The sequence below is a fragment of the Scomber japonicus genome, chromosome 18, assembly GCF_027409825.1.
Source record: "Scomber japonicus isolate fScoJap1 chromosome 18, fScoJap1.pri, whole genome shotgun sequence".
NCBI classification, from domain to species: domain Eukaryota; kingdom Metazoa; phylum Chordata; class Actinopteri; order Scombriformes; family Scombridae; genus Scomber; species Scomber japonicus.
The window spans coordinates 5,948,354-6,020,442 of NC_070595.1; the positions used below are offsets into that span (position 1 = coordinate 5,948,354).

At 41.1% G+C, this 72,089-nt stretch overlaps 2 protein-coding genes and 2 long non-coding RNA genes across 4 annotated transcripts in view; 1 reads left to right on the plus strand and 3 right to left on the minus strand.

The window, feature by feature from the left end:
• LOC128379506 (uncharacterized) overlaps positions 1 to 5,397 on the minus strand; it is a 388,452-nt gene extending 383,055 nt beyond the window's left edge. The window contains exon 1 of the mRNA XM_053339143.1: positions 5,383 to 5,397. The gene's annotated coding sequence lies outside the window, so the exon portion shown is untranslated. The remainder of the gene's footprint in view (positions 1 to 5,382) is intronic.
• Positions 5,398 to 55,169: 49,772 nt separating this feature from the next.
• LOC128379106 (uncharacterized) lies at positions 55,170 to 55,576 on the minus strand. The gene is made up of 3 exons (XR_008323382.1): positions 55,518 to 55,576; positions 55,342 to 55,407; positions 55,170 to 55,240 (listed from the first exon to the last, which is right to left on the minus strand). It is a non-coding gene; the product is annotated as an uncharacterized LOC128379106 (long non-coding RNA).
• A 4,426-nt stretch (positions 55,577 to 60,002) lies between these two features.
• Positions 60,003 to 60,409, plus strand: LOC128379107 (uncharacterized). Its single transcript, XR_008323383.1, has 3 exons — positions 60,003 to 60,061; positions 60,172 to 60,237; positions 60,339 to 60,409. It is a non-coding gene; the product is annotated as an uncharacterized LOC128379107 (long non-coding RNA).
• A 2,371-nt stretch (positions 60,410 to 62,780) lies between these two features.
• Positions 62,781 to 72,089, minus strand: part of LOC128379423 (DELTA-thalatoxin-Avl1a-like) — a 122,022-nt gene continuing 112,713 nt past the window's right edge. Inside the window, exons 2-3 of the mRNA XM_053339044.1 lie at positions 63,966 to 64,105; positions 62,781 to 63,879 (exon numbers count right to left, since the gene is read on the minus strand). Coding sequence (XP_053195019.1) covers positions 63,465 to 63,879; positions 63,966 to 64,066 — 516 coding nt within the window. The 5' untranslated portion in view covers positions 64,067 to 64,105 and the 3' untranslated portion in view covers positions 62,781 to 63,464. The remainder of the gene's footprint in view (positions 63,880 to 63,965; positions 64,106 to 72,089) is intronic.

Genomic DNA, 72,089 nt, shown 5'->3' on the forward strand with positions numbered 1-72,089 from the left:
GAGAATAGAGCATTCGAGACGCATGCTATTCTTGATGATGGCTCAGAGCGCACCATCCTGCTCTCCAGCGCCGCACAGCATCTGGGACTGCGAGGAACGACTGAGGCTCTGAAACTGCGGACAGTGCGCCAAGACATCAAGACAGTGCATGGGGCCTCTGTCTCTTTCTCTATCTCTCCAGCTGACAAGCCACACAAGAAATTTCATATCCAAGATGCCTTCACCGTATACATACTCACTGTCAGCTTTGCAGCAGAAATACAGACACCTAGAAGGTCTGTCAATACCTTCCCTCCACAAAGTCCAACCCACACTGCTCATCGGCCCAGACCACCCAGAGCTAATTGTTCCCATCGAGCCAATTCGGCTCGGCCCACCAGGAGGTCCAGCTGCAGTTAAAACTTGCCTAGGTTGGACCTTGCAAGGGCCTTCAAAACACCTGCAGGATCAACTGTCAGCCTCTCAGTGCCTGTTCACCTCCGCTTCCCCGAAGACAGATCTGTACTATCAAGTAGAGAGGTTATGGCAGTTGGACACCCTACCCTTTCGTAGTGAGAAGGTGGTAACGAGGTCAAAACAGGATCAGGAAGCAGTCGACATGCTAGACAGAAGCACGGTTAGGGTGGAGATAAATGGCGTACATCGCTACGCGACACCACTCCTTAGAGCTAAGGATATGCCCAGGCTACAGGCACCCAAGGAAGCCGTGATGTCATACCTCCGGAGCACAGAACGTCGGCTTGCCAAGGACCCTCCGCTGGCCATCACTTACAAGCAGGAGATTGATAAACTGGAAAGAGCTGGTTATGCCAAGAAGCTCACTCCTCAAGAAGTCGAGCATTCGAGCGAATCGTGGTATGTGCCCCACCATATTGTATCTCACCATGGCAAGCACAGGATTGTATTCAACTGCTCTTTCAGCTATAAGGGCCATAACCTCAACAATTACCTGCTGCCTGGACCCACTCTGGGATCCTCACTCTTAGGGGTCCTTGTTCGTTTTAGGGAACACCCTGTGGCCATCAGTGGGGACATAAAACAGATGTTCCACCAGGTACGCCTCCTCCCCAGTGACCAACCCCTATTGCGGTTCTTGTGCAAGATCTCCAGTCTGAGAAGCCACCTGATGTTTATGAATGGTGTGTCCTCCCATTCGGAACCACATGCAGCCCCTGCTGCGCTACCTTTGCCCTGCAGAGGCACGTGCTCTACCACAGTGAACCAGAGGACCGTGTTCGTCAAGCCGTGCAGAAACACTTCTATGTTGACAACTGCCTGCTGAGCACATCCTCCCCAGAGGAAGCTAGAGACTTGGTGGATCAAATGAGAGTACTACTGGCATCAGGCGGGTTCGAAATAAGGCAGTGGGCGAGCAATGTTGCTTCAGTAGTTAGCCACCTTCCTGCCGAGGCAAAATCAGAGAGCGCAGAGTTGTGGATTTCAGAGTCCCAAGCAGATCCCCAAGAACATGCTCTTGGATTAAGCTGGCATTGTTCACCAGACACTCTTCAGTATCAGCACCGATCGTCTCCCCTCCAAGATGTGACGATGCGCAACATCTATCGGACTCTCGCAAGTCAGTATGATCCCATTGGATACATACTCCCCTTTACCACAAGGGCCAAAGTCTTAGTCTAATGCCTCTGGGCAAAGGAACGAGAATGGGACGATCCCCTGCTGCCCTCTGACCTATTGCAAGCCTGGAATACCTGGGAAGGGGAGCTACAGCACCTAACACAGATCAAGCTACCACGGTGCTACACCACTCCTGACCTGGATGGAAGTGAGGTGACAAGAGAGCTTCACATATTCTGTGACGCGTCAGAGGTTGTGTATGGGTCAGTGGCCTACCTCCGTACTGAGGACCATCAGGGGAATGTTCAGGTGTCCTTCGTGCTGGCCAGATCTTGAGTCGCTCCCAAACGTGCCCTCTCAATGCCAAGGCTCGAGCTTTGTGCCGCCCTCACTGGAGCACAGTTGTCTAGATTACTCTACAATGAGCTCAACCTGGAAATCAAGAATACTGTCCTGTGGTCTGACTCATCATCTGTGCTCATGTGGCTCCAGTCTGAATCGTGCAGATTCAAAGTGTTCTTGGGGAACAGGATTACAGAGGTTCATGAGCTGACTGAGGGTCATTGTTGGAGGTATGTGGACTCTGGGAGTAACCCTGCTGATGACATTACGCAGGGGAAGACCCTCCTTGAGCTGGCGAGGCCGAATAGATGGAGTCAGGGTCCACCCTTCCTTTACCAGGTCCCGGAGTCTTGGCCTACGCTTCCAGCCCCAACAATTGAGGGAGACACAGAAGAGTTCCGCAAACCTAAGTTTTGTGGCCTCACCACCAGTGGCCCTCCTGCAGTCGACGCAACCCAGTACACCTCCTTTAAAGACCTGGGGGAAGCCAAATGCAGATCCCTAGACGGGATGGCTCAGCTGCCTGACTGTCCCTCTGCTGCCGATTACCAACTCGCTGAAACCACCATATTGCGACAGGCTCAAATAGACTGCTTCCCTGAGGAGTACAAGGCTCTTAAGACGGGCAAGCCCATCTCATCAGGTAGTTGTCTCATTACCTTGTCCCCAGAGTTTGACTCTAGTATGAGAGTGATCCGCGTAGGAGGTCGACTTCACCAAGTGGAAGGTCTTAGTTCCGACACAGTGCACCCGATAGTGTTGCACCCAAAGCACCCAGTAACAAAACTTCTTGTGCAGCAGTATGACAATAAGCTGTGTCATTCTGGACCAGAAAGGGTCTTCGCTGAGATCCGACGGTGGTTCTGGATCCTCAGAGGCAGGGAAGCAGTACGCCATCATCAACACCAGTGTCCCCAGTGTCAAAAATGGAGAGCTAGGCCAAAGGTACCAAAAATGGCAGATCTGCCCCCATCACAGCTCCGCCTCTTGAGACCAGCCTTTTATTCTACTGGTGTAGATTGTTTTGGGCCATTCCTGGTAAAGCGTGGACGAAGCATTGAGAAGAGATGGGGTGTGATACTCAAGTGCTTGACGACCCGCTGTGTACATTTGGACCTTCTCTACTCCATGGATAGTGATTCATTCCTGATGGCTCTCAGACGCTTCGTAGCCAGGCGTGGCACTCCTTTTGAAATTTTGTCAGATCAAGGGACAAATTTCCGTGGCGGAGACAGAGAGCTACAGGAGAGCTTCGCTGCCATAAGCCTAACTCTGCAGATGGAGTTAGCCAAGCAGAAGATCCAGTTCCGCTACAACCCCCCCAACTCACCACATTTCGGTGGAGCCTGGGAACGTGAGGTGCATTCAGTTAAAACTGCTCTCAAAGTCACAGTTGGTTCCCAAACACTCACCGAAGAAGTACTGAGGACCGTGCTGATCGAAGTAGAGGGCATCTTGAATGCTAAACCACTGGGCTATGTTTCCTCAGATGTTGCCGACGCGGACCCTGTCACCCCGAACTACCTTTTGATGGGGCGGCTGGACGCCTCATTACCTCAAGTCATCTACCCAGCGTCTGAAGTACTAAGCAGATGGAGATGGAGGCATAGCCAGGTACTTGCAGATCAGTTTTGGAGTCACTTTATCAAGAGGTATCTCCCTACGTTGCAGCCCCGCCAGAAGTGGCAGGGTGACATTGAGAACATCACACCTGGCACTGTGGTCATGATCGTTGATCATCCCCTACCAAGAGCCCTTTGGCCAGTCGGCAAGGTGAAGGATGTCCCCATCAGTGCGGATGGCCGTATTCGATCAGCTACCATTCAGGTGAAGGATAAAGTGTACCAGAGATCAGTCGCTCATCTCATTAAATTACCAGCCATCCCAGAAGATCACTAAGCAGTATCCCACCCAGATGTAGTGTCTCTTTAAGTAGTACATTCTCACAGTGAATGTAGGGGCGGCTGTTCAAGAGACTCTGAGGTGCAGACTTGAGATCATGCAGTGATCATGAGCATATCCCCCCCCTCCCCTCCCTCTCCTCTCAGCTGCTCGTTGAGTGGCAGCAGCCAATCAGAGCTGACTAGTTCTGCAGCAGACAAAAACAGTGTAAAGGCCCGGGAGGAGAAGAAAAGAGTTTTGGAGCAAATGAGAGTTTAGAAGTTAATAGTACCAGTTATGAATCAGTTTATTTTCCTTGGATTTTCTGTGTGCGTGAATGTAAAAAAACCACACACATTCGCTTAATAAATGGTAAAGGAAGTTCTGCCTCCTCTGTGTCTGATCAACACCCCCTGGCGACGGCTACCACACCTGAACCACTTAGTCTCAGCTACAGTGTGGACAAGTGGTCTGGGTCGCCGGCTTCCAATGGGGGCCAGTCGCCGCATCTGCCTTTGCCTAGGCCTCCGGAGAGATCCTGTCGCTTACTCTACCTTTGTCATCGACTCCTAAGGGTTCTACCTTCTCAGTTTCCGTCCTCTTTCCCAGCATTCCCTGTTCTGTCCTTGTGCATTTTGTTAGTTTTACTTCCTGTGTTTCCCCTGCCTTGGTTGATTGCTCATGTGTTTCATCTGTCTTGTTTCTCTCACCTGTGTCCTGTTAGTTATTACCCTATGTCTATATACAGTAGGTTTTGGTTTTCAGTTCAGTCTTTGTCCGAGTCTCTGTGTTTTGTACTATGTTTTGTACTGTGTTTTGTACTTTGTAGTTTTGCAGTATGTTATTTTGCCAGTGTTCATTTGGCCTGTGTTTTTCTGTTGAGTTGTTTTTTCCTGGATTGGCCATTAAAGTGCCCTTTTTGTCCAGAGATTGCCTGCCTTTTTGGGTCCATCTGCGCTGCTCACCGTGACAGAAGACTTGGGCCAAGTTATGGACCCACCAGACATAAACCTTTGAGGAACCCGTCTGGCTCTGGGAGGACTTCGGACCTTCATGAGGGGGACCAGAGCCAGGTCCCAGAAATCTCGCTGCCAGGCAGGGACGTGCACATGATTATAGAGAGGCAGGGGCTCAAAGTCAGAAAAGGGCAGAATGTGCCTGCCGAATTTTTTTTTTCGGTCCTTTACATAATATGGAAATGAATGTAAAATTAAATAAATAAAATCCGCCGTAAACATGGTGTATTCTCTTTTGAAAATTAACCCGGTGTTTTATTTTGTATTTTGTACACGATTTCCTGTCCCACACGATCTGCTCTGTGCTGTTTTGATGCGCCGTGCTCCGACGTCCAGCAAAAACAGAAGTTGACACGTTGACTAAAATAGAGCGTTTTTCTGAAATATTACCCATATTTAAGCACGATGAATAAGTGGACGGCGACTAGTTAGACCATAACTCACAGGTTCAAGTTGCTCCACTGTCACGTCTCCTCAGTTGCCCCCGTCTCTCTCTCTCTCTCTCTCTCTCTCGCTCTCGCTCCCTCTGCCGCTGTCTCTCTTTCTCGCGCTCTCTCTCTGGCGGCTCTGTGACTGAGCGGAGCCGCAACAGACAGAGGAGCAGCAGGTTCAACACACACAACAACCCGGTATTACAAGAAATGGGTACAGTCTTTGTACCGCCGTTTTTCTTTTACATCCCTAACCGGAATTTATTAATGTTATTTAAAACAAACAAATAACACACACACACACACACACACACACACACACACACACACACACACACACACACACACACACACACACACACACAGAGGGCACTTTTTAATACGAGGCAAAAAGGGCAGGGGCTCAAGCACCCCTAGGGCCCTATGTGTGCACATGCCTGCTGCCAGGTCAAGCCCCAGCCAGAGCCTCAGCCCCAGACACCTCACTACTGGATCAAGCCCCAGCTAGAGCCCCAGCCACCTCTTTTTACAACAGATGTGCAACCATCTCCTGTTCCGGCTGTGGTGCAGCTACTCCCTGCTCTGACTTACGTGCAGCTACCCCGGTCCCAGTTGGCATGTATCTACACCCTGCTCCTGCTGACGTGCAGCTACCACCTGTTCTGGCTGGCATGCAGCTACCCCCGGCTCCTGCTGACGTGCAGCTACCCCCTCTTCTGGCTGGCATGCAGCTACCCCCTGTTCCTGCTGGTGTGCAGCAACCCCTTGCTTCTGTTCCTGCTGGCGTGCAGCAACCCCAGGCTCCAGCCCTTGCCTCTGTTGCCGAGCAGCAACCTCGGGCTCCGGCACTTGCCTCTACTGACGAGCAGGAACCTCGGGCTCCAGTCCCTGCCTCTGCTGACGAGCAGTTATCTCTGGCCTCACCCCCTGCCCCTGCTGACGAGTGGCTACCATCACCCTCTGCCCCTGCTTATAAGCGGCCACCCTCTGCCCCTGCTGACGAGTGGCTACCATCACCCTCTGCCCCTGATTATGAGCGGCCACCCTCTGCCCATGCTGACGAACGGCTACTATCACCCCCTGCTGTCAAGCAGCGACTCTCGGCCTCTGCCTCTACCGCTGCTGACGAGCAGCCATCCTTGGCTTCAAGTGGGGGCCCGTCTCCGCTTCTGATTCCGTTCCCATCTCCTTCGCCGGCCTTCAGGTTCTGCCTCCGTCGCCGGCCACCAGAGGGATCCAGCCTCAAATTCTTTCTGTCTCCGCCTCTGCCTTCGCCGTGGCCCTCCGGACGGTCTCCATGTCTGTATAGGTTTTGGTTTTCAGTTCAGTCTTTGTCTGAGTTGCTGTGTTTTGTCTTGTGTAGTTTTGCAGTGTGTTATTTTGCCAGTGTTCATTCCTGGTTCATTTTCCTGGTTTGGCCATTAAAGTGCCCTTTTTGTCTGCCTTTTTGGGTCCATCTGCACTACTCACCATGACAGTATACACAAAGTCAATTCAAAGTTCTTTACAAGATGCTTTAAAAGCACTAAATTATAAGCAAATCACACAATATTTTAAAGAACAAACGAATAGCAGTCACTCTATGACATTATGACATTCTTTGTAAGGTGACCTTGGGTGACTTGAAAGGCACCATCAAATAAAATGTATTATTATTATTATTATTATTATCATTATTATTATTATTATTATTAAAAAAGAGAAAATTAATACAAGATACAAGGTAAATATAAAGGAGTGGAGAACCTGGATTTTAAATTAGTTCATGTTTGTTTTCAAGTATATAATTCAGAGGGTTTGTTACAGCTCAGTGGTTGATATCAGATTGAAGGTTTATTCTGAACTTTGGAAACTATTAGCAGACTTCTGCTAACCTGAGAGGCCAACAGTGTTCATATGATAAAAGATGAGAGATGCATGTTGGTGCTAAAATGTATGAATAAGAAGACATTTTGAATTTAAAGATTGTTTATTTCACAACAGCTGAGTAGCACACAAATACAAAGTATAACAGAATAACCAAATCAGAGAATTGTACAATCATCATCGTCGTCCTACTGCTGTCTTTGCCTTCTGTCTTTCTCTTTCCTCTTCCAGTTCTCTTTCACGTTCTTCCTATAAATGTCTCTGCATATTTGCAATTTCTCTCTCTCTCTCGCTTCATTTCTGCTTCTCTTTCCTGCCTCTCTCTTTCTCTCTCCCTCTCCTCCCTTTCCCTCCTTCTTTCCTCCTCTCTCTCTCTCTCTCAGCCTGGAGTTGGGCATGCATTCTCTCCATCTGTTTTTCTCTTTTTTTCTGTAATTTCCTCTCTGATTCTTTTGTTCTCTACGTCTTTGTTTTTCTTTTTCTTTGAGGATTTGTTGTTTCTCCTTCTTGATTTTCCTCTCGGCCTCTTTGAACATCTCATTGGTGTAGTGGCTTCCTCTGTTCTTCTGGACTATATTTCTGATCTTCTGGAGCAGCTCAGTGAGCTTCAGCTGATTATTGAAGACATGGTTATAAGTTATAAGTTCCTGCAGGTCTGAACTTTCATCCAAGAACTCCTCAATAATGGTATCTTCAAGAAGATCACCACCAGTAAAGAGCACCATGCTGTATCTGTCTGCAGCCTGACCAAAGATTTCTTGAATCCTCTGCAACGTCTTCATTTCTTCTTCAGTGTATCTTCCCAGTCTGATGACCACCAGGAAGACATGGGGTCCAGGAGCAGCATAACTGATGCACTGGGTCACATCTTTAGTTGTTCTATCCATGCCAAACCTGGTGTCAAACAGGCCTGGGGTGTCAACAACAGCAACCTGTTGTTGGCAACACCTCACCTCTGTCCTTAGAACAGTCTACAGTCATAGACTTAGCACTGAACTTTGATTCAAAGCATTGTCTTCCCAGGATGGTGTTTCCAGTGGCACTCTTTCCAATTCCAGTCTTCCCCACAATCACTATCCTCAGCACCTCATCATTTTGTCCTGAATGGAAGAATAAATAACATGAGATTCTTGGTATTCAAAAACTTTCATTTTTATACATTTCTGTGCATAACAAAGTGATCTCTTGCACATCGAGCCCAACATATTCCTTCATCTGTTTTTAATTTCAAAAGTAAGGGGCAGTTTTTGAAGAATCAGTAACTGACTGAATGTAGTTGTGCACAATAGGTTACACCCTCACAAATTGATAATGATCTAATATGGATGCAGTGGGTGAAGTTAGTTCATATAAATTCTTTGTAATTCTATTTGTACACACCATACCTCTTTTGTTATTTTACACTTGACAAGTTCTTTTTGTCTTTTGTTGAAGTCGTGGCTGTCAAGTTTGTTTAATTTTGAAGAGATATAATGCAGGCCCATCTATATAATAGACATATACTGTGTACTTTAGTAGTAGGTCATTGCACTACGTCTTAGGTTTGAGGGTGTAAAATATCATGTGTGAGAATGTGTGTATTTTTGGATTAACTCAGCATAGGTTTTGTGTTATGAAAACTCTCTGTAGAGGAGCCTTGCAGAATACAGCTACAGTGCTGGTTCTGCATTTAGCATCTGGTATGTAAGGAGGAGCCATGGCTCTAGACAACAGGAGTGAGTTTAAAAATAACACAAAGGAAAGTTTTTCCACTTCTCTGTAACACTGATGGATAGGAAACATAATTTCCTTTTTGAAGTATGTCTCCAGTCCTCCAAGAATCATCACCTTATCATGGGGGAGGGGTTTCTGTGTCCCTTTGACCCTGGGAGCTATTTTGTCGGGGGCAATAGCTCCTGGTAGGGTCTCCCAAGGCAATTTGGTCCCAGATGAGGACCCAGACTAAGAACGATTCACACGATTGGGGGAAGGAGACTGGGTTACCCTCCTTGAGCCAGTCCTTCGGGGGTGGGAGGGGCTCACCAGTAAGCATCTGGTGGCTGGGCCTTGATCCATGGGCCCGAATGGGCACAGCCCAAAAATACAATATGTAATCGCGATGTGTCTGGGGCTGAGGCACTAGCTGGGGCTGTCTGGCCCACCACCTGCAGGGATGAAATCTGGGGTCAAGTGTGATCGGGTACTGGGTAGAGTTACAGGCATTGTAAATTAGCTCTAGGGGACATGGAACATCATTTCACTGGTGGGGAAGGAGCCAGAGTTGGTATATATATATATATATAGTTACCAACTAGACATATCAACTACATATAGTTGGGCTGACCTCTACGCACAGCACTGGCTCTGGAACCAAACTCCTGGAGAGGGGCTGCATTCTCTTCTTTTCTGGAGTTGCCCAGGGAGAAAGGTGCTGGGCACCTATGGGGATGCTCACGAGTCGCCTCCTTGTGACTTTGTTTTGCTGGGAGGAAAACTGTTTATGCATATGCACCAAACAGCAGTTTTGAATACCACACTATCTTTAAACAAACACCATGTCTGAGTATATGGAAGTTCATAAGTGTACTTGGTACCAGAACATCCTAGGCCAAAGATGTTTTACTTTGTATATGTGTCATCAGACCTGCAGACATATGTCTTTGACACGAGAGTAAAGAGAAGAGCAGTGCTGTCAACGGATCAACTAATGAGTTAGATCAGGTGGTGGGGCAAGCTGCCAGACAGACCTGGGAAACAAGTAGTGCAGGTGAACTGATGATGTATGAGGCCCCCGTTCATGATATCTCCAACTCCCACCTCCAGAGGAACTTCTCCTGCATTCCTGTGCAGGTTGAGGACATGGAATCCGAGTGAACCATGTTCAAGACCTCAGTTGTAGAGGCAGCTGCTCAGAACTGCGGCTGGAAAGTCATCGGGTCCTGTCGAGATGGCAACCTGAGAACCCACTGGTGGACACCACAGTCATCATGTTTACATTTCTCTTTCTACATTAAACTTCACTTTGCTTCCATTTGTATATATTTATATTATTTGTAATCATGCAACTAAAGACTAAAAGATTGTGCCAGCACCTTACTAAGATTTTGATTCCAATTCGTTGATAACAATGTAATCTTTACATTGTAAGCAAAACACCATTAATAAAAATGTATGAGATGACCCTAAAGATACAATTAATCACATGCAACCATTTGATGAACATATGAACATTTTTCTCATAATCAGCTTCATTTAATACTTCTTCAAATCAGTTCCTAATCATCATGGAGGGTAGGCTACCACTGTCTTGATAACCTTATAGTTGGTATCAAATGATATAGTCCTTTCTAGAACATCTACTGAAAATTGATAGAAAATTATTCAAAAAAGTGTTACCCAAACATTTCTTAATTAATTAATTAAATAATTCATTCAATTATTTATATATATGATTAAGTCAGGTTTGGCCACTCAGGCAAAAGTATTGGTCCATAACACTGTATTAGCTATAGGAGATTGATACTGTTCAAATGGAAGGAGGCTTCCCCTCCTACTTATGCATGTTGGATTAATGAGGTTAAAACTAGAAAAGATTAGATACACCATGAGAGGGTCTATATCCAAATTCCATTTCGACATGGAAGACTTTTCTAGTCTTTGTGGAGGAATTGGATGCTCGATTATTTGCTGAAATTGATCAGCTTACAATTTAGATTGTAGCTCTCCCTCTTTTGTTTATGCTTTATTCTTATTTTTTATTTTTATTTTTCTTCTTTTTCCTTTTTGTCCCCTATTTAATCCACTTTACGAATTCTGTTATTGGTTAATTTGATGTCTTGAACGGGGGTGGGAATACGGGGGGGGGGGACATCACAGTCAGGTTGATTTATTTGTGTAGATTCTCCATGCTGAAGATCAGCCTTGATTTTATATATCCTCCCTGTCTGCATATCTAGGATGCTCCACATTTACATTTACTCCTTACTGCAACCACTGCTCACCCCTCCCTCCACCATTTACAAGAAAAGGCAGCATTTCTTTCCAACTGCAATATGAACTGCACATGTGTTCCCCCTATGGACGGAAAATAGAACTGCATTTGTTCTGTTACTATAAACAGAACTGTGTCCAGACTGAGAGTTTATGAGTGTGACCAGTCTGATGTTGTGTGATGATGAGGTTTCATAAATGAGCTCTTAACCAGCCGTTTAACTGCTGGCTTTGATGTAAAACAGCAAAACAGGTCTCTACACTGTCTACCTTTGTGAGGCTAAAGGTTACTGCAGCTGCAGAGCTGACGATTTCTATAAATGAGGGCAGGTCACATCTGTATGCACACTGCACAGTGATTAGCAGGATGGAACACAGGATGGGCAAGACTGAGGTCTAGTTCCACAGGTATTTTCCTCATTCTCTCGTCCTCCTGATTTTAGTGGGAGCCTCCTTATTTTAAATCCTATCTTTCACTCTGTTTCCAGTTGGTAATTTCTTCCATTAATCTCCTGATTTCATTGTAATACAAATCAAATGGGTGTTTGTCAGTGTCTGTTTCAGGTATGTGTTGTTGTAGCTACCTCAGGCCTAAGCAGTGTGCTGTGGTTGTTTAAACATAGCATTGGTGGATGGGACACTGTGGTAATGAAGAGTTTTAAACAAAACACATTGGAAACTGATTTGCTATTTACTATTCTATAAAAATCTGTTTTCTCAGCCCCACAATTTTTAACTTCTGCTGGTCATTAGTGACGCACATGACCAAGTTTTACGATCAGTGATTAACTTTTTCTTGCTGAACTGTTGTAGTTACATTCCAGGGCCTTTGACTTTTTAAAGAGCTTTTTCAATCAAAGGAGAGAGTTTCATGCTAGATGGTGTTCAAACTGTGAGTCATGTAATGCCGTCTAGAGAAAACGAATGGGATTTTTACCATGAAAATCACATTCAGTTTCTCCCATTTCACCACCCTGTTTCATCTGTATCAGCTTCCACGCCAAGTGTAAGGCTTCAGTTTGCCACACACTGGTAGCATTAATAAATCAAGTCTGATAAACAGCAGTGAGCTGAAGTTGTACTTGAATGGGAGATTAAGTTTAATTTCTCTAATATATATTAGAAACACCACCACTAAAAAAACAGACTTTTGGATTAAAGTTTATAGGATGACCTAACCCTAACCAGAATCACAAAACAATAGAGTATGAGTTTCAATAATTCTTGGTTATCTTTACAATTTGTTCATTTAGTTACTTTACTCTATACTGTTTTTTCTTTTTTTTTTTAGTTTTTCTTTCAAATTGAACTTTTAATCATTATCTAAGAACATCATTGAAGAATATTTTTTAAATTGTGTAGTTACTTCAATGATGTCTGACCATATTGATCAAAAAGTACAATTTAATTGACATTTTGACTCATTGTTAATTAATGTGGTTGGAACTCTGATTAATGACTCTAAACGAGTAATTAGTCATTATCCCAACAATTTTTGTTATTGTTATGGGAGGGGGCTGGGATCAGCCCAAGTAAAGGATGGTATAAGAACTATGTGACAATGCTCCTCACAGAGCCTTTATCTTTTGTGACTCTGTCTGTTACATTGGTGAAACTGGTGAAATTGGTTTCTAGTTGTAGAAGAACAGAAGATGGAAATGAAGGAGAACCATGGTTTAACATCAGAAATGATGGGATAAAAATGATCCTGCAAGTATCCATCATTCTAACTTTTCCCCAAAAAGCACAAACACACAGTGTGTGGAATGATCTGTACAATAATTATTCATACCTTCTTCACATGCCACTTTTTAAGTTACAACAGTGTAATCAAAATGCACATGTACACACCCACACACACAAACACACACTCACACTCACACACGCACACACACACACACACACACACACACGCAAGATAGATGTGAAGGGGAATGGATGTTAAAGGGTAAAAGGTGTGTCGCTTGTCAGGTCAGAAGCACACACACACACACTCACACATTAAACACCAGTAGGACAGATTTAAATAAAGCACCATCTAGTCAAAGCCTGGTGATTTACTGCAAAGTGCTCCAAACTCAAGTGCAAAAATAAAGAATCTATGCGACAAGCCCCAAAAGTTTCTTCCTTTAAATCCCCCAAAGCATCGGATATCAACCTCTTTATTTCTCTCTCTCTCTCTCTCTCTCTCTCTCTCCCACACACACACACACACACACACACACACACACACACACACACACGCACACAAACATACAGGTCAACTGCTATAAAAATGTAAGAAGTATATCATCTTTATTCATTTTATAAATATTCTCCATGGAACTACTGTTAATCAATGAAACTGAATCAAAAGCAGTGCCAAACACAGGTGGGGCCACCATGGAAGCTGCAGACAAACCCACTTGGGGCCCATATTTGCAGCCAAAATGTAACCCTTATGGGGCCCACATGGACATGCTGGCTGGGATCTGATACAAGTCACAGCAAAACTACAAAAATAAGACCTGATTAATAAACTGGAAGTATCCTTTGACTCAATCCGTCCTTCAAAGTGTTAAATCAGCCACACACACTCTTTCCACTACAGCCAGAACTGAAGCCAGCACAGTTGAGTGTAGATGAGTTTCGGTGTGATTTGGTTCAGTAGAGATGGGGGCGTACATCACTGGGAGTTAGACTAGCTGCTCTGATTGGATCAGCACCGTTGCCATGGCAGTGATGCGTTGTTGATCCTGACTGTAGCTCACTGGGTCTGGTCTGATTCAGCTGTATTCTGCTTAGCTTAGCTCCCTCTCACTACTACCTTCTTCCAGGTTTAGAGTCCAGGACTCCTTCTGCTGGCTCTGGAGACTTTTTTTTTTTTGAGATTATTTTAAGCCAACAGTCTCAAACTTGGGTTTTAAGATGGACAGTGATTTTAAATTGGATTGGCAAATTAGTGCTGTGGTGAAGTCCAGTTTTTTTCACATTAGACAGCTGGCAAAAGTAAAGCCCTACCTCACACTACAGCACTTTAAACAGTAATTCATGCCCTCATCACATCCCGGCTAGATTACTGCAATGCACCTCTGCTTGGGGTCCCAAGCAGAGGAAGGGTCAGAGTCGCTGGGGGCAACATGTCGGATTGGCTCCTTGCCAAACCCTGACGCAGCTGACTGTGGTCGCCGGGGTGACAGGGAGAGCTGCGGTGCCGGTACGGGCTGATGTCCATCACCACAGGCTCTGAGAGAGGGAAGGAGGGAGAAACACAGACAGTATATGTGTCAGTGATGAATGATCGTTGGCAAGATGAGAAACTTAAACATATCTTAAAAATAGTTTTGTTAAAAGTTTGTTAAAATGTACATTTAGTATTTTTGTTGTATATATCATTTGAAATGACATTTGAAGCATTTTTTTTTACCAAAAGTAAGACTGAATGCTCACACACACACAGGGACACACCCCTCCCTGAGCTACTACCTTATCGTGGTGGAGCTCAGTTGTCGTGGGCTTTATGCCCCTGGTAGGGTCACCCATGGCAAACAGGTTCTGGGGTAGGGACCAGACAAGACAAAGCGTAGCTCAAAATAAATTAATTTTTTACTTATATAGCCAAAACAAATTTCCCAAACTTTCCCCCTTGAATGAGGTTTGGAGATATTTTCATTTTCACAGACTCACATGGGGGGGGGGGGGAGGTTGCTTTGTAATCACAGGCAGTTACTGAGTCTGGTTCTATTCTGCATATGAGTCATCCTTGAAGTATGTCATCTCTGAAGGGGAAAACCTGGCAGAGAGAGTTCATGTGTGAAGGCAGGCATTTGTCAAGCGTTCATATACATGAAACTGGGGAGTTAACTGATGCAGTTTGTTTTTAAAAAAAATGTATTTAACAATAAAACAGATTTACAACACTGTTAAATATTGTATCTAAAAGAGAAACTGGCATCAACACAGCATTTCTCCTCCACTGCCAAAAGTTGTTGAATTCACATATTAAGGTTTCATTTGTGGAAGGTTTATTGGACTTAAGATAGCATGACTTGAATGTCTCTGCTGGTGTGGGGGCAGTATTAGATGTAACAAGGATATATGACAATAATTAGGATTTATTTTGTTATTTGTAGATTTGTGAAAAATGATATTAGATTGTTGTCAGAATTTTCATCAGAGGAACAAATATTTTTTTCTGCAGGGACAAATACTTCTGGCCTAGATCATATTTCATGTCCTCTGCTTTATCATCTGATCGTGAGGCCCTTTCTTAAAAAGGGGCTCTGGGTTATATTTAGCTTCAGGACCTTCACTGTTTCAGTTTTGTTCTCAGGGATGCACACTCCTCAGCTCATGTGAAATATGAAAAGAGAAAAGTCTGGACAGTGGTTATCAGTGGTTACATCACATCTGTGCAGTTACTGTAAAATGACGTGCACCCTCCGGATCATCAGAATCAAAGGTATAAAAAGTATGAAATCTACAAGTGACTATACTCAGAAATATGTGCTTTTAATTTAATGAAGTCAATAGAAAATCTTTTATTTGATCTTTTTACCAAGTGCAATGGGCTTCTCTTCCTCTTCTCCTCTCTCCATGCTCTCCAGTGTGAAGACAATGTCAGAGAAGGAGGGGCGCCTCTCTGCACTCATCTGAAAAGAACATCTTTCTAATTATTCTAATTTAATTATGAAACCTCAGAGAGATCCAACAGTTCATGATGATCTCAAAGAAGAGTGAAACTGTGTGAAACACTGACTAACATAATAACAGTCATGAGTTACACTTACATTACAGCAGGTGACGGCGAGGCTTAAGCACGCTGGTGGACAATCACCAACCATGTTCTCAAATGTCTCCATATCCAGACCAAAGTCCTACACACACACACACACACACACACACACACACACACACACACACACACACATCAAGTATAAATAAACATATAGGCTTTAAACAAGTGTTACACTTTATACAGTTATTCAGTTCATTCTTATGTTACAATAGGACCTTTTTTTCAAAGCTTTGTTTGATGTTTTAAATTGACAACAAACACAACATATAACATTCACCCATAACAGTCTCTGCAATAAGGAAAAGTTTAAATAAATTCATTCATTCATTCATTAAATGTAGCACAAAAGAAGAGTTATAGTTCACATACTTAAATATTGTATGTATGAGCACACCTACTTCCACACATACATACACTCATATAAAACAATTGTATACATATATACTGTATATACATTCAAATATATATAAGTTCAGAAAAAAAGTAAATAGCATAAACGTTAAAAAAAGGAAAAAAAATACCAATAATAATTATTACACTAAGAAAATAACAAAGATCAAAAAAGATAAAAATACATAAATGATTACAGTAGCTGTAATAAGAGAATGAGGAAGAAGAATACATCATCTAATTTGAAGATGACGTGGCAGATCGTGAGATGGGTTTACTGGTTGACAGTTACCCCCCTCCCACACACACACACACACACACACACACACATACCTCTGTCCTGGGTAAGAAATCAGGATCAGCTTAAATCCGGGCAATGATCTCACACAGGATGATGCCGTATGCAAATACATCCACCTGAGCAGAGGACAGGAAGTGATGTCAGTTCTATCCTGGTTGTGTGTGTGTGTGTGTGTGTGTGTGTGTGTGTGTGTTACCTCTGACTGAGTACACACAGTTTGGAGCTCCAACATGATTTCACATGTTAGTTTTGGATTAACTACTGCTCTTTTTTGCTGCTTCTTTTCAAATGTCTCACAGAATGTTATTTATGTTACAAGTATAGAACTAAATACAACACAACACAGTTTATGTTCTGTGTGGAGCAGATTTTAAACACCATTTTAAGTTTAGGGGTAAAATACTGTTCAAATACTGTACTGTTGGTCCTCTGTAGACTGTTGCTTTATCTGCATTCTTCATCTGACTGGGAGTGGGTGGAATGGAGCACACTCTGGAAACTGTGAACATCCTGGTGATATTCAAGTGTGTTTACTTTAGTGGAAGAGCAGTTTAAATGTTTATATAATTACAGTATAAGAACAGCATGTACCCAGTCAATTAGACAGCAGTATACATCTTGAGTCTGCACGTACTACTGGTCACACAGGACTGTACTGAAATGGCCAAGGGTGCGTTTAGAGGTGTTATTTCTTCTTTCACAGAAGAAATCTGCCAGAGGCTGCTTCTCTGCACCAACACTGCGAAGAATGACACCAGTGAGAATTAGCTGTGATATTAATTATAAGACACACTCCATTATTGACTTATCATACAATCATGTAATTATCAACATCTTCATATCTACATATGGACTTCTTGTACAATACCGTATGATATTGTATGATACCGTTTATCACGATTATTTTTGAGACAATATATCATCTGATTAAAGTAGTTATATCTCACACAGGCTTCGCCATCTACTGGACTCTATGGGTACTATACTCCACCAATCGCGTACGCGCGATGGCCCACTGAAATTTTGCATGTACGTAGCCGGCCGCTAGGGCGTGTCTACCTGACCCGCCTCCTTCGGCGGGTATATAAGCAGGTGCATCGCCAGCTACCCTCATTCCTTTTTACTTCAGCGATCGGCGAGTGCCCACTGTCACATCATCTCCTCGGATGGAGTCGCCGCTTCAGGAAACAAGACACTGCCCGGCCTGCCCCAGCGGCATCATCGCTCCGGCAGACCGGCATCTACTCTGCTACGAGTGTCTCGGGAGAGAGCACGCCATCGCTGGGTTAGAGCGGCGCCGAGACCTTTCCCGTGTTCGCCGCCAGCAGCGAGCTGACTTCTTCTCCGGCGAATCGCTTCTCACCTTGTCTCCTGACGGCAGTGAGGAAGAAGAGCGGGAATCAGAAGATGACGCCATGGAGGAGGAGGACGCCGCTCCGGCATACACCACCGCCATAACGCCTGATGAAGCTCCGCCGCCCGGGCCCGACTCAGCCTTTGGTCCCGGCCCGCCGCCGCGAGGAGACGAGGACGAGGATGATGAGCTCTCCCTCTCTGACGCCTCGGCTGTTTCCGGCACCGCTTCAATCAAGCTGGACTTCCCAAAAGTCATGACGGCGGCAGCAGAGTGTGTCGGGCTTCCCTTGCCCCCTCCGCTGCCACCGAAGCCTGTGAGCCGACTCCGTCAGGGGTTTTACGGCCCAGCGCTCCCCGACATTTGGCAATGTGTGAGAGCGTCTTGGCAGGAGCCGCTGAAAACCAAAGCGACGGTCATGGGTATGACGTCTTTCCTGCGTGTGCAGGGCCAAACGGAGACGGTGTTCCCTGGTGTGCCCCCGCTGGAAGAGGCTCTTGCTGCGCTCATTATCCCACAGTCAGCTGGTTGGTCAGGGCACAGGAAGCCGCTACCACCACTGCCACAGGATAAAGATACGCTGGAATATTTGGACAAAATATTCCAGCTGGGCGCGCAACTTGCAGCAGCAGCAAACAACTTGGGTGTGCTGGGCATCGCGGCAGCAGCTTCACTGTCGCGTGACGCCCCCCCTCCACTGACGCTGTTGATTGTCTCGGCCGTACCGTCGGTCAGATCAACAACCTCATCCAGGGCGTCGCTACTGCTGCTGGGCGTGTGATGTCGCTGTCGGTTGTCGGCTCTCGCCACATCTGGCTTGGCCTCACCGCCCTCCCCAGAAGGGATCGAGAGGATCTCCTGGCCGCACCAGTGTTGTCAGACGGCCTCTTTGGCTCTCTCACCACGGTGACACAGCGGCTAAAGAGGCTGGAGGAGGAAAAGGCGCAGCTGAGCCACCATCTGCCGCTCGCTGTCGCCGCCAAGCAGCGAGAAAGGACGCTGCCGCGTCGCAATGCAACGGCGAGGAGGAGAGAGCGTCGCCAGCGGAGAGGCTTCTCCGCGACGACCCCCCCAGCTGGCACCAGCGGACAGAGGCCCCGGCCGAAGCTGTCCTGTTCCTGGGGCGCACAGCAACCAAAATGACAGCTAACGGGAGGAATGGCGCAAGCGGGTTGCTCCGCCACCCTTCCTCATGGTTCATGTTATGGTTCTGTATGTTCTGCTTGTGTGACTAAACGTGCTGAAAATGTTTAAACTGTTTTTATTAAAACACGTTACACCATTAAAAGAGCAAAATCCTCCCCTCCCATACCCCCGGCTTGCTGGACAGCCCCGGTCGGTGTAGCATACGCTGCACCATCCAGCGGGCCCCCGGTCACGGTCACTCAAGCACACACACAACACACACCCTCAGCCGCATCCTTTGTGAGTAACAAGGCTGAGCGGAACATTGTTGTCTCTTTTAACCGGGAAAGATCCGCGGTTGTCCCTCCATATGAGCGCTACAACCGGCGGCGATGCATAGGTAAACATCGCTCCCTACCAGTTGTAGCGACCACACAGTTAGCCTCGCGCAGGGCTAACCGGCACAGTGCTACTGTAACGGCCAGCGCAGCTCGTTCACCGGCTGACAGTCGATGATTACCACAGCCTAGCCGCTGGCTACGACGAGGCTCCACTTTCTAACAAAGACAGGGTTAGCTTGCGTAACGCGCACTCAGACCGTGACGTTACTCAGCTGCAGCACTGTTCGTTTAACCCGCGCCGCTACATCGAAACGGCCGGGCTAACACGAGCCAGCCCCCCGCCAAACAGCAGCGGAACGGTCAGAGTCCCTGTCCAAGCGGTCAAGGCCTCTGACCGCTTCGCGAGGCGGGCGTTAGCAGCTAGCTGCTCACTAACGGCGTCGCGGGCCCCTCGCAATCGCCAAGTGGAGCTCGCTGAAAGTAAAAGCGTTTCTCCTTGGTACGCATGTCGTAAAGCTGAGCTAAACAACCCTGCTTGTTCCCCTGTTGTTATTTCCACGGAAGAAAATGACAGCAACAGGGACAGTGTTTTTCCTGTGACTGTAAAATGTCGGACGGTGAAGGGGCGTTCAGGTGTTGCCTCACCGCCTCGGACATCAGAGTTGCGTCACGGACGACCACGGCAGCTCATAAACCGGGCCTGCCGCGTTCAGGAACGACTCAGCCCTTTCACAGAGGGCCCCCCATGGGCCGAACTCCCTTTTATGGCGGGTTTGGCGGCGGAGAGGGCCGAAATTGTGTACCACAATTTTCTGAAAGCCGCTCCACAGCTGCCTGCGCGTCCCCTCACGTGGTTTCACGAGGAGTGGCGAAGCAGCTGTGTGTTGACAAACTGGCTGGACAGGACCCTCAAACTAGGATATTCTCTCCAGTTCTGCGGGCTCCCACCAGCATTCAGAGGCATACGGGCGATAAATCTATCCTCTCAACAAGAGATAGATTTTCTCGAGAGGGAAATTCAGGACCTGATATCAAAACAGGCTGTGTCAATTGTCCCTCCCCACGACAGGGAACGAGGTTTTTACTCCCCATACTTTTTGGTCCCCAAAAAGACGAGGGATTACAGACCCATCCTGGACCTCCGTGCCCTGAACATGTGTATCGGTCGCAAAACGTTCCGCATGCTGACCACGAGGAAGCTGCTGGAGCTCGTCCAGCCAGGCGACTGGTTCACAACCATCGACCTGAAGTACGCTTATTTTCATGTCGAGGTGGCGCCAAAACACAGGAAGTTCCTGCGTTTCGCCTTCCAGGGAACAGCCTACGAATACAACAGGCTCCCATTCGGCTATTCCCTGGCCCCCCGCACGTTCAGCAAATGTGTGGACGCAGCACTACAACCGTTGCGTGGCCGAGGCATGAGGGTCTTCTTTTATTTGGACGACCTCATTGTGATGGCCAGGTCCAAACAATGGGCCATTTTTCACACAGCTCAGTTGATACTGCACCTGACCAGATTGGGGTTTGCTATCAACTGGAAGAAGAGCACCCCCCAACCGAGCCAGCAGGCCGAGTACTTGGGGATGGTGCTCGACTCCGTCAGACTGAGGGCCGTTCTGTCGGAGTCCAGACGGCCGGCCCTGCAGCAGGAGGTTCTCAAGCTGCGATGGGGCTACCGTGTTACAGCCTTGACAGTAATGCAGGCACTGGGGCATATGGCGGCAGCTCACCCGGTGGTTCCACTGGGACTGTTGCACATGCGCCGCCTGCAGAGATGGTTCACCGGCCTACACTTAGACATCAAGAGGCAAAAGTTTCGGCTGCTGACAGTCCCCCCAACGGTGCAGGACAACCTGCGGTACTGGGGGTCCCCTCAACATCTGTTAACCAGGCCGCCGCTGGGGCGGGTGACCTCCTACACAGCGTTGTTCACGGATGCCTCCCTGAAGGGGTGGGGAGGCACCTGCCTGGGGAAGGCGATAGGTGGTGTGTGGCCTCCGGGGGAGGTACGCCACATCAACCTACTCGAACTACAGGCAGTGTTACTGGTTCTCCAACACTTTGGTCCCCTACTAAGGGGGAGACACGTGCTGGTGAGGACCGACAACCGCACCACGGTCGCTTACATCAACAGACAGGGTGGTGTACACTCCGCAGCCCTGCTAGTGATGGCAGAGAACCTGTGGTCATGGGCTTCAGAGCACCTACAATCTCTGAGAGCCCTCCACATTCCAGGGCTCGAAAACAGGGGGGCCGACCTTATGTCGAGGGGCGGTCCCCTGGACGACGAGTGGAGGCTGCAACCAGGAGTGGTGCAGCAGATCTGGTCACGATTCGGGAGGGCAACGGTAGACCTGTTTGCCGACAGGTCGAACACCCACTGCCCTCTCTGGTTCTCCCTGAGGCCGCAGGACCGTCCACCCTTGGGGGTGGACGCGTTTGCACACGCGCCATGGCCAAGAAGGCTGCTTTATGCCTCCCCCCCCTCCACCTCATCCCCCAGCTACTGGAGAGAGTGAGAGTGGAGCGGCTGAGGGTCATTCTGGTGGCCCCCGACCGGCGGTCAGCCCCGTGGTACGCGGTGCTGACCCTGATGGCGGTGACTCCACCATGGCCCATCCCCCAGTTCCAGGGGGCGCTGTCGCAGGAGGCGGACGCAATACAGGCGCTGCCGACCCTGGGCCAGCCGCTTCAGGCCTGGCTCCTGAGAGGGACAGGCTGATGCGGGCTGGGCTGACTGCTCAGGTGGTGCAAACCATTCAGGCGGCTAAGGCTGGGTCCACCATTGCCTGTTACAGGCCAAAATGGTTGGGTTTCCAGCGGTGGTGCAAGGAAAGGGGAGTGGACCCACTGACATGTCCAGTGGGGGACACTCTTTCCTTTCTACAGCTTTTGGTTGATAGAGGGCTGTCTCACGCGACTATCAAAGTTTACGCTGCAGCCATCTCATCATGCCACGAGGGGTTGGGCGGAGGTCCAGTCTTCGTCACAGTCACAGGACATGTGAGAAGAGGGATGTGTCGAGTGTTTTATACTCGGCCCCCACAGGGTGTCATGCACCGGCATTGGGTCGCGCTCAACTAAGACGCGGGCAATAAGGTGCGAGGTTAGACCACAACCTCACCCAGTCTAGCCAGATGCTGCTAACTGGGGGGAGGTTGGATCCGTTATCACTCCGCATGGCGGCTTAGATCAATAAAGTGATGGCTGGGTCTGGTACCTAACCTGTAGTTGGCCTGGTCAGTGGGCGGAGCCTCTCCCGCGGCAGGGAGTACATAAATCGGGCTTCGCCTACTGTACCCATAGAGTCCAGTAGAGGGCGAAGCCTGTGTGAGATATAACGAAGGTTATGATATTGTAACCCTAGTTATATTAGCACAGGCGGAGCCCTCTACAAAGGGACCCTGCCGCTCTTTCACCTTACGCTGAAGTTTGGTGGAATGAGGGCAGCTGGCGATGCACCTGCTTATATACCCGCCGAAGGAGGCGGGTCAGGTAGACACGCGCTAGCGGCCGGCTACGTACATGCAAAATTTCAGTGGGCCATCGCGCGTACGCGATTGGTGGAGTATAGTACCCATAAAGTCCAGTAGAGGGCTCCGCCTGTGCTAATATAACTAGGGTTACAATATCGTAACCTTCGTTATAGAGACAGGCCTGCTTCATTAGGTAGAAATAGGACAAATAGGATAGGAACTAGCCTTGTTAGTCTTCCTGTGGTCCACTCAAAAACAACAACAAAAACAATAAATAAAATCACAGTATCAGTAAAGTAAAAAGGGTAAAACAAGCCGAATAGAAAGATCAGAAAAATAAATGTATAATTATAATGCATGTGATATTATATATTATATATTTAGGTAGGGGAGGGTAGGGTAAACTTTATTGAGCCTATGGTGCCATTCAAAATGGACACAACAGTATTCTTAAATAAGTGATAACAAATAAAATCAAATAAAACAATACTATATAAATAAAACAATAGTGATGCTATATGTAGAGTGTGGATTTCTCCCCACTGAGCTGTAATCGGGGATCTTCTCTGCCAGGCCGAAGTCTCCCACCACAGCAGTGAATGCACCATTGTCACAGCGAACCAGACAGTTCTGCACAGTAAAACAGTCAGTAAGTAGGTTACATCTACAAACACCTTAAAACACATCAAATACAAATAAACACATTTATTTGGTGAGACGTGAGCAGGTTCAATCATTCTGTAATATGAGCAGGAACATTGTCTGACACACTGGTGTCAAACATACGGCCCACGACCATATCTGGCCCACTGGATAGTAGAAAAGGTCATTTCAGTTTATCAATATAACACACTGCTATTCTCACTGATTTTTGCTCGCTGTTCATAGTCAAGGCTTCTGATCTTCTCACTGATGTCCAACTCAAGATAACTGACTTGTCAGTGGCCATGGCTGCAAAGCTTCAGTGTTGTATATATATCATTTATAGGTTATTATGTAATGATGATGGTGCAGATCAAGACCACCTCTTGAGGTCTCGATCCGGTCCATTTGGTGCGGACCTGAGTGTGATTGTTGCATTCTGACCAACCCAAACGAACTGAAACAAGGAGTAAAACGAACTACGGTTCAATTAAAGTGCACTAAATGCTGTGCGTGGCATTTAGGCATATTAGGGCATTTTCAAACCAACAAAGGCTCTAATTTCTAACACCATGATATTTTCAGCTTGTTTACTGTTATTCATTTGCTGTAAGCCTCCTGTTTCCTGCTTCGGTTGATAGGAGGCCAGATGTATCTAAGCAACACTAAAACATACAGACCTTCAATGCACCTTCCTTAATTGATCTATTAGTTTTGGTACAAGATGTCTGTAGTTGATTTTTCCCTCATGATCAGTACAGTGCATCTCACTCTGGTCTGCTGTACCTTGGAGGTGAGGTCTCTATGGAATATGCCTTTGCTATGTAGGTACTGAAGCCCCCGGGCGATATCCAGACACAGACCAATCCTGACCCCCCACGACAGGGAAACAATTATATTCATGAATATGACCAACATATGTTTTTTTTTTATCAGTTTTCACCCAAAAATACTACATTTTAAACTTGACTTGTTTTTTGTTGTTTTTAAAAAGGAGTATTTTCATTAGAGTCAGATGATTCTATTCAGCAGTCAACAGAGTCCTCTGCTGGCGGGGACAGCTATGTTCACCTCTGTCTCCACGGTAACCATGTAAACCTTTCTTCCAGAGCCGGACAGTAATGGAGTACATTTACTTGAGTACAGTACTTTTACAATTTTGAGGGATCTGTACTTTATTCGAGTATCATTTTTGGGGAGTACTCATGCCTTTACTCAAGTACATTTGAGAGGCAAATATTGTACTCTTTACTCCACTACATTTCTATCCATAACCGTGAGTACCGTGGGAGAAGGAAGGGTGGACGGAAGGAAGGAAACCATGGAGGGAAGTAAGGAGAGAAGGAAGGGTGGAAGGAAGGCAGAACTGGTTCAGACCTTCATGGGGCCCTAGGCAAAATTCTGCTAAGGGCCCCTCTTAACTGAACAGTCGCACCTAACACCCAGTGCTTCCACTCATCCCCCCTTTAAACATATTGCACTAGTGTCGTCACAGACTAAATCAGACCAAATCAAATTGAACTTAATGTGTAACAAATTACTCACCATTAAAAGTGTCCCTTTCTGCACTTTCTGGATGCAAAATCATCAATAATGTCTTCATATGATATTTGCTTCCCCACATCATGGTTGATGCTCATGATGGCCAAACCACTCAGACGTTCCTGGGACATGGATGTCTCAGATAGCTTTTGATCTGTGCCTGTCTTATCTGGTTCTGTCCCTCCACTGGCTGACTGACTGGACTCTGTGCTGCTTGTGAGGAACTTAAGCATAGCACCTGTAAAATATAGATCAGGCTACTATTAATTCAGTTCCATCAAATTGACTGCACTTGTTTTACCTTCATATAGTTAAAATGTAGGTGATTTAGATTATTATTTAGCCAATTTAGCACCATTGTCATAATATTTCACAAGTTTTATTTATTCACTAATATATCTGTATCTATATGTGCCTGTGCGCTATCCAAGCAAACAAAATTCAATCTTAGTAAATATTTCTCCATTACTTTCCATTTTGTATAAGTGCAGTTGTAACTAGAACATTTTGCAATTTCATAAGAAATTGCGTGTGGGAGCTGCAAACTGCCAGACGCATCCCTCGCAAACTGCCAGATGCAGCCGCTGCCACCATTCCTGTTATTGCTACCTTCACTGCAGATTTCTGTTGGAGCAGCAATTATTCAACATTTTGTGGCGCCACCTACAGGTGAAGTTTCATTAAATACCACAAAGGTGTTCAATATCCCCATCTGTACAATTCTGCTGTCATCATAGAAGGTTGACATTAAAAGATATGGAACTTAATAAGTCATATGTTGGTGTTTCACTAATGGTGACAAGGTGGGGCAATTGGCTCCATGTTTCACTATATCGTACACATTGACATGGAGAACTAATGTACCAAGTTTCATTTCATTGAAGACAACAGAACTGTAGGAATATTGTGTTATAATATTACAGTAGCGCCCCCATTTGGTAAAATTGTATCAAATTTTACATAATGGTACAGTGCCACCATGTGTACAAGATTCTCAAATTTGGTGTTGATCCGAATCGGCATTGAAGAGTTATTGATCGTTAAATGCATCAGGCCACGCCCCCAAAAGTTTGCTAACCAATTACGGACAAACGGTAAGGGTTACCAAAAAATGAAGATAATAGCTGTGTTCGGGGTCCTCTAAACATGTTGTGTACCAAGTTTGATGAAGATTGGATGACAAATGTGCCAAAAGTAGTAAAAAATGTATTTTTCAAAAAAATCAAAATGGCGGAAAAATTTTCTAGACGCAAATGGGCGTGGCCTATATCAGTCTACTTGGTACCATCCAAGGAACACACTGTGCAAAGATTGTTTGAATACGCCTTACGGTTCATGAGTTATAAGCCAAAATGTAAAACATGTAATAACTGACCACATGGTGGCGCTACAGATCATTCTTTACAATATGTGAAGCATTTTCTCATGGGCCACCTGTAGTTGAAGTTTGAACACTTTAGCACTTTTACTTCTTGAGATATGAGCTTTCAAACATCGCTCCCTTTGACTTTCCATTATAAATTTTAATGTTTTAAAAAATTATATAAAATCAATGGAATATGTTAGAGATATGAAAAGTAATAGCACACATCTCCTTATGGATATGTACAATTTGACATTGAAACGAAGTTGATATGACAAATCGTGTAGGACTAGTTACGCTACGAAAAACGGCGAAATAATAAATAAAGAGCGAAGATAACATAGTGTGGGAGCTTTGCAGCTCCCACACAACTACACTCAGAGGGATTGATACAACACATTACAGAAGCTAGCAAGACGCACACGGAGACCGTCCGCTGTTCACCCAGGGCTCACCAAACACGGACCAGCCCCGTCCCCTCCCACTCTCCCACCCGGAGAGGAGAGTTACCTGACTGCTGTTCCCGCTGTTCATTTTCATGCACTTTCTTTTTTCTCTTTTCACTCCCCGAGGGATAACTCCGCTTCATCTTGCTGATGCCGTTGATGCACATGCATGCACTGGCAATCTGACGTGCGCGAGCAGCGCGACGGACGGTCACGTCGTCAGGTTTTTTTGTGTGTTTGTTTTCCCCACGGGGCCTCTATGAGTTTGCGGGGCCCTACGTAACGTGCGTAGTGTGCGTATTGGGTGAACCGGTACTGAAGGAAGGAAGGAAACCATGGAGGAAAGTAAGGAGAGAAGGAAACCATGGAGGAAAGTAAGGAGAGAAGGAAGGGTGGAAGGAAGGAAGGAAACCATGGAGAAAACTTGACACAGCAGGTCCATCTCGGCCCGGGATGAAAATGACTTGATTTTACTTTCAGTTCCTTTTACATTCTCCCTCTCTCCGTCCCTCCCTCCCTCCTTTTCTTCCTTCTCTCTTCTCCAAGGTATTATCATTAACATTTGTCATAACTCCATCTAGGACATTTCTACATAAATGTAAGCACTGTGGCAGTAGTAATGCAATATTTAGAAAATGTACTCTTGTACTCTTGATACTCAAGTACTTTTAAAAACAAGTACTTCAGTACTTTTACTTAAGTAGACATCTGACCGTAGTACTTTTACTTGTACTTGAGTAAAATTTAGCAAGGGGTATCTGTACTTTTACTCAAGTAAGGAAGCTGTGTACTCTGTCCGCCTCTGCTTTCTTCACTCCTTTTGTGAACTTAACTACTGGAGCATAATCATTAAAGCAGACTCACACTGATGATGACTGTAGAGCAGCTGTATTATAATTATCTTAATAATAATAATAATGAATGAAACCACGTGAGGTAATAAAAGACCAGTGAGAAGTGAGAGACACTAGAAATATGACACTGCTGAAACATGAAGAATGAAAAGGAGAAATGTGAGTGATGGATTTACCTCAGTCAGAGTGTGGAGTTGACCCTCGTGCACACAAACTCCAAGAAACCTGAGGAGAGGTACAGAAACTACAGTCACAGTATCTTCCTTCATTGTTACAGCCTGCATTCAACCAATACATGTACACGTTGAAATGTGTCAATTCAGCACCCCCTTGTGTTCATTAACAGCAGTGAAGAAGTTCAATAGAAGTACAATTATTTTGAGGTATTTCCGGTATTTCCACATAATGCTACTTTCTACATCTCAGAGGGAAATATTGTACTTTGTACTCCACTACATTAATTTGACAGCTTTAGTTACTTTTCAGATGAGTTGACACAATGGATAATATAACAAGCTTTTAAAATACAACACATTGTTAACGGTGGGCTCACATTGAGTTGTTATTAGCTCCACCAAATAGTAATTTTTCCCTTTAAACATCTAACAAGGTCCAATAACTGAAACTTCTTTCCTCTCCCATTAATCATCTGACCAGCCCTCACATTTATCTGCTGACCCTTTGGAGGGGCCTCACCCCTAGGTTGGGAACCACTGGACTAAACTAGAACTGTATATAAAGTAGTATAAACTAGCTCCACCTCCAGCAGCTACAACAGTAACATGCTGCTCTAACACTGATGCTTCACTATTAATAATCTAATGATGTCATATATAATAATATATCACTACTTTTACTGTAATACTGCATACTACATCACTATAATACTGCAGTACAGTACTGCAGTATTATAGTGATGTAGTATGCAGTATTACAGTAAAAGTAGTGCCAGTACTTTTACTGTAATACTGCATACTACATCACTCATAATACTGTAGTACTTTTACTGTAATACTACATACTACATCACTCATAATACTGCAGTACTTTTACTGTAATACTGCATACTACATCACTATATTACTGCAGTACTTTTACTGTAATACTGCATACTACATCACTCATAATACTGCAGTACTTTTACTGTAATACTGCATACTACATCACTATAATACTGCAGTACTTTTACTGTAATACTACATACTACATCACTCATAATACTGCAGTACTTTTACTGTAATACTGCATATTACATCACTATAATACTGCAGTACTTTTACTGTAATACTGCATACTACATCACTCATAATACTGCAGTACTTTTACTGTAATACTGCATACTACATCACTATAATACTGCAGTACTTTTACTGTAATACTGCATACTACATCACTCATAATACTGCAGTACTTTTACTGTAATACTGCATACTACATCACTATAATACTGCAGTACTTTTACTGTAATACTGCATACTAAATCACTATAATACTGCAGTACTTTTACTGTAATACTACATACTACATCACTATAATACTGCAGTACTTTTACTGTAATACTGCATACTACATCACTCATAATACTGCAGTACTTTTACTGTAATACTGCATACTAAATCACTATAATACTGCAGTACTTTTACTGTAATACTGCATACTACATCACTCATAATACTGAAGTACTTTTACTGTAATACTGCATACTACATCACTCATAATACTGCAGTACTTTTACTGTAATACTGCATACTACATCACTCATAATACTGCAGTACTTTTACTGTAATACTGCATACTACATCACTATAATACTGCAGTACTATTACTGTAATAGTGCATACTACATCACTCATAACACTGCAGTACTTTTACTGTAATACTGCATACTACATCACTCATAATACTGCAGTACTTTTACTGTAATACTGCATACTACATCACTCATAATACTGCAGTACTTTTACTGTAATACTGCATACTACATCACTATAATACTGCAGTACTATTACTGTAATAGTGCATACTACATCACTCATAACACTGCAGTACTTTTACTGTAATACTGCATACTACATCACTCATAATACTGCAGTACTTTTACTGTAATACTGCATACTACATCACTCATAATACTGTAGTACTTTTACTGTAATACTACATACTACATCACTCATAATACTGCAGTACTTTTACTGTAATACTGCATACTACATCACTATATTACTGCAGTACTTTTACTGTAATACTGCATACTACATCACTCATAATACTGCAGTACTTTTACTGTAATACTGCATACTACATCACTATAATACTGCAGTACTTTTACTGTAATACTACATACTACATCACTCATAATACTGCAGTACTTTTACTGTAATACTGCATATTACATCACTATAATACTGCAGTACTTTTACTGTAATACTGCATACTACATCACTCATAATACTGCAGTACTTTTACTGTAATACTACATACTACATCACTCATAATACTGCAGTACTTTTACTGTAATACTGCATACTACATCACTATAATACTGCAGTACTTTTACTGTAATACTGCATACTACATCACTCATAATACTGCAGTACTTTTACTGTAATACTGCATACTACATCACTATAATACTGCAGTACTTTTACTGTAATACTGCATACTAAATCACTATAATACTGCAGTACTTTTACTGTAATACTACATACTACATCACTATAATACTGCAGTACTTTTACTGTAATACTGCATACTACATCACTCATAATACTGCAGTACTTTTACTGTAATACTGCATACTAAATCACTATAATACTGCAGTACTTTTACTGTAATACTGCATACTACATCACTCATAATACTGCAGTACTTTTACTGTAATACTGCATACTACATCACTCATAATACTGCAGTACTTTTACTGTAATACTGCATACTACATCACTCATAATACTGCAGTACTTTTACTGTAATACTGCATACTACATCACTATAATACTGCAGTACTATTACTGTAATAGTGCATACTACATCACTCATAACACTGCAGTACTTTTACTGTAATACTGCATACTACATCACTCATAATACTGCAGTACTTTTACTGTAATACTGCATACTACATCACTCATAATACTGCAGTACTTTTACTGTAATACTGCATACTACATCACTATAATACTGCAGTACTTTTACTGTAATACTACATACTACATCACTCATAATACTGCAGTACTTTTACTGTAATACTGCATATTACATCACTATAATACTGCAGTACTTTTACTGTAATACTGCATACTACATCACTCATAATACTGCAGTACTTTTACTGTAATACTACATACTACATCACTCATAATACTGCAGTACTTTTACTGTAATACTGCATACTACATCACTATAATACTGCAGTACTTTTACTGTAATACTGCATACTACATCACTCATAATACTGCAGTACTTTTACTGTAATACTGCATACTACATCACTCATAATACTGCAGTACTTTTACTGTAATACTGCATACTAAATCACTATAATACTGCAGTACTTTTACTGTAATACTGCATACTACATCACTCATAATACTGCAGTACTTTTACTGTAATACTGCATACTACATCACTCATAATACTGCAGTACTTTTACTGTAATACTGCATACTACATCACTCATAATACTGCAGTACTTTTACTGTAATACTGCATACTACATCACTATAATACTGCAGTACTATTACTGTAATAGTGCATACTACATCACTCATAACACTGCAGTACTTTTACTGTAATACTGCATACTACATCACTCATAATACTGCAGTATTTTTTACTGTAATACTGCATACTACATCACTCATAATACTGCAGTACTTTTACTGTAATACTGCATACTACATCACTATAATACTGCAGTACTTTTACTGTAATACTGCATACTATATCACTCATAATACTGCAGTACTTTTACTGTAATACTGCATACTACATCACTCATAATACTGCAGTATTTTTACTGTAATACTGCATAATACATCACTATAATACTGCAGTACTATTACTGTAATAGTGCATACTACATCACTCATAACACTGCAGTACTTTTACTGTAATACTGCATACTACATCACTATAATACTGCAGTACTATTACTGTAATAGTGCATACTACATCACTCATAACACTGCAGTACTTTTACTGTAATACTGCATACTACATCACTATAATACTGCAGTACTTTTACTGTAATACTGCATACTATATCACTCATAATACTGCAGTACTTTTACTGTAATACTGCATACTACATCACTCATAATACTGCAGTATTTTTACTGTAATACTGCATACTACATCACTATAATACTGCAGTACTATTACTGTAATAGTGCATACTACATCACTCATAATACTGCAGTACTTTTACTGTAATACTGCATACTACATCACTCATAATACTGCAGTATTTTTACTGTAATACTGCATACTACATCACTATAATACTGCAGTACTATTACTGTAATAGTGCATACTACATCACTCATAACACTGCAGTACTTTTACTGTAATACTGCATACTACATCACTATAATACTGCAGTACTATTACTGTAATAGTGCATACTACATCACTCATAACACTGCAGTACTTTTACTGTAATACTGCATACTACATCACTCATAATACTGCAGTACTTTTACTGTAATACTGCATACTACATCACTCATAATACTGCAGTACTTTTACTGTAATACTGCATACTATATCACTCATAATACTGCAGTACTTTTACTGTAATACTGCATACTACATCACTCATAATACTGCAGTATTTTTACTGTAATCACTCATAATACATAATACTGCAGTACTTTTACTGTAATACTGCATACTACATCACTCATAATACTGCAGTACTTTTACTGTAATCACTCATAATACTTCACTCATAATACTGCAGTACTTTTACTGTAATCACTCATAATACTGCAGTACATCACTCATAATACTGCAGTACTTTTACTGTAATACTTCATACTACATCACTCACAATACTGCAGTACTTTTACTGTAATACTTCATACTACTGCAGTACATCACTCATAATACTGCAGTACTTTTACTGTAATACTGCATACTACATCACTTATAATACTGCAGTACTTTTACTTTAAGTAGAACTTTTCATGCAAGACTTAAACTTGTAATGGAGTATTCTTAACTTGCTGAACTAATACTTGATATTTGATCTGAGTACTTCTTCCACCCCTGGATGATATCAGAACTTACACATATTTTTCATCATTGGCTCAGCTGCTCTTTCATGCATATTTGCTATACACTTTATTTAGTTGATAATTACTTAAAGTCCGCGTAAAGTACAATAAATATGTGTTCTGAGTTTGACATAGAACAGAAAGGTTTTTTTGACAACGGCATTTTGACTGACTTTGCAGTGGTTTTAATATTGAGTTCTACATAATATATATTTTTGTATGGATTTAAGCTCTGGCCGATCCTGCCTAACCAGCCATGGACCTCACTGTACGTTACTGTGCTATTTATACTGACTGTGTAATGGGGAGAAACATGCAAACAACAAAAGTATGGCCTCCAATGTCTCTAAATACTTTAACATACTGAATACATAGATGTGCTGAAATTACAAAAGTTTAAAAAGTAAGAATATAACATCTGTGTCCAGCTGTGCTTTGTCTGGGACGCAACAGCGTCTCGCGCGGCTGCTGCTGAAATAACAATTAAAAACTTTGTCTTTGGGTGGTGTAAAGGGTTTCTTCTGAAGATTGGTGGCTGTTTATGGCAGAAGCATTAAAGGTCAGTTACATTTAGATCCTGACTGATTTCTGTCTTGTGGAAAGATTTCAGAGATTATGATTGAAGTTACCGCGACTGTGCCACGTGCGTAAAATGCGCACAGCAACTCTCAATTTGGAGACGCAGGCATCGATCCTGCAGCTGCTGATGAATCTGAGATATAGATTAGTTTAAAATGACAAAACAATTTGAACTGTTTTTAATAAACGAACTCGTAGTTTATTGGTAAAAATATTGCAAAAGCCTGCACAGTCTCTCCCTATTAGACGCAGTTTATATAAAAGCTTAAATCAAGCAGAATGACAGGAGCGCAGTGAGATGTAAATATTTCTTCAGAGACACACGTGGACTTGAATTGAAGCCTTTTCCAGCTTGACTGGATGAAACTTTACATTATAGAGGTGAGAAATGGCTGTTAAAACAGATGTGTATAAAATGGACGCTAAGGATTCTATGGTTGCTAGGTTCTGTCTCCATGGTAACTAATTTCTGCATGATTCTCATTTAAACAAACAGAAAAAGCTCAAGAAAAGTTTTTTTCACGACTTTCACTCGACGATTTCTCAGAAATAAACGCTTCTGCTGAAGACTTCTTGCTTCCTGCAAAGAACTAAAGACTCACAGAGACTGACGAGACCAAGAAAGCAAACTTTCACCATGGCTAATGTGAGATTTGAACACTTTGACAGTCTACGGTGTTTTCAATGTATTTCACCGTAGAGACGTTCAGAACCGTTAAAGGTCACTGATGTTTAGTCTAAAGACTCAGACATGATCACTCCCCAAGCCCAGATCACATGATACAAACACTCATTAACTCATCAAATGCAGGAAAGTCAAAGGCAAATGTTGTTTTATGTTGGTATGACCATAAATTCATAGATATGGACCTGATTTCATATAATAGAAAATATGACTTTTGGTCTTTTTATATTAAAGGCAGGTACATCTACATTATTGCTCTGATTAGAAATCTCTGTGAAGCAATTTCAGAGGAAAACATCGAGCTATAAACAGCAAACCAGTCAGATGGTTTAAATATATGAAGCTTTTTTTAAATAAATGAACCATCTAAAATAAGTTAAATAAGTATAAGGTTATTTTGAATCTGTCTGGAAGTAGTTGAAAAGTGATCAAATAGATTAGGGTTAGGGTTAGGGTTACATTATGGTAGAGATGAGATGGATTATTTTAAAGTCCATGTTATTTTCCTGTCAATGAAACCACTGAGATGTTGAGGAGCTCTAATTTAGTGTAAATGAATCAAATGTGACAAACTTGTGACTGGACTCAACTTTTTAAAGACTTTAAAAGGACTGTGCAGAGTTTACATCAGGTTTGAATGAGAATAATAATAAAGTAACGTTTCAGGTGGTGTGTTTGAGTCCAACATTACTTTCCAACTCAAAACAGAAATAAAAGTCTATCACTTGAGATATGATCTATGGTTATATCAGGATTCTATCATTTTTTCTCCTTTACAGAAGATTTGTTCATCTACTATTTATTTCTTATGATCTATTATTTATAATAATTAAATCATAAGGTTTGCATAAACCAGTATGAACATTATGTTACTTGATAATGTAGATGAACATTTTTAGTCAGTTCAATGAATCAAAACCAGTTTCAGGATAACCAGCAGGTTACTTGGTGTTGATTTCTTGCTTCCATTTCAAATGTGTGGAAACGTGTGTATGAAATATTATTAAAATAAATATAAACTAATAGAATATTAAAACAATCTTAACATGGTCCTTAGTCTAGAAACACTGAACCAGTGTTTAATGTAAATAAATACATTAACTCAACAATTGTACTTCAAATTATTTTCATATTTCACTATATTTTAGTGTTTAATGTTACTCTACTACATTACTACCACTTTAAAATGAGTCATTAATGTGCAAACTGAATCATCATCTTATATCATTTGAGACATTTAAAAATAAAACACCCAACAGTAATTACAATGGTTAAATGTTGTATAAATATAATGATGTTAATGGTCATTAAATATGATGTTTATTACATTACATTACATTCCCATACAGGCTGCATAATGACTCATTTTCCCTTTAAATACCTTCTTTGACTTCTACTCTTGTACTTTTACATTTTTGACTGCAGGACTTTTACTCATAATAAAATATTTTTAAAATTGTTGTATTTTCACTTGTACTGATGTAAAGCATGTGAATACTTCTTTCCCTACTGCACAGAACAGATGAACAACTTAGTGAGAGTGAAGCCAATGATCTGAATCAATATAATGTAATATTAATATGCAAAGGCATCAAAATACAGACCTGTAGGCGGCCAATTATATGAATCATGAAATGATCCCATAAAATGAATTCAGATGATTTGAGAAGAAAGTTGATATTCATTTCATTTGACATCTGGCTGCTCTGTCTCCATCTTTATGATGATACAGATGTTGGCAGCTGCTTCTGTCATGAACTTTATACAACCTAACCCATCATGTCTTCATTTATCTGCTCTATTAAATAATGAATAGAAGTTGTTAAGCAGGTTTAAAGTACATTAAGTCAAGTACACTGTTGAATTAGAGGTGTGATGTGACTCTTTTTTACTCCACTGTACATTTATCTAAAGCTTAACTTTTAATGTTAGAGTACATTCCAACATGGTTAGACTTTAAGATATCCAGTATGACAGAAATGTAACATGCTTTATTATACTTTACTGCAAATACATAGAACTTTTTGTGTGTTTTAAGGTGTGATTTTTGCTTTGAACAGAGTTTTATTGTAAGGTGTTAATGTTCATGTCAATGTAAGGATGTTAAAAAAGTTGATATGTTCATGTGACATTCATTAAATGTTGACTTTGTTTCTACTTTCACGTCGACCAGCGTTTCGCTTGGACTGCTGCCCCCCTCCCAAACCCCAGCCGGCCCGGCAGTCCCAGACTGGTTCCCCTGAGGGTCTGTGAACCAGAGCTTTCCATCAGCTCCAACCTCAGGTCATCCTCTCTCTCTCCTTCTGCTCCCCCTCTAAGCTCTCCCTCTCTCTCTCCTTCTGCTCCCCCTCTAAGCTCTCCCTCTCTCTCTCCTTCTGCTCCCCCTCTAAGCTTTCCCTCTCTCTCTCCTTCTGCTCCCCCTCTAAGCTCTCCCTCTCTCTCTCCTTCTGCTCCCCCTCTAAGCTCTCCCTCTCTCTCTCATTCTGCTCCCCCTCTAAGTTCTCCCTCTCTCTCTCATTCTGCTCCCCCTCTAAGTTCTCCCTCTCTCTCTCCTTCTGCTCCCCCTCTAAGCTCTCCCTCTCGCTCCTCTTTACACAGGGCTTTATTTGGCTCACCCTGGAGCTCTTCCTCTTCCTCTTCCCGTTCCTCCTCCCCCAGCCCCTCTTCCTCCTCCTTTCCTCCTCCCCCCTGCTCTTCTCATTCCTCCTCCACCAGCCCCTCTTTCTCCTCCTTTCCTTCTTGCCCCTGCTCTTCCCATTCCTCCTCCCCCAGCCCCTCTTCCTCCTTCTTTCCTTCTTCCCCCTGCTCTTCCCGTTCCTCCTCCCCCTGCTCTTCCCGTTCCTCCTCCCCTAGCCCCTCCTCTTCCTCCTCTTTTCCTTCTTCCCCCTGCTCTTCCCGTTCCTCTTCCCCCAGCTCCTCCTTTTCTTCTTCCTCTCACTCGTCCCGTTCCTCCTCCCCCAGCTCTTGTAGCTCCTTCCTTGATACTTCCTCCAGCTCCTCCAGCAGCCCTCCTAGGATCTCCTCCTGGACTTGTAAAGTGGTGCGGCATCGTAATAAGGTCATCCTGAGGAAGATGCCACCTGCAAGCCCCCCTCAGACGACGCCGGCACCCAGCCAGCCTAGTTGTTCGTCCCCCCCTGTGAGACTTGAGGAATGGACCAGCAACAGTCCCCAGTGGGTGAAGAAGCTGAGGGCTATTATTCAAGAGAAGACCAGCCCGTGTGGCAACCGAAGAGGAATGAAGAGAGCTGCTGGATCCCCGGAAGGCCCCCCTCCAGAGAAACGCCCTAGAAGCTAAACTACAACAAGTTTAGGTTTCTCTTACGTTACATTTTGTATCGTAAAGTGTTGTGATGTGACGTGACGTGTTGTGAAGTGTCGTAAAGTGTTGTGAAGTGTCGTAAAGTGTTGTGAAGTGTCGTAAAGTGTTGTGATGTGACGTAACGTGTTGTGAAGTGACGTAAAGTGTTGTGACGTAAAGTGTTGTGAAGTGACGTGTTGTGAAGTGTCGTAAAGTGTTGTGATGTGACGTAACGTGTTGTGAAGTGTCGTAAAGTGTTGTGATGTGACGTGTTGTGATGTGACGTAAAGTGTTGTGAAGTGACGTAAAGTGTTGTGAAGTGACGTAACGTGTTGTGAAGTGACGTAAAGTGTTGTGATGTGACGTAAAGTGTTGTGATGTGATGTGTTGTGATGTGACGTTAAGTGTTGTGATGTGACGTAACGTGTTGTGAAGTTTAAGTTTATGTTAATTGATGTTTTGATGTTTAAATGTATGTTAATTGATGTCTTTATGTTCAAGTTTAAGTCAATTGATGTTTTGATGTTTAAGTTTAAGTCAGTGGTACAGGTTATGCTAAAAGCAGGAATAAAATATTCAAACAGTAAATTCAAACAAAGCAATAAAAACCAGCACAGAACAACAAAAGCAGCAAACTTTAAAACTATATTTATGATTAAAGTGCAGAAATAGCAAAGTGAATAGTTCCTCTTCCAAACAGTGATGCAGCAAGTCAGTATGGACTCTATGGTACATGTGTGGAACCTGGACAGGATGGATGTCTACAGACCAACTCTCCAGTCTCCTTAGGAACAATACAGGCATTGATCAGCTTGATCAGCTTTCTCCTCCTTCAGAGAGGAGTGACTTCCTCCAGCCCTCCTTCATCTTGTCGTAATTTTAAGTTTTGTGGAGACGGTTTGTGATGTTTCAGTTTTGTGGTGACGGTTTGTGATGTTTCAGTTTTGCGGTGACGGTTGGTGATGTTTCAGTTTTGTGGAGACGGTTTGTGACGTGAGATTTTCTGGTGATGCTTCGTGTGTTGTGTTTTCTGGTGACATCTTATTTTTTGTGATGTGAGTTTTAGGCTCATGTAATGTAACGTGATATGAGCTTTTATGCTCATGAATTGTGTCGTGATGTGAGATTTTGTGGTGCCGTGCCATGTTGTGAGGTTTTCCAACGTGATCATTTGTGATCATTTGATAATTCACGTCCATGTTATTGAACTTGTGACTTGGGTCAGGGTGTCTGCCAGAGTTGGGGGTGATCTGGGGGGATAACGTGACCCTCCCACATGTTACGCCCTCCCAGAGAAGCTCCTCTCTATCACAAAAACAAAGTCATCTACCTCAGAACAACAACAGTGACAAGAAACTTGGTGCACTGTTGCAACTTGGGAATCTGAATGGCTATAGGAAGCTATCAGAAGGAAATAAAGGATAAAAAGAACAAATGTGCAGTAATTTAAATCTTGTTCATTGTCAAATCTTCCCTGAGTCATCAGGTAAGAGCATCACTTACTCAGGGTTGGATTTGATCTTTGACCTTTGATTTTCTGACTGAGAGGCAGAACTTACCAGCATTCAAGATAGAATATGAAAAGGTGAGTTTAATAACTACACATTTCCACTTGTTTTAACCTTTTATTGAACAATTGTTTGTTTTCTCTCTTTTTTTGTCAGGAGACGTAAGACGGCAGACGGCACCATGATGAACCAAAAGATGAGAGACAGCCCAAAGATGAGGGACCAGGATCATCATGAGGAAGGAGTTGAGGAAGAGTCACCACATAGAAAAAAGTAAGTACAGGAAGGAAAAATGAAGATGCTTCACATTACAGTTCTGAACTCTGGGTCTAATAAGTGCATCTGTGTTTTACTTTCTTTCAAAGCAAGGTGATCTACAGTTACCTAAAAGGACGTGAAAATAGCCAAGAAGAGATGAGAATCAGCTCCAGCAAGAGAAGACCGGGGACAGCACCAGATGGCTCTACACTACACACACTCTACTTTTATTCATGTAAGTACATACTACTACAATCTGAAAAAGATACAAGTCATTTTACAGTCAATTAAAGGTTCATAACAGAAATCACACTGCTCCATCTCCATGTGTATTTGTCCTCTTAACCTTTGTAATGTTTGTTTGTTTCAGCTGACAGAGGACGAGGACGCTCCATTTAAAGAGGCTGGGAGACGAAGAGGCAGAGAAGACTCTGGGCAGATTTGCAAAATGTTTAACATGCACAGAGTATGAAACCAGTCCTTAAATAAAAAGTGAAAACCCTCCAAAATGAGTTCTGTTCATGTTTTGGTCTTTGTTTTTAACATTGTGTGTCTTTCAAAAACACTGCTTAAACTGACCAATGTGTAATAGTGTAACATCAGGCCTCTTTATTATGTAGATGAATCACATGGTCATTATCAAAACAAAATAAACCATGACTAAGATATGTAACCACTTGAACCCCTCGCTACACTCTTTCTCTACAGTCTTAAATCATGCTGTGAATCATTTATACAGATGTGGATAAATGTGTTGGTACCCTTACAGCTCATTTAAACAATGCTTCATTCCTTCTGAAAACTGATCAAATAAAAGCATTGGCTCATATACATCTGTAAATCTTTGATATATCATAAAGCACAGGAAGTGTGAAAAGTGATGATCTTTTGTGTGATCTTTTTTTTTTCTTATTGTACAAAGATATTCTAAAATGGCCTGGACAGATGTGTTGGTACCCCAGAAAAGAACATTGGATTATAGTGATATGTCAAACTGTTCTCATTCAGTCTATTTAAATGGAGAACAGTAGTCACTCTGAGCATGGACCAGAGAAAGCAAACTAAAAAGGCAAAGGCAGAAGCCAAAAGTGTGACTACCAACCCCGTTCTCCCCTACTGTAGACGTAACAGTAACAATTGACATACACATAACCCTGTGATCCCTACTGGAAATACTGGAAGTCTATAGTTGTGACAAATACAGAAAGTATAAGTGACAAATAAAATGGACACAATCTTTTATAGACCAACAGCTATGCTTGTTGATCATTTGGTTTTAGGAGACAAAATAAAGTCATTCTTTGCTTTCTCAATCCTTAGCTTGGCCATTCTCCAATCATTTGTGTATGTAAACTTCTTTGCTAATTTGGATGATTTGCAAAACTGATTTTTGCAAAGTTCCTGGAACACAATGAGAGGATGAAACAGTCTGTGTGTGTGATGTGACAATCTATCAGTATATGGAATGTAGCCTTAATTCCATAAGATGACATTTTGACACCAACATGCTTCTTCTGAGTCACACATTAGCATCTTATGCTCTTCTAGGCATCCAGATGTGCATTATTACAAGAATTACAGTAAGCCCCAAACTTAAATGACTTGAATGCTGCATCAATATAATAAAAACGTTCTGGGGTTAATATGCCCTAGATTCAGCCTGGGCATCACTCATAAGATCAATGATAAAAAGATATTGAGTGTAAATATTGATAATGGTAATGGTACATTCATGAATAGTAAACTTCACTGCAATATACAGTTAAATAAAAAAGAGATTAAAAGAAATGTATTTGGTAAAGCTAATAAAAGTATTGTAAAATGAGCAGATCTTGACCCTAAAATATTGCCTATAGAGACAGACACAATGATGAATGAAATGATTCAATTGGAAGGAAAGGCTGTATAACTACATGGGTCCCTAGATGTTATTTCCTCTTCTTCTGTTAGTACAATGTATTAGTAAAATATGAAGAGTAGATATCTATTAATATATGTCTATTAGAATGAATGTAGGAGGCTATATAATACAGAATCTACTTAAATCTACTTTTTTGTTTTCTTTTTTTCTTCTTACTGTTAGGATAGCAAGTCTTCAACATTATTGTTGTTAAACTGAAGACGTCAATCAGCTGTTCTGTAGTTCCACAGTACGTTTGCTTCTCGCTCTGCTTCCTCGCTGCACTTGACCACCTACAGTCCTGCTTTGTGCTCTCATTCAAATTTGACTCTGCATGCAATTTTCTCAAAAGTACAGCTTCACATCAACCATTATGAGTACTTTGAATACCAATTAATAGAAATTCTTCACCAACTCACATTCATAGTGTAAATTTGTATTTATAAATAAATTATTGTCCTCTGCAAAAATAGTTAAGCTCATGATTTTACCCTCGTGGAAAAGTTGAGTCTGCTCCTCTCTTTGTGACACAATGCAAATATGTTCATCAGTGTTTTTGCATCAAATACAAATCAGGGACTACAATAAAAACTGCAGACTATCTCTGCACCTATGCCACACTGTATATGTATCATTGATGGGCCTGATTTTTGCCTTTACTCTCACATCAAGGTAAGACACCACTTCTTTGAAAGAATCTTTGAAACGTAGATTTTATTTGACTCAGCTAAGGGGAATCAAAACATGTTTCAAAATGACAGAGTGCAGTTTTGCAATGTATTGCAATTGTATTTACACTCAATTAACGTCTAGTAATATACAATATTATAATATTCTGATGCAAAATGAAAACATTAAATTACATTTATAGAAACCTGAACAAGTAGTATGCAAATCTGCAAATATACATTTAATGTTACTGAGACAATGCTGAATGTATATTTGTAGAACTAGAATGTGTTTTACATCTTAAATTGTACTCCAGTGTAGCAATTTTTAACAACCCAAATCATATTTCGTCACCGTGGAAAGGGAAACCAGGCTTTTCCAAAAGGCAGCTTAAGAATGAGGCATCATTTGGTTAATAAATGCATGAATGTGGAATGAATAAATCTGTATTGTGTATTTGTTCAATTATCTGACAACAGTACCACTTTACACTAAGACTACCCTTATAAAGGATTTATAAATGGTTGTAAGTGACTTATTAATTCTATTGTACACTTTATAAACCATTAATTAACTAAATTTCATCCATCCATGTAGGGTCACTATTTGGCAAGATGAAGGTAGACTATACTGCTGCATTTCCACCTAGGTTAAATAGGCTGTCAGATCTTAGTAAGTCAGCAGATTGTTCTCCTTATCTATCTTGATGTTTCTTGCTGTCTCATTTTGAGCATTAATTTATGAGTTATAGATATTCACCACTGCTAAAAGGGAGCCTCATAATGTCACACACAAACATGCAACAAGTTATAAAGAAGTTTTTTTTAATTTGTCAACTTATTATTTTGTTATTTTACCACCTTCTGGTGAATGGTGATATGTTTTATGTTACACATGGACAAAGAGTCTCTTCCAGTTCCACGGCTTTCATTTATTGTTCAACATTACTGTAACATAAACAAACAGAGACAGTCTTCGTGAGCGTTCTTATTCTGTAATCCTCGACTGTCTAGTCTGTGTAAACAACGGAGTTTTTCTTCCTATATATCTATACATTTATATTGCCAGCTACATAAACATACTTACAGTAGCTTTTCTTAACATTAAATCAATAACACATAAATTGTTCGCGCCGACACAACTCTCCTACCGCTGAGTTAGCATGCCGGACGCGTTAGCATTAGCAACGGTAATTACACGGCTCTCTTTCAAACATAAGTGCCATAAACACAGTAATATGACCCAAACAATGACTATTAACTCAGAATTAACTTATATATGTGGCGCTTGTGCACTTTCCTCACCTGTAACATAAACAAACAGAGACAGTCTTCGTGAGCGTTCTTATTCTGTAATCCTCGACTGTCTAGTCTGTGTAAACAACGGAGTTTACTTCCTGGTACGCCAGGATTACCGGTTCCCCGCTCACCTAGCCAGACCCTATACTGACACCTCCTGGCAAAACTGTATAATCTACATGAGAGGTGAGTTTCCCTGTTTTTAAAGTGACACAAGGCTTTTTGAGATTATTAATAAGAAAACCGATTTAAATAATGGTGGTGGGGGGGGGGCAAGTTAACTTCAAGAATTTATAAACTGGACATAACCTGAACTCACAAAATCCCAGGGTGCCACACCCTCCCCTACTTACAAAAAAAAGAAAAAAAATGTTGTTACACTTTTTGTTTCTTTTGGCTCTCAACACATATTACTGTCTTACTGGTGCCAAATCCTGAATAATCACTATGGTTACACACATATGATATTTCTCTGTTCAATAAAAGCATTCTTCAGTATGTTAAATCAAATACATTTAAACCCACATAAGAAGTTTGTACTGCTCAATTGATACCCAATATCTAATCTTGTGGAGGATAACCAATCGTTTTCAAGATTTGTAAACACGTTCATCCTACTTGGCTGAATTCTCTATTGTAACTAGACTCAATTATCGGCCAACACTTCACTTAGTCTGTTACCACACTCTTACATGTTTATCACCATCTAAACATCTAAATAGTAGTCTAACACTACAGTATTGTAATGTAAAATGATTATCCTATTCTGTCCATTCTTCCCCATGTTTTATCTCAGTCTCTGGTCAGTTTGTTACTTGAGTCTCTAGCACACTGTCTGTATGTCTGTGGGCACCCACGGTCTCCACAGTGTCTGGAAGCAAGGTGCTGGTGTGCCCACCTCAATGCTGTCCATATCAGCTTGTCTGACAGTAGGTTGTCCTAGTGCATCATATGTCAGCATCCTTGGCCTCCGTCGCTCTCTCTGAGGATGGATGTGTCGTGTCAGAGGTGATGATCCTGAATCTGTGTCAGAGTCGCTGTCTCCCCGCTGAAGCTGTCCCTCTTCCTCAGATGTTTGCTCTCTTTGTTGCTCCTGTAGGTCATGATGATCCTGTGACATCTGCAACTCCAGTTCCTCCCCTCCATCCAAATCCTGTAGCTCTGGTTCACTGTCTCTTGTCTGTACTTCTCCCAGCTGATGTTCAGAAGCCTCAGCCTCAGGGGTCGGAGCAACAACTCTGCCATTATGGTTGTGTTGGTGTGAAAACCTCCACACAAGTTCGCCTTCCTCCTCACTTTCCATGTCTGTATCCTGAGGTTGTGACTGTTGTTGAGTTTTCCCTTTATTTTGGTTCAGGCTTCTCTTTCTTTTGTCCAGCTCTTTTCTCTCTGTTGTTTCCACAGGTAGGCTGTCACAAGGAAGCAGCAGATTTCTGTGTACTGTGCGGCTTCTGCCTCCTCTCTCTGATTTGATCTCATAAACAGGAGTGTCAGGGCTCTTTTGACTCACCACCACATACACTGCATCCTCCCAGTGTGAACGAAGTTTGCCAGGCCCTCCCCTTTCAGTGAGATTGCGGAGCAAGACTCTGTTGCCAGGATGAAGTTGTATGAATGTCTTCTGGTCGTAGTGTCTTTTAGCTCTCGACGCTTCTTTCTGAGCTGTTGCTGATGCAATTTCATAGGCCTCTTTCATTCGTGACTGCCACCTTGCAACATACTCCTCATAACTTACTTGCTGCTCCTGTGATGGTAAGTTAAACAAGATGTCTATAGGGAGTCTGGGCGTGCGGCCGAACATCAGATAGTAAGGAGAGAACCCAGTGGCCTCGCTCCTAGTGCAATTATAGGCGTGCACTACTTTTGCCAGTGAGTTCTTCCAGTCTGCTTTTTCAATGTCAGTCAGTGTTCTCAGCATGGACAGGAGCGTCCTATTGAACCTCTCAACTTGCCCGTTGCCTTGAGGATGATATGGGGTAGTGTGAGAGCCACGCATGCCACATACCTTTTGCAGCTGGGAAAACATCTGGTTCTCGAACTCCCTCCCCATGTCGTGATGGATTCTCACCGGAAAGCTGAAGGTGGGTGCGAAGTGATTTAAGACTTTTTCCACAACTGTTTTTGCCGATTTGTTTTTTGTTGCATACGCTTGTGCGAACCGTGTAAAGTGGTCCATTACCACTAAAATGTATTCATACCCATGTTTGCAGGTCTCAAGGTGCAAAAAGTCTATGGATACAAGTTCAAAGGGGTAGGTAGTGGTAATGGAAGTCAGTGGGGCTCTGGTGATCTTACTTGGTCGTTTCCGCTTTAAACATTCACAGGCATGCATCACAAAATGTTCCACATCACTTTGCATTTTGGGCCAGTAAAATCTGTCTCTTATTAGCCCCAGGGTTCTTTCTGCCCCCAAATGTCCCATTTCTTTATGTAGTTCTCTGAACACGGTGTCATGGTGTTCTTTGGGGAGCAGAAGCTGATCTCTGCCGTTAGCTCTCCTGTAGAGGACCCCATCATCATTCACATGCAATCTGCTCCATTGTCTCAACATGATCTTGACATCAGGTGGTTCTGCTTTCAGCGTGCAACCTTTTGGCAGATAGTCTCTGGCTTTGAAATGCAGAAAGCGACCAATCACAGCATCTTTCTCCTGACTCACCCTGATTTCCTCTTGTGACAGAGACTTTCCAGCAGACAGTGGTGAGGGGTCTTGTACTAAGCTGATGGCACTTTGGTTGATTACAGTTGTCTCACGAAAGACATCCTCTCTCTGTAACACTGCACTCTCCACAACAGCCCTGATTACATCCTGTTTTACCTCTGCTGTGCACTGAGCCATGTACTGGTGGATATCAAGAGGTAACCTGGACAGGCCGTCAGCATCTGCATTCTTCTTTCCTGGCCGATATCTTACTGTGAAGTTGAAGTCGGCCAGTTCGCCCACCCACCGATGGCCTGTTGCGTTCAGTTTAGCTGTGGTGAGGACATATGTTAGGGGGTTATTGTCCGTGTAGACAACAAAATGTGGAGCATAATAAAGGTAATCTCGAAAGCGTTCACAGATTGACCACTTTAAGGCCAAGAATTCCAGTTTTCCGGAGTGCATATGATAATTTTTCTCCGGAGGTGTTAATGTCCGTGAACCATATGCAATCACCTTCATCCTGCCTTCTTTTTGCTGATATAAGACAGCCCCTAGGCCCTCTTGTGAGGCATCACAGTGTAGTATGAAGGGCTCAGCAAAATCAGGGTAGCCTAGAATGGGAGGTTCTATGAGACAGCCAATCAGCTTACTAAGAGCATCCTGGTGGCTCTGAGTCCAGCTGATAGGTGTGCTGGGTGGTGGCCTGCCCCTCTGCTTTGGACTAACCTTTTTTCCTTTTGTTTTCACTGCAGGTGGTGGGGATCTATCTGGAGGCAAGGTCAGCAGCTGATAAAGCGGTTTTGCCACTTTAGAGAAATCTGGGATGTAGACCCTGTAGTAGGAGAGGAAACCAAGGACTCTGCTCAACTCTCCTACCGTGGAAGGTGGTCGTTCTTTGAGGGCTTGAACAGGAGCTATCTCGGCTGGGTCCATGGTATACCCCTCCTCTGATACCATCCGGCCGAGAAAGCGCACCTCCCACTTGAAAACATCACATTTCTGTGGACTGAGTTTAACACCATGTCTTCTGTACCTTTGCAGGACAGCCCGGATGTGATCCACATGCTTTTCAAATGAAGATGAGTGCACTAGATTGTCATCTAGATATGGCTGGCAGATAACATCACGAAGGCCCCTCAGACAGTCCTCCATACTCCTTTGAAACTCTACTGGAGCTGAGCTGAGGCCAAAGGGTATGCGGTTCCACTGGTATAAACCCCAAGGTGTTATGAAGGCGGTGAGGGGACGACTCTCAGGGTCCAGGAACCCCTGGTGATATGCTTTGCCCTGATCAAGAACTGAAAACCAGGAGCTGCCATGCAGGGAGTCAAGCATATCCTGGATCCTGGGAATCGGGTGCCTGTCTGGTACAGATTTCCTGTTGCGTTCCCTGTAATCACAGCACAACCTCAATTCACCTGACTTTTTCCTCACGCAGACGATTGGAGAGGAGTAGGGTGACCTTGACTCTGAAATCCATCCTCGGTTCAGTAGATCTTGCAGGTACTCCTTCACCTCTTGGTGCAGGGGTTTTGGCACCGATATGTAGGTTTTTCGAACAGGTGTTGTGTCATGCAGTGTGATGTGCATGTTTAAGGTAGGAATGCTTCCTACATCTCTGTCGTCATAAGCAAAAGCATGACATTCCTCTCGTAACAGCTGTCTCACAACCTGCTGCTGATCTTCGTTGAGATGGTCCACTTTAACAGGCGGATACCACTGAGCGGGTTTGTGGATAGGCTGTGAGTCGCTGGTTATCTCATTAAGCTGAATGTGATACTGCTCAGTGTTTTGTTTAACACTAGAACCGCCAACATTCCAATATACCTAGAACCGCCGGAGGGGATCATTTTTACCCCCTGTCAGCAATCGCAAAGATGTCATTTCTTGAAGCAGTTAAGTTGTTAATTTTCATCTCTTTATGTAATAAGTAAGACAAAATAACTATTTACATTTCAGTTGAGTGGATTTTTATTAATTTTAGGCCTACAATTGCTTTAGTTATTTCATTATAGATCGAAAAGGTCAGAAAAGTCAAATTTGACTGTACCGGACTGTTAAATAGTTAAATAATTTAATTAAGAGTATTTATTTATTTAAATAATTTAATTATTGTAGAAGAAGAACAATTAAAAGTTAAAAATGAGTTTTGGATAATAACGCGTTTTATGAAGGGAATAAATAAACGGAGCGCTATCTCTCGCACACACCCGCCCCCCCCCCCACCCACCCACTCTGACACTGCTCATTTAGCGCGCACTAGGCAATCGTACCGTGCCCAAGCACGTTTGCCCCCTAAAGTCCGGATTATTTGGCTAGTGTGAGTGCAAGTGTACCCTGTTTGAGGGAGAAGAAGCCAATTTTCCAGGGAATCGCAGCACGCAGCATCCAGCGTGCTGCGTGGACTTCATTACATCTGCTGCACCGCTGCTACCACAATTATCAAATGCTAAGTTTATTGTCTGTGACTGTGATCCTCATAAAAGTAATATTTTACAAATCTGCATTATATAAACAAACGAAATTCGTTAAAGTAAGTCATTTGGCGATTTCTAAGTCATAAAACTAAGTCTTACTTTTACTGGAGTAATCTACCTCGTTCGCACCTGTCATTGTAAGGAAAAATTTACCTACTGAGTGAAACTCTCCCGTTCTCTCTTATAAACGAGTCGGACAACAACGTGTATCAAACATGAAGCAAAGTGAAAAAATAATAAAGCACGTAATAACACCCCCCCCCCCCCCCCTTGCGGAAGTGTTGAGCACGGCATTCTACAGCGGTTTTATAAGGGGTAAAAATGAACCCCTCGGCGGTTCGAGGTATAAATGATCATATTTTTTTTTCTTTTTATCCCACACCCCCCATAATTCACTAGATGATTAATAAACCCATTTTAGGAAAAGTCACGAACTGAAAGATGTAGGGGTCTTAATTTAACAGAGTTACATGCATTTGAAAACGCCAGGGGGATAAAAATGACGCCTTGGCGGTTCTAGTGTTAACTGTCTCTGCCTCTGCTGTGTTGTTAGCGGACTCCACTGTGACTGGATACACTGTTTTTATTTCTTCCAGGTGTTCCAGAATAGTGCGAGGGATTAGGGCGATGTCAATCTTGCTGGTGTTAGCAATTGAGACTGGGATGTATGCAAACCTTTCCTCACTGACAGTGACCAGTCCCTCCTGAATAACCAGACCCTCAGGCAGCTGCGATGAAACACTGGGAACAAACAACAGGCTCTCTCCTGCAAACTGGGCCCCAACATGTGCACGAACAAATGTGGTGGTTATTTGTTCCCCCGCACAGCGTATTCCTCTCTTCCCTGTCTGCACTGTCCCCACACTTTGGTTTGAATCAGGTGTCTGCAGGAGCTTTAACATTGATTTTGCTGTTCCCACTGACACTGAGAAGATCCTGCTGATTTTGTGAATGTTTTGTAGTTTCGACTGTCACTTGCCCCATTTGCTCACTACTTCTTCAATCACGTTGAATCCAATAATGGGTTGCTCTGCAACATTGGGATCACTGGATACCAACATGGGGACTAGAAGTGTCTTTTCAGGGTGAGTGTCACAGTCCAAATAAAACTCTGTTTCTACCCATCCATCATATGGGATTTCACTTCCGTTAGCAGCTAATGCTACAAGTGGTTCTGCTCCCAAAAGTTCAGAAAGGGGCCTGACAGTGCTATGTGGGAGGTGTTGTTTTCGCCAGTCATTGTGTGGGAGCTGCAAAGCTCCCACACTATGTTATCTTCGCTCTTTATTGTGAGGGAGCTGCAAAGCTCCCACACTATGTTATCTTCGCTCTTTATTTATTTATTGTGTGGGAGCTGCAAAGCTCCCACACTATGTTATCTTCGCTCTTTATATATTATTATTATTATTTCGCCGTTTTTCGTAGCGTAACTAGTCCTACACGATTTGTCATATCAACTTCGTTTCAATGTCAAATTGTACATATCCATAAGGAGATGTGTGCTATTACTTTTCATATCTCTAACATATTCCATTGATTTTATATAATTTTTTAAAACATTAAAATTTATAATGGAAAGTCAATGGGAGCGATGTTTGAAAGCTCATATCTCAAGAAGTAAAAGTGCTAAAGTGTTCAAACTTCAACTACAGGTGGCCCATGAGCAAATGCTTCACATATTGTAAAGAATGATCTGTAGCGCCACCATGTGGTCAGTTATTACATGTTTTACATTTTGGCTTATAACTCATGAACCGTAAGGCGTATTCAAACAATCTTTGCACAGTGTGTTCCTTGGATGGTACCAAGTAGACTGATATAGGCCACGCCCATTTGCGTCTATAAAACTTTTCCGCCATTTTGATTTTTTTGAAAAATACATTTTTTACTACTTTTGGCACATTTTTCATCCAATCTTCATCAAACTTGGTACACAACATGTTTAGAGGACCCCGAACACAGCTGTTATCTTCGTTTTTTGGTAACCCTTACCGTTTGTCTGTAATTGGTTAGCAAACTTTTGGGGGCGTGGCCTGATGCATTTAACGATCAATAACTCTTCAATGCCGATTCGGATCAACACAAAATTTGATAATCTTGTACACATGGTGGCACTGTACCATTATGTAAAATTTGATACAATTTTACCAAATGGGGGGCGCTACTGTAATATTATAACACAATATTCCTACAGTTCTGTTGTCTTCAATGAAATGAAACTTGGTACATTAGTTCTCCATGTCAATGTGTACGATATAGTGAAACATGGAGCCAATAGCCCCACCTTGTGGCCATTAGTGAAACACCAACATATGACTTATTAAGTTCCATATCTTTTAATGTCAACCTTCTATGATGACAGCAGAATTGTACAGATGGGGATATTGAACACCTCTGTGGTATTTAATGAAACTTCACCTGTAGGTGGCGCCACAAAATGTTGAATAATTGCTGCTCCAACAGAAATCTGCAGTGAAGGTAGCAATAACAGGAATGGTGGCAGCGGCTGCATCTGGCAGTTTGCGAGGGATGCGTCTGCCAGTTTGCAGCTCCCACACACAATTTCTTATGAAATTGCTAAATTTTCTAGTTGTTAATAAGACTTGCCTGAGCTCCACTGTCCCACAGGGCCTCAACTGGTCTGTTGTCGAGGTGGCACTGGACCATGCATCTTCTCCCAATGAGACTGATGAGCTTGGTTTGGCGTTGTGAGGGCATGAAACCACTAGGAGGGTAACTGCTGTCTGATTGTGGGGTGGGTACAGTGTCTGTGTTGTCACTTTGTGGTTCTTTTGGGGGTGAGGTGTTGTGCTGAGACACAGAGTTTACTTGTGACTTGGAGTGTGGGTGGACTACTGGTGGTCTGCTGTGGTCTGGTTGTGGGGTGGCAGAGGGAGTGTCATTTGCTAACTTTTGTGACGGTGAAGAGGTGTTTTGCAAAGACACAGACTTTACTTGGGACCTGGAGAGTGGATGGGCTACTGTGGGTCCCTGCTCAGCAGCCCCCTCCCGTTTCTCTGAGTGGACCTGTTCTGCCTGCAGCCACGAGAGAGATGCAGTGCCTACAAGTGTCACCGACCTGAGCTTCTCTGCACGCCTGACATCCTCTAGTCCATCTTGCAGCTGCCGATGGCTGGGTGACTCTACTGGACCTTGACTTTGTTGCCTCTAATGTCTCATTAAACATTTTTTTTACCTCGAGAACATCGGCCCTGAGGCCTTCAATCAGCATAGCAGTCTCTGGATCAGGCCCTTTGCTCTGTCCTTGTTTTTCTTTTGCGGTGGCTCCCACACCTCCTGTCCTCTGTATTTCATTATTTGTATCTGTTCCACTATTCAGAGGCAGCTGCCTTTTGTTGAGTTGCTGCTCTGTGTGTACTTCATTCACCCTGGGTGGCTTGACTGTTGTGTTTCTTCGAAGCTTATTTTGTCTCTCTAACTCAAGACTGGCAGCCTCACTTATCTTCTCTATCAGAACCTCATCTTTAACTTTTGTGTTGCTAAGGTAAGGCTTTAACTGAAACTTCACTGCCTCACTAAACAGACCAGTCTCCAATGAGCGCAGGAACTTTCATTGAATTAAGTCTGAGCTGAACTGTTCCTCTTCAGTATCATCCCCATTCTTCCAGAGCAGTTTTTCTCTGAGCTCTATGGCCCTGAAGAGAAAGTCTTGGGATGATTCTTTGGGATCTTGAGATATGTTCATGAGTCTATTTAGCAAGTCAGATGATGAATCCACTTTATAATGTCCTCGCAGTATGGTTCTTATTGTGGGAAGAGTGAGGTCTCGCTTCACTTCCAGCAGGTCTCGAAGGTGAAGGCCAGGGCTTACTCCTTTAATCACAGCTTCAATGATTTCAGTCTCTGAGTAGCCCTTCCTGAGCCCAGACTCGATCTGATTGGTCAGGCTGGTAAAAGATAGTTTGTCCTTCTGCCCAGCCTCCCCTATCTGACCAAAGATCCGGAAGTCTTTTCTTAATGTCACTTCTGGTGCTGTGAGGGGTGGAGGCTGACTGACTTCTTTTTCTCTTACAGGTGTTGTGCTGCTAAGCTGAGATCCCAAAGCTTCAATCTTCTCCTCCAGCATACGACGTGCCTCTGCCTGAGCCTGCTGAAGCCGTTCATACTCTTGTTGTAGTCTCTTTATTTCACTAGGCTCAGTTTGTAGTACTACTGCCTTGTCAGTAGTATGTTCTTGTGTTGACTGTATGAATATCTTGAGATCACTAATAAACTGCTGGAACGTATGGGATTCCCCACCATCTTCAATTTCATCCAAAGTTTTCTCTGCTCGCAGAGTCAGTGCCCGACGGGACTCTCTTTAAATCCCTCGGCTGCGGGTTCACTGCACTTTAGATACTGACACACTTTGATGAGTTCTGGTTTCCCAAGTGTCCACAACACTGCGCTGATCTCATCTCTGAGCTGCTCCATTTTTGTCTTGTGTTGTCCCAATCTGTCTAGGTTCGTCTCTTGAGAAGGTACTGTGTCTTTGTTGTCCTAACAGTCTTCTCCTGGCTAGCTCGCCAAATTATGTTACACATGGACAAAGAGTCTCTTCCAGTTCCACGGCTTTCATTTATTGTTCAACATTACTGTAACATAAACAAACAGAGACAGTCTTCGTGAGCGGGAGTTTTTCTTCCTATATATCTATACATTTATATTGCCAGCTACATAAACATACTTACAGTAGCTTTTCTTAACATTAAATCAATAACACATAAATTGTTCGCGCCGACACAACTCTCCTACCGCTGAGTTAGCATGCCGGACGCGTTAGCATTAGTAACGGTAATTACACGGCTCTCTTTCAAACATAAGTGCCATAAAAACAGTAATATGACCCAAACAATGACTATTAACTCAGAATTAACTTATATATGTGGCGCTTGTGCACTTTCCTCACCTGTAACATAAACAAACAGAGACAGTCTTCGTGAGCGTTCTTACTCTGTAATCCTCGACTGTCTAGTCTGTGTAAACAACAGAGTTTACTTCCTGGTACGCCAGGATTACCGGTCCCCCGCTCACCTAGCCAGACCCTATACTGACACCTCCTGGCAAAACTGTATAATCTACATGAGAGGTGAGTTTCCCTGTTTTTAAAGTGACACAAGGCTTTTTGAGATTATTAATAAGAAAACCGATTTAAATAATGGTGGGGGGCGGGGGGGGGGGGGACAAGTTAACTTCAAGAACTTATAAACTGGCTGGACATAACCTGAACTCACAAAATCCCAGGGTGCCACATTTGCACTTCACAATTAGGCTCCCTTTTAGTGTAAAATGGTTTGTAACTCATAAATAAATGCTCATAGTTGGATTAGAAATAAGTCTGTGTTGGAATGATTTTTAGTATAGAGAGTAATTTATAGAAGGTCCTGCACAGAACCTTGCGGTACTCCCTTATTAATCCCAAGGGTGGTTGTTTTTAGGCCAACTGTGCAGGTTTCCTGTGTTGTATCGGACAAATATGTATGAAACCAGTTATGGGCAAAAATAGCCAAATCAAGTCAGTGTAGATTGTTGAGTAGTCTGTCTATAATAATGCTCTTATAATTCCTCTTACAGTGTAATGACAGAACAGTAAAAGGGAGCAGGACAATCATCTCCATGGAGGGGAAGACCTTTATTATCACAATCTTATCAGGTATGTTTAGGCATGTTTATGTTTCTTTGTCAAACTTTACAATGAGGTAATTGTTAATGGTTACCAAGGATAAAGCAGGTTACAGTATATTAAAGATGCTCTATAACAAGATGATGCATTACAAGCTGCACCAGTGGTATGAAATAGTAAACACTTCCTGTTTGCTAAGTGTCTCTACTCCCAATCACCTAACGGGCGAGCTTCACCTTTTCATCCACACCATCAACCTTCCAGCACTCAGGATATAACTACACCCTCCATTGGAGACAGGGCCGGCCCAAGCCTCCATGGGGCCCTAAGCAAAATTTGATTTTGGGGCCCTCTATTACTGCCAATAATAATGATTATTGATCATTCACACACCTACTATAAACGTATTCTACTTATTCTACTCCGTCATTATGAATACACTTGTAAAACTAAATGTGAAAACTTTTTGTTGTAATTAGATTGTAATCAACAGTGATTAATGCAATGGAAGCAGACACCAGGATTTGCAAACTTACAGAAAAATCTTTCAATTAATATTTGGCAAAGTCAGCAACTCCCCCTACTGGCCACACAGAGAATCAATACATAAAACCAAAAGAGCAGCCCGGTATGTTTTACCCATCTATGGTTTTTAATCTGAAATGGTAGCAAATTCAGCTACAAGAGCAGCCTGGGGTTGATTAACACTTAATATTCAAAGTGATATAGTACTAAGTGGGATACTGAATGTCATCTAGGTCAATTAAAAGTAACAAAATAAACTAATCATTTACTGTAAACACAATCTGCTTTATTATTATTATTTTAAATAAACTGCTACACCATATATACAAAAACAGACAGTATTAAATAAAATGAAAATACAACAACAAATACTTAAATAATGATGAAAATCAACAGGCACCTAAAACAAGGTAACACAAATGGTTGATAAATAAAATATTAAGTTGAATTAGTTCTGAAAACTATGTAAAAATGTGCAAAATATTTGGTAAAAATAGGGAGGGAAATACAAAACACACTCCTGTAATTCAAACATTTGACTTTTATATGTAAAAAACACAGCATTGAATAAAATAAACAAAGAAATATCAAATAAAATAGAAAGTTAAATAATTACGTCTGAAAACTATGTAAAAATGTCTCTTCGGGAATGTGAATGTGTCCTTTATAGGCAGTGGCCCTCTTAATACCTGTTCAGTCCTTTCTGAGTCTGATAGGAAAGAGGGACACTCAGCGGAGCTGCTGATCCCTGCTGCAAACTGGATGCTGAAGAAGATCATTCTCGATGACCAAAGATGAAGGACCTATAGGGAAATTAAAATAATATTTTTGGACAAAATTATTAATCTCAGAATATTCTGCAGTACACTGAGCAATTATAAAGGCTGTTTTGTTGTTAACTTACCAGGTACAGCTGAGGTTGCAGAGAGGACAGTGGGTACAGTGGATGTAGCAGAAGATAGAGATGGACCTGAGATGAAAAACATGTCCCTTGTCATATGATTATATTTTATATTATTACATCTTAATGAGATAATTTGACTAGAAATTAACTATATATGGTGACAGTTTTTCGATTACCTGATTCATCAGCCTGGGCTGCTCCTGAGGAGGTGGATTGCCCCTGGACTGAGTCACTGCCTCCTCCAAAATACTTTAACAGTGCTCCTGGGGAAGTTTCATATAACGTATGAATAGGGAGTTGATTTTTATTTACTCACACAAATTACTGTGCTCTGCAGCAAACAATTGCAAACAACATACCTCAAACTATAAGTTAACTAAATTAATTCATTAATGCAAAACCATATTGATTAACGTTATTAAACATTGTTATCAGAAACGTTGTTTTGATGCCAAAAAGCGACCCAGAATAATATATATACACTGAGAATTAACTTTTCAAAGTAGTACACAAACACAAAAACGTTAGCTTGAATAGTAAGCTAAGCTATCTAACCTACCCACAAGAGAGAAGTAGTAAGACATTTTGAACTAATGTTAGCTAGCAAATTTGCTATTATAGGCTAACGTATTTGAAACAAAATGTCAACAATAATTAGGGACTTTCCTAATTTCAGGGAACTTTTCAAAATCTCCTTGACACCAAATGTTACATTACCTTTATCTTGTCGTTTTTTCTCCTCTTCATCTTTCTTCCTTTTTCTCTTTTCTGCCCCTGAGGGGTAAGTCCTTTTTTGCGACATCCTTCACCTGCTCCTAGCTCCTAGATGCTGTGTGCGCACAGCACGGTTGGGTGCACTGCATACGTTACTAGCGGAGGTCAAATGTCAAGCAGTGAGGCAGTAGGAAACTACACTCTGCTTGATATCATGTTAACAGACTCTGTTAACATGATATTGTTGTTGGTTTTTTGTGGGGTTTTTTTGTACAAGAACGTACATTTGATAATATATGAATTATCATCACGCACACATGGAAAAAAAATAATTAATTGCTTTTTTATTTTTTAAGTTAGTTGCTCTAGGGGGCCCCCTAGTGGTCACGGGGCCCTAAGCAGCTGCTTAGTTCGCTTATGCCTTGGGCCGGCCCTGATTGGAGATTAGTTATTTAAAACAATGCGCACATTTACAACATAATCAACCTTGTTATATTTAAACTTTATTTAGATTGTATTATGTTAATTATGTGAGTTTACAGGGCCCTAAGGCTTCATGAAAAGTTTGGAGTGAGATTACATCTGTTAGGGCCGGACTCGAAATTCTGTGCGTTTTGGCCACAGTGGCCCCTAGGGGCCCATCCAGTTCTCCCAATTATTTTTGTGTTCTGTGATGCACAGCCATAATTCATATAGGCTACAGACATAGTGGTATCTATCTGTGGGCAACACCAAAAGAGTGTTTCACCAAGATCTGTATGTGATGTTTTATTAGACCCAACAATAAATAAGACCTCCATTTTTGAACCTCTGTGTCTTACAGTTTTGTTTCACTAAAGATGTTTTTTCCCTTTAGATTCACACACTCAGTACTAAAACTATCAAATATATTTTTTTCATTATCACAGGACTGTGTTTCCTACCTGCCTGTTTTCCCCATGAGTACATTCTTGTCAAACAGGCTTTGACTTGGTTTGAAGCTCAGAGATACTGCAGGTCAATGTACAAGGACCTGGCCACGGTTGTCAACGAACAAGAACTGAGCAAGCTGGTGGACACTACACGAGAATATTTTAATGGTCATGTCTGGATAGGACTGACTGATAAAGTTCACACTTGGGCATGGACATTTCAAAAGGGGGGTTATTATGGTGGAGGAGAGGCAGAGTTCAGGATGTGGAATGGTAATGAACCCAACAACCATGGGGGATATGAGAACTGTGCAGAAATACTGTATAATGGGTCATGGAATGATCTGCCTTGTGGATTAAAAATACCGTTTGTCTGCTACAATGGTAAGAAAACATAGTCATAGTGGCAAATAGCCATAGTAACTAATATTACTACTGCACATTTGGTAAACCATCAAGAAAGAATTAAGTAGTTCTGACTTGGTCCTGTGCAGTATCTACTGAAATCTACCTGCTGCTAGCTGCATGAGATGTTTACATGAATACAAAAGAAAAGTCCATGGACCATTGTGTCGTCCTCACACCACACGTTGGGCCTCATTCACAAACAGTGTGTACACACAGACTGTGTTTAAACTGTGCGTACGGATGTTTGACACACCAATCTAGGATTCATCAATATTTTCTTACCTAAATTTGTTCACAGAGTACAAACAAATAATGATAATGTTGCTCAACCCCATGCATTTATTTATGTAGACATTAATCTATGTTTGCCAGCTGCTTTTTTAATTAATATAAAACCAAAATGGCAAATGTTTTCAAAAGTAGCATTGTTTAGATATTTATTGATGATCAAGTCTAACCTTTTTCAATTTTGCTGAAACATATTTGAATGGAGTGTAGAAACAGAGGCGGCTTCCAGTTTCATCTTTGTGAATGAACCTAAGGACTGGAACGCGGCTCAAAGGTACTGCAGGGAGAACTACACTGACCTGGCCAGTGTGCGGAACCAAACTGAGAATGAACTGATAAAAAACATGATAACTTCAAATGCATGGATCGGTCTCAGGAGAGACACATGGAGGTGGTCAGATGGGCACCCTGCTTCATTCACAAAATGGAAGTCTCAGAAACCAACTGGTAACATCAATATCCCCTGTGTGGTTTTACATAAAGGCCACTGGGAAGAATGGCATTGTAGTACTAAATATTTCTTTGTCTGCAATGGTAAGAAAAATTTAAGACTTGTTTCATTGTTTTCATGTTGATATAAATCACAACTTTGGAGACACTTTGCAAGTAATGTATGAAAAACACATTTTTATATTCATATTTCCTCCTTAAAAAGTGCAAACGAATCTGCGTTTGGTGAAGATAAAACTAACCGCCAATGACTCCTCTGTGAACATGGAGAATGCAAGCAAGGACATCATGCAACAGGTAATGAGATTAGTGCATGAAGATTACAGCGGTTGGGTAGTTAGCACTGTTGCCTCATAGTTTGCATGTTCTCCCCATGCTTGCATAGGTTTTCTTCCATTGTCAAAAACATGTAAGTTAGTGTCATTTTCCTGTCAGTGAATTTCACTGAGTGAAAAATAAAGTACCCATACCTTACTTTATACTGATATGTTGCTATTTCATTTAGCAATTCAGGAACAAAGTGGTTGATTGTTTAACATTCCTTTTTCACCATAGGTACAAGTGCAAAACAAGAGCAAGGACACATGACAGAAAATAGTTTGTGTGGCAAGCATGCATAGAAAGATTATAATAAATAATATTTATTCCAACCTATTGAATGGATTAAGCTTGATCAGGCCAGTCATTTCAGATTGAGAATCAGATTCATGTAACACATTAGTTGTAAGGCCCTCCCTCAGTCAGTAGGGGGCTCTGTAACACACAGTAAGCAAGCTGGCCAGTAAACTGTTAAGAGTTCACCTGTCTTCACCAGTGAAACCACATGATTTCATCCAACAGTAACTGACCTACTTCACCATTAGAGGAATGGGTGACATGGGTTCATCATAGAGATCAAGTGGGCCCTCCCATAATTTACTGTACATAATAATGGTCACAGTAAGGTTCAAACAGGGCCGGCCCAAGGCATAAGCGAACTAAGCAGCTGCTTAGGGCCCCGTGACCACTAGGGGGCCCCCTAGAGCAACTAACTTAAAAAATAAAAAAGCAATTAATTATTTTTTTTCCATGTGTGCGTGATGATAATTCATATATTATCAAATGTACGTTCTTGTACAAAAAAACCCCACAAAAAACCAACAACAATATCATGTTAACAGAGTCTGTTAACATGATATCAAGCAGAGTGTAGTTTCCTACTGCCTCACTGCTTGACATTTGACCTCCGCTAGTAACGTATGCAGTGCACCCAACCGTGCGGTGCGCACTCAGCATCTAGGAGCTAGGAGCAGGTGAAGGATGTCGCAAAAAAGGACTTACCCCTCAGGGGCAGAAAAGAGAAAAAGGAAGAAAGATGAAGAGGAGAAAAAACGACAAGATAAAGGTAATGTAACATTTGGTGTCAAGGAGATTTTGAAAAGTTCCCTGAAATTAGGAAAGTCCCTAATTATTGTTGACATTTTGTTTCAAATACGTTAGCCTATAATAGCAAATTTGCTAGCTAACATTAGTTCAAAATGTCTTACTACTTCTCTCTTGTGGGTAGGTTAGATAGCTTAGCTTACTATTCAAGCTAACGTTTTTGTGTTTGTGTACTACTTTGAAAAGTTAATTCTCAGTGTATATATATTATTCTGGGTCGCTTTTTGGCATCAAAACAACGTTTCTGATAACAATGTTTAATAACGTTAATTACAAACGCGGTGACGTTTGCTAGCAATATGGTTTTGCATTAATGAATTAATTTAGTTAACTTATAGTTTGAGGTATGTTGTTTGCAATTGTTTGCTGCAGAGCACAGTAATTTGTGTGAGTAAATAAAAATCAACTCCCTATTCATACGTTATATGAAACTTCCCCAGGAGCACTGTTAAAGTATTTTGGAGGAGGCAGTGACTCAGTCCAGGGGCAATCCACCTCCTCAGGAGCAGCCCAGGCTGATGAATCAGGTAATCGAAAAACTGTCACCATATATAGTTAATTTCTAGTCAAATTATCTCATTAAGATGTAATAATATAAAATATAATCATATGACAAGGGACATGTTTTTCATCTCAGGTCCATCTCTATCTTCTGCTACATCCACTGTACCCACTGTCCTCTCTGCAACCTCAGCTGTACCTGGTAAGTTAACAACAAAACAGCCTTTATAATTGCTCAGTGTACTGCAGAATATTCTGAGATTAATAATTTTGTCCAAAAATATTATTTTAATTTCCCTATAGGTCCTTCATCTTTGGTCATCGAGAATGATCTTCTTCAGCATCCAGTTTGCAGCAGGGATCAGCAGCTCCGCTGAGTGTCCCTCTTTCCTATCAGACTCAGAAAGGACTGAACAGGTATTAAGAGGGCCACTGCCTATAAAGGACACATTCACATTCCCGAAGAGACATTTTTACATAGTTTTCAGACGTAATTATTTAACTTTCTATTTTATTTGATATTTCTTTGTTTATTTTATTCAATGCTGTGTTTTTTACATATAAAAGTCAAATGTTTGAATTACAGGAGTGTGTTTTGTATTTCCCTCCCTATTTTTACCAAATATTTTGCACATTTTTACATAGTTTTCAGAACTAATTCAACTTAATATTTTATTTATCAACCATTTGTGTTACCTTGTTTTAGGTGCCTGTTGATTTTCATCATTATTTAAGTATTTGTTGTTGTATTTTCATTTTATTTAATACTGTCTGTTTTTGTATATATGGTGTAGCAGTTTATTTAAAATAATAATAATAAAGCAGATTGTGTTTACAGTAAATGATTAGTTTATTTTGTTACTTTTAATTGACCTAGATGACATTCAGTATCCCACTTAGTACTATATCACTTTGAATATTAAGTGTTAATCAACCCCAGGCTGCTCTTGTAGCTGAATTTGCTACCATTTCAGATTAAAAACCATAGATGGGTAAAACATACCGGGCTGCTCTTTTGGTTTTATGTATTGATTCTCTGTGTGGCCAGTAGGGGGAGTTGCTGACTTTGCCAAATATTAATTGAAAGATTTTTCTGTAAGTTTGCAAATCCTGGTGTCTGCTTCCATTGCATTAATCACTGTTGATTACAATCTAATTACAACAAAAAGTTTTCACATTTAGTTTTACAAGTGTATTCATAATGACGGAGTAGAATAAGTAGAATACGTTTATAGTAGGTGTGTGAATGATCAATAATCATTATTATTGGCAGTAATAGAGGGCCCCAAAATCAAATTTTGCTTAGGGCCCCATGGAGGCTTGGGCCGGCCCTGGGTTCAAATATCCAGTATATGTTCAATTGAGCCTGAAGAAAAATATATACTGTAGTTTTCTCCCCTTGCTCTAATTTTCATACAATCCCTAATCAAGAATTTTTGCATTTCTCAGTTCAATCAGGCAATGAAGGATAAAGGCCTGGATACAAATGTGAAGCTGATGTGGAAGAAACAGCCTGATGGAAAGATCTTCCACATGGAAGAAAAAGAGAAGGAGAGGGAAAGGAAGGAGCCATACTGCAACCTTAGATGATTTTTCTTTACAATTTTGTGCCATTTAACTTTTGATGTAACTATTTTCCTAACACCCATGACCAATTTAATTAATTTAGTTTGATCTGCAGACTTTAATAGTGCAAATAGAGTAATGTTTCAACACTAGTGTGTCTTCATCAGTCAAAATGAATAAGACATAAAGAAAATACATATAGATATTCAATGTTTGTCATGGAATTTCATTTAGTTAGTCAGTTAGTTCTGCACTTAAAATAAAAAACTTATGATTAATGTGAAACTAATTCATTATGTGTGAGAAATATGATTCATTGCAGAGGCAGTAACTACAGTAGTGTAGGTAAACTGTAATGTTAACCCAAGACTGTGTAGGTTTAATGATGATTAATACATGTTTTTATTGATTTGATTGATTGATTTATTCAGTGTGTCTTTTGAGTTGAGATGAGGTCTTTTACTTTTTGAGTCTTTCTTGGTCTCAGGAAGCATTGTTCTTAAAGAGGCTTTGTGGAGCATAACACTCCAAATTTAGTTCAACTCTTATTTAGAACCATCAGGTAGCACAAGTGTAAGTTGTAGTAGCAGCAAACAGTTAAAGAACAGTCAAAGAAATGTTCAAAGGAACTGCCTTTAATGAGAGACTACAGAATGTTGCTGTTATATATTAACTTGATCCTCTTGGTTATTAGTCACTATAATAATATTAATACAAATTGATCACTGGTAGAGTTTTCCATGACACACGATGCCAAATAACTGACTGGCTGTAGCTTATGAGTAATCTACCAACTGGACCAGAGCACACATATTGATTTGACAATAATAGACTTATTTCTCTGCTTTCACATCTCTCACATGTCTACATGCATGTAGGTACAAAAAATACACATTCTATGTCAATATATTTTTCTGATACATACATTTTTGAATATAAATGCACATATGAGGTATGAGTATCAGATAATGCTCCTTATTATTTAATAAGACATCCATTCATCCTCCTGGCCACTGAATATGAAACCACAATGTTGTTGAAAAAGTGGTGATCACTGTACAAACAGGCAGTCAGGTTTAATATTAATTAATATTCCAAAACATGGAATTGTTTTGTATGGTCATGTTTTTAAAACTACATTATGTTTGTGTGTTGGTGTAATAAAAAACAATAAATTATTGAAAAAAAATTCAAAACAAAAACAAGTTGAAAAAGTTTTGTTTAATTTTTTATTTGGATACCAGCAATTTCATGTTGATTATTTAGTGGAATAAATTGAAAATTGCACATGACTGCATATATTTAGAATCTATGTATCAATATGTATCTATGTTAAGAAACATAAAGCCTTATTGTTGATATTATTTTGTATGATTTATAAGTTGTGTGTGATTATATTATGTTATTACAGACAGAATTTACAGATTTATTTGGTGTTACAGATTCGACAGATATCAGCTTAGATCAAACACAGCCAAAATTTAAAAAAAAACGTAAAGCAAAACTTACATTGAGACCCAACTTTAGACCCTCATTAATGTCTGTTCTAATCTGTGGAGTAAACTGCAAACTGTTACCTTTTGTTCAGATTGTCCTTACATTAAATCTAGACTGATATCAGTATTATCTGCTTTATTTTTGGTGCTAAAGAGGAGAGGTATTCAAACTTCTGCATTTCAAAACCAGTTAGCCTACAGCTATTAAATGAATTGGAACAATGTTTTGATTTTTCTCGATCAGTATGTTACTCTGACAGCCCAAAACCATCTGTGTAATCATGTGTAAAATGACAATATAATTGTAGTAAAATACACAAATGACTCAATGAATTGATTGTCATTTTACATTTGAGTCACTGTCTACTCAGTGATCTCTGACTTGCAGTTTAATGACAGGTTGGTAGGAGTCTGACATTGTAGCCGTGACTGTCACATGATCACCCTTATGAGTCAGACATGAGTTTGCTTTATCTCTGACAAATGACTGGTGTGTGTTATTATACATCTCATAATAAAGATTATCATTACACTCTTTGCTCTTATCAAAGATTCCCACTGCATACCAGTTTGAGTACATGTTAAAGTCATAGGGCACAGAGAACATGACAGCTATCTTCTCAGCGGGCTGGTCTGCAACCTTCTTCAGGAGATCATAAGTGAAGACACCAACAGATCCACGTGCTGAGTGTGGAGTCTTGACAAACTGCGCCATGTCAGATTTGGAAGGATCGATGAAAGGTGGCAGAGGTATGGCACAGTGTCCACTCACAATGTGCATCCTAGTTATAGAAACAGTAGCACAATTATTATGAGACCTTTGTTGACTTTATTTTAAGATAGATGTGAGAAAAAATGTGCACGGTACCTGGGATTACAAAGGCTGAAGTCCTTGGTTTCATTTCTAATCTCAATGGAGCACTGGCGTGTGGGAGCAACTGCCCCAATAACTCCTACCATGTCTGCCATAACAGCACTTCAATGCAGATGCAGAGTAGATCCCTTAAACTTTGTGACAGACAGATGTTGATTAATTGAGTGTTAGATTCAGCAGAAAAAAACTGTATTTCCAATTACATTTTTTATACCTACAGTATTGAAAAATAACCTATTGCAGTTGTTTGGATAATGGCTGTGCTCTCTAAGTAGCAACAGAAGAATCAGTTTGACTTCCTTGCAGCATCTCCAAACTGTTAAAGTGGAATTTGGACTTGGTGGTTTGCTGTATGAAAAATCATCCTTAAGATAAACAACCAAATATGTGTGTATATATGTGTGTTTGAACATGCACTCCAGAACGACACATTAAAGCGTTTACTAATCACACCTCATCCTCACTGCTTTGGGTCATAATTACTACCAACTGCTAGATGGCATCTGTCGCTGAAACATGAGATTACAGTCTGTTACAAAAACAACCAATATATAACACCAAATCTGTTTTTCTTCCACTGGCTCTCTGACTTCTTTATGATTGACTATAAAGTCCTACTACAGATAGGGATATGCACCTCCCTACCTACAGGAAGTGATTACACCACAAACCTCAACCTGTACCCTCACATCTGTCAGTAGCTTGCTCCTCCAGGTCCCCAATACTAAGCTCCACACCACTGGGGACTGAACCTTCTGCTGTGCTGCATCCCACTAGTGGAACAGCATTCCTAACTGTAGCCGACACAACATCAGTGTGGCTCAGAACATCATCTGGTCAGAGTCACCTTTGACCCTGATATGAGTAAACTGGACCAGGTTTGATATAGAGACTGACATGGTCTCAAACAAAGATCCATGAACATTCCATGGAGCAACCAACAGTGACAAGAACTACATAAAAGTAACGAAAGACAGATTTTGGTGTCTCCTTCGGACATCATAATTTATCAGAGAGACGCAGAGACTCCTTCTACCATCAAATTAGAGTCACACAGACCGCTGTCATATATTAAAAGACACATTCTTGACTCCCCCCTCTATGTGTCCTGAGACCACACAGAGCATGAAAGTGAGAAAATGAGTGTTAAAAACTTTAACAAGAACATCTTAGTAAATAGTATGGTTTAAACAATACCAGCTACTTATATCAGTATCAATTACCTAAAGAAACCTCCACTGTAACAGCTATTACAGCGATCACAGATAAATGTGTATTTGAAGAACTGTCATTATAATATCTCTTTTCATCAACACAAATGTTGGTATGAGAATGTTTACTTAATGTGAGAAAGTGTTACATTGATGTTATGTTTACATTATGGTGATAATCAATTATCTATCATGGAATAAGTAGAACAACAATGTGTTATGCTTGATCATATTAATTGTTTTCAGGTTTTAATGAATGGCAGCTTGATGAATCAAGCTGATGTCATATCAATGCCAGAATAATACATCCTGTGTTCTGTGTTAATAGGTTATAGTATGCATTTTATTATCAGGATTAAATACTGAATGAATGATGATGATGATGAAAAGTTTCATGGTAAAAAGCTGGAAACTAGGTCCTCAGAGTAGCCTTTGCGTTGTTTCAGGTTTTGCTTTGTCCATCTTTTCTTAACTTAGTCACCTTATCTTATTATTTATCTAAGTTTTCTTAAGATTTGTAATCTTGTAACTTTCACCAGCAACGTCCAGACAAAAAGGCCCTTTAAGTAAACACGTCATTAAATTTTGCATTCAGCCTGTTTTTGACATTTTTGATGATTTTGACATGTGACCAACGCTGAGATCTCTCCAGAAAGTTATTAAACAGTGAACTAGTTAAATTGGACTTTTCCTCCATCTTTCATCAACCTGAGAGACAAACGTCTGTCAACCCTACGACTCATCATAACTGAGAGGAACAAAGTCTGCCAGCAGACAACTACCGGAGCCAGGCAGTCTGACGGAAGGCCAGCCGACACGGACCATCCTCACCCCGCCTGGACCTGCGACGCTCTCTGAGATCTTCCACTTGGTGTGCATACGCGTGGTTCTGAAGGAGGACAGCTGAGACCCTCCGTCGATGAAAGTAGGATCCAAATATTGCTTTAATCAAGGGTTGATGTCAGATTGAGTAATACAAATTTTCTTTAAAAGTAAAACTCAGTAAAACTTACAAGTTTTCTTAATTTCCACATAATTACATATCCTTCATTTAAATTCATCATTCACCATCATCTTTCATTCATGTCGCTATATAGTGTAATCTCTAATTAATTGTGTATGTCTATTCTTTGAAGTGATACAGGGGATCTATTGAACCGTAGAGCCACGAACTTTACATATTTGACTGATTCAGAAATGTATTGATTTATTAATTATTATGATTTATTGATTTATTAATTGGCTAATCAAACAACCAATTAAGTACAAATCTTTTCTTTCTTACGAAGGTGGTGCCCCTGATTACGAGAGCTAATTTTAATATCTTTTAATATCCATAATTCGCTACACAGATAATAGAGAAAAGTTTCAAAAATGATCATTTATTTATAAAATAGTTTTGATCAATTTTCTTTCAATTGCTGCAGCTCTAAATGGGTTTTTATGAACGTTTACAACTATAACAATGTTGATTCAACTGACTTTTGTTTTGTGTGTTCATAGCTGTGCCTGATCTCTGTAGATTACTGCCTTGTATCAGAATAGAGAAAATATTTTACTCAGATCTTAAATTGAGTTGAAAATGACTTCACTGGTCAAAACTAACATAAGCTGATATTATATTTAAGTTTCAGGTGTTGAGTGTTGTTAACTATTTATCTTTACTTAGTGTGTGTTGACACTGTGTGGTCTATAACTTGCCGTTCTCTACGAACATTTACAGGACAGTATAGATATTATTATTATCATTATTATTATTAGTATTATTATTATTATTAGTAGTAGTAATAATAGTAGCAGTATTATTATCATTATTATTGTTATTGTTGTTGTTTCCCTTCTCATGCTCTGTGATGACGTCACTGCACTCTTTCATCTTTTTATTTCCTTTCTCATTGTCAGTTTCTGTCTGTACATCTGTGAAGGAGCCATTAATGCTGAACGGTACATACAGGTTTTGGAGCAACGTATGCTGCCATCCAAGCAACATCTTTTTCAGAGACGTCCCTGCTTATTTCAGCAAGACAATGCCAAGCCACATTCTGCACGTGTTACAACAGCGTGGCCTCGTAGTAAAAGAGTGGGGGTACTAGACTGGCCTGCCTGCAGTCCAGACCTGTCTCTCATTGAAAATGTGTGGCCCGGACTGTTGAGCAACTGAAGTTGTACATTAAGCAAGAATGGGAAAGAATTCCACCTACAAAGCTTCAACAATTAGTGTCCTCAGTTCCCAAACGCTTATTGAGTGTTAAAGGAAAGGTGATGTAACACAGTGGTAAACATGCCCCTGCCCCAGCTTTTTTGGAACGTGTTGCAGGCATCAAATTCAAAATGAGTGAATATTTGCAAAAAAACAATAAAGTTTATTAATTAATTAAGTTTGAACATTAAATATCTTGTCTTTATAGTGTATTCAATTGGATATAGGCTGAAAAGGATTTGCAAATCATTGTATTCTGTTTTTATTTATGTTTTACACAATGTCCCAACTTCATTGGAATTGGGGTTGTAGTAAATAAAATCTAATAACTAGTAAATAAAATCTAATAACTAATAAATAAAATCTAATAACTAGTAAATAAAATCTAATAACTAGTAAATAAAATCTAATAACTAATAAATAAAATCTAATAACTAGTAAATAAAATCTAATAACTAATAAATAAAATCTAACAACTAATAAATAAAATCTAACAACTAATAAATACAATCTAACAACTAGTAAATAAAATCTAATAACTAATAAATAAAATCTAATAACTAATAAATAAAATCTAATAACTAGTAAATAAAATCTAATAACTAACAAATAAAATCTAATAACTAATAAATAAAATCTAACAACTAGTAAATAAAATCTAATAACTAGTAAATAAAATCTAATAACTAGTAAATAAAATCTAATAATTAGCAAATAAAATCTTAAAATTAATTTTTCCAGGACATTCAGCAAAAGTCCTCCAGACAGGATTTGAACCAGAGTCCTCTGCTTACAAGGTATAGAATGCCTTTATTGTCATTATACAAAGTACAATGAGATTTAAGCTTCACCATTAAGTGCACACATTAAAAAGACATTAAATAGACATTAAATAGATAAAAAATTATGTACAATAAAAGTGAAATGAGGTAGGGAAAATAAGTGACTGTAGTGGTTAGTGCAAGTATGCTGTGCTATAATAGTGCAGATGTCTGAGAGCATGTTGTTTGTTGATATGCAAATGGCGGTGTTGAAACATTTTGTAGTGCAGTGACAGATCTTGATTGAGTCTGGATCAGTTTCTTAGTGCAAGCTTGAGTTGAGTATGGTGACGGCTCTTGGGAAGAAACTGTCTCTGAGTCTGTTTGTTTTGGCTGATATGGTCCTGTAGCGCCTGCCAGAGGGCAGCAGGTTGAAGAGGTGGAAGCCAGGATGTGTATAGTTTTTTATGATGCTCTCAACATGCACATCAAACATTTTGGTAAACATCATGAAGATCTTACTGATAGTAAACTGTTGCAATTAGAAATATTACCCAATGACAAGTTTCACAGGTCCATAAAATAAGTGATGGTTTTCTGTGCATAAGCAGCACATGTTTGCATCTTTCATAGTGAGGTTAGATTACTTTTTTGATGTAACGATGTAATCTAACACGTTAGGTCCGCAGTTTAAGTACTCAGTTATTTAGATACATTTTCAAAAGGGTAGTCTGTTATTTTTTAACTAACTACTCCTGTAACTTTTGCCACAAGAAAAGGGAATCTGCCACAAATTTGAACCGTTACTACTTTTTTGGCAGGCAGGCAGGCACCCGGCTATGTGCTCCGGTTATATCACTGCGCGTGTGCGGCAGCTCTGCAAGCAAAATGACAGCATTCAAAAATTACCATTATTTTGATTTTATGGGAGTGACATGTAAGTTGTGTCCAGTCTGTTGCAGTGATGTAGGATGTGTTTGAAAAGCCTATAGCCTGTAGTTTCATAACTTGTATGTGGGCATATGTTTTAGACGCCACTTTAGTCCAATAAAGAGCTGTAAAAGGAACATTGGGTCTGTTATTCCTGTATAGTGTAAAGATTTATAGATTATGAGCCAGACTTGGCCAAACAGTCGTTATATTTAAAGGAGGTCTAGACTAAAACAACTTTTTTCTAAATTACGACAGGGTTTTCATTTTCAGTAACTCTAACCAGTTACTTTTCTCAGAGGGTAATGCTGTAATGTAACTAGTTACTTTTTAACGGAAGTAACTTTGTAATGTAATTAATTACTTTTAAAAGTATATATATATAATTTATAGAATTAATTGTATTGAGTAAATGTCAAGCTGTTGGATCTTTTTTAATTTCTACAAAGTGTCACAGCCACTGTTCAAGGTCCTGATCTTGCCAAGGCCATGATTGCAGGAGCTGTCCAGGATACTTGAATTAGACCCCCCCTCATTTCATTATCATAGCTGTGCTGTGAGGAGAGATACAGCAAGCTTTTTCTTAAAGGCCAAATCATTATTATTTTTTATTTTAAATTGGTTTCTCACACAGAGAAATGAATGTATCAGATGAAATACCAGACTTCATAATATGAATACATGTTTATCTTAACAAGTAATGCAGTTGATCAATATATGCAGTGAAACATGTACTAGGTCATCAGCACTACCCTCATAAGCAATAGGACTACATTATGTGTTAATGATGCTTTTCATACAGGCTTGCAGGTGAGTGGACATGAGCACATATTGGCGTGCCCATTAACAAATCAAACACCACACTCCTTATGTCAAGAAGTTTATTTTCAGTAGTCAGGATGGCCAGCCCTGACTGTCTCTGTGCCATGCTGCTTCTCAGATATGTTTGAATTAGTTATTGGTTTTATTGCTGAGGCCACATCAGGCATACTTGGTAGAATAGAGTGTTGCTTTATGAACAGAGCGTGTATCACACCTTGACCTAAGCCATGCTCAATTTCCTTTAGAGCAAAAAATAAAGCTTATGTACATCAGCATGAAACTGATGGTTTTCTTTGAAATGTTAATGCCTGCTACAAAAAAACTGTACCTGTGCAGATTTTACAAGGTATTAACACAAACATATTATAGAAATGTACAATCTCACCTTTGTTTCTTGCTGTCCTGTGTGGATGTGACTTCCTCCTTGGTACCAGTCCTACCAGTCAGCATGCTTTATATACAGTAGATGTCTGAGGATCACAGCATTTGTTCTGGGTGTACCCATCACAAACTCCCCCTACCAGCTCTGAACAAACATTATGTGATGTGATAATAGGCTGAGTTATTCTGAAAGTGAGAGGTGAAAGTTAGAGAGTTGTATCATGTGATTTCTCAGAAATCGTGTGGCTTAGAGGAAATCATTAGACTGGTAAACACAGGTGGACTCAGTCTGCATGAGGGACAAAAATATATAAAGGGCCTCTGATACATTCAGTGGGCATCCATTAGTAGAGAACAATGATACATGTTTGATCAAAGGCTTCTTCCCCAATTTAGATGAATATTTTATACAGTGACTATAGAAACAACACCTTTGTGTTAAATATTAGTAGATTATCTTTTTAAACATTTATTTTGCAAGCATGTCTGTAATAAAATACAAGGTAATAGGTAACATTTTAATTGTTGAAAAAACATGGAACTGTTAACATGTTGAGACTTTGCTGTTTTGTGCAGTCTTGTCTGGGAAGTGAGAAGCAAGATTGGTGAAATAAAGGAAGCATTCTTTTGACTGAGTATGTAACCTTGTTCTGATGAGTTGAGATGTCCCTCTGAAGAGAAAGCAGCAGAAAATCAGACAGCCTTTCTCCTCCATGTCTGTTGAACATATGTTTGGAGAACTGATTCAGTTGTCAGTGGTGTCAACGAATTGATGCAGAGCTAGTTAACCCAAAGTAAAGAACTTGTCAGGAGACCAGAATGTCTTATGTCGGAACATCTATTGAAGCTTGATCAAGTTACAGTACAAGGGAAACACTACAATGCCACTGAATTCTGCAGTCTGCTTCTGGACAAGAATATCTAAACAGCAACAACAATTTGTTATCGATTCGTTGTTACAGCCCTATAAGATATACAGTTGCAAGAAGTATGTGAACCCTTTGGGATTACTTGGATTTCTGCAGAAATTGGGCATAAAATGTGTTCTGATCTTTATCTTAGTCACAACAATAGACAAACACAGTCTGCTTAAACTAATACTGTACAAAAAATGATACGCTTTCAATTTTTTATTGAACACAACATGTAAACATCCACAGTGCAGGTGGAAAAAGTAAGTGAACCTTTGGATTTAATAACTGGTTGACCCTCCTTTGGCAGCAAGAACCTCAACCAAACATTTCCTGTAGTTGCAGATCAGACCTGCACAATGGTCAGGAGGAATTTTGGACCATTCCTCTTTACAAAACTGTTTCAGTTCAGCAATATTCTTGGGATGTCTGGTGTGAATTGCTCTCTTGAGGTCATGTCACAGCATTTCAATCTGGTTGAGGTCAGGGCTCTGATTGGGCCACTCCAGAAGGCATATTTTCTTCTGTTCAAGTCATTCTGTTGTTGATTTACTTTTATGCTTTGGGTCGTTGTCCTGTTGCATCACCCATCCTCTGGAGCAGGCACGTGCACACATAGGGCCCTAGGGGTGCTTGAGCCCCTGCCCTTTTTGCCTCGTATTAAAAAGTGCCCTCTGTGTGTGTGTGTGTGTGTGTGTGTGTGTGTGTTTATTTGTTTGTTTTAAATAACATTAATAAATTCCTGTTAGGGATGTAAAAAAAACAAAAAAACAAAAACTAACTAATTTCTTGTAATACGGGGGTTGTTGTGTATGTTGAGCCGCTGCTTCTTTATCCGTTGAGAGAGAGAGAGAGAGAGAGAGAGAGAGAGAGAGAGACGGGGGCAACTGAGGAGACGTGAC